Source organism: Pygocentrus nattereri, chromosome 10 (assembly GCF_015220715.1).
Source record: "Pygocentrus nattereri isolate fPygNat1 chromosome 10, fPygNat1.pri, whole genome shotgun sequence".
NCBI classification, from domain to species: domain Eukaryota; kingdom Metazoa; phylum Chordata; class Actinopteri; order Characiformes; family Serrasalmidae; genus Pygocentrus; species Pygocentrus nattereri.
Window position 1 is genome coordinate 25,935,578 of NC_051220.1, and position 72,089 is coordinate 26,007,666.

General features: G+C 38.6%; 1 protein-coding gene and 1 long non-coding RNA gene across 2 annotated transcripts; one reads left to right on the plus strand and one right to left on the minus strand.

Moving 5' to 3' along the window:
• Positions 1 to 13,409: 13,409 nt before the first annotated feature.
• kiz (kizuna centrosomal protein) lies at positions 13,410 to 54,514 on the minus strand. Its single transcript, XM_017699724.2, has 15 exons — positions 54,315 to 54,514; positions 53,498 to 53,560; positions 52,515 to 52,677; positions 49,271 to 49,348; positions 46,375 to 46,954; positions 45,765 to 46,002; positions 36,627 to 36,746; positions 34,413 to 34,580; positions 31,844 to 31,994; positions 28,810 to 28,975; positions 26,901 to 26,963; positions 23,829 to 23,924; positions 22,619 to 22,673; positions 14,870 to 14,919; positions 13,410 to 13,626 (listed from the first exon to the last, which is right to left on the minus strand). Exons 1-15 carry the CDS (start codon positions 54,377 to 54,379, stop codon positions 13,523 to 13,525), a joined length of 2,160 nt encoding a protein of 719 aa, XP_017555213.1. The 5' UTR covers positions 54,380 to 54,514; the 3' UTR covers positions 13,410 to 13,522.
• LOC119264172 lies at positions 53,621 to 55,774 on the plus strand. The gene is made up of 3 exons (XR_005130841.1): positions 53,621 to 53,819; positions 55,410 to 55,571; positions 55,683 to 55,774. It is a non-coding gene; the product is annotated as an uncharacterized LOC119264172 (long non-coding RNA).
• Positions 55,775 to 72,089: the final 16,315 nt, after the last annotated feature.

The window sequence follows — 72,089 nt, forward strand, 5'->3', positions numbered from 1 at the left end:
CTCGAGAAAATTGGGTTCTGGGAAATATACTGGAGTGATTTGAATTCAAGTGTGAAACCATGTACAGAGGAAATAAGTCAGGATCAGGAGCACCTTATTTAATAGACACAAGAGCAAGATTGGTATTCATGTGAACATAACACTATATCATAGGCTTCATGCTGCACAGTCGTTTCAGTTTTACATGATTTCTGGCTGCCATTTCTGTTATACTCCAATGACAAAAGCAAAGAATATTACACCCCAATGCTTCAGCATGATTCCTCCTTTATACATGAGACATGTGCAAAATTTAAATTCCCCTGATCTTAATTAAAGAGAAAGCGTGGCCTTCACTTGTACTAATGTACCAGAGACCTTTCCTTTTGGGAACTTAGGGAACAGTAGAGATTTTCATTGATTGAACAAAGCTCTGACTGCAGAAGCTCCAGACTCTCTCAATTAAGACAGATATCGGAAAGGTGAGTCGAGATCAGCATAGAAGCAAGAGGCGCTTTCCTCGGCGTGAAACAAAGGGTGAAGTCTTTGGAAAAATGTTCATTGTGTCGGGGTGTAAACCAAATAGCACAAAACAAGCTAGATTAAATGAAAGTAGAGAGAAGCTGCACAGTTCTTCCCCAAACAAAGGCTCAGGTTGAAAGAGAATTAATTCTATATTATGTAGAGATCTGTTCAGTAGACAGTCAGAGCAGCAATCAAATGAATGTGCTTTGGCCTTCCTTGGCTTCGACACTGCTTGACGGTCTTTTGAATCATCAACTGAATAGCACATATTGCTGCACTTGTAAATGTGTCCTACATTAATAAAAGGTGGAGATGCTTGCATGAACAGACAGACACTCACGTTCGAGGACCAAGCTATTCCCAATTTTCTCACTGCCAAGTAAAACAAACCATACAGCTCCCTATTCAGCACTGGTCATAAAGGAAACGCTTCAAAACAGTGCACTCTAGGACACCCAACATAATTTAAACATGCATTACGGATCAAAAACGAGTGGCCTTGTAGCAGTTTTATGTGGATGGAGCTGGAGCTGAATACTGAGCAATTTGTCTCAAATTAGAGCGATATCACTATTTCTGGTCTCTTTCCACTCTATTTCAATTTTAGCCGTGCAGTCATCTGTTAAGAATTCCACCTTTTACTGCAGCACTTTTTTAAAATGACAGTTACGTATCTTCCCATAATATTGCTATCAATTGCTGTTGTATCTTGTCTCAGGCACACACAAACACACACTTACACATACATACATACATATACATGCACCCTAATCATATTTATTTTCTTAGTAAGTAAACTTCATTTTGTCACCACCAAAACAATAAAAACACTTCCAAATCGTTATCAAATGTTAGCCGATTTTGAGCTATACTCAAAAACATGCGCCAGTACATGATTAACAAACGAAGAGTTAATTTGTAAAAACGATAACGATCCTTTAAAAACGACGTGACAGCGGTGTCACAAAAGTCGTCGTTGTTGACGAGCAAAGCATTAGAAGCTCACCTTTTACAGCAGAAGCGGTCAAACGCCTGCGCGGTATACAGTCAGCCAATCAGAACGCAGTGTTCGGGTCAGGTGACGCAACACTGCAGAGAACGGTTTTAGGCAGAATTTGAAATGGATCCCTTCTCCCTCCAAAGTGCAGGACGTAGGTCGTAAAATAGCTACTACTGCATCTAAACAGAGCACAGTGTGTCTAAACTCACATGATAGGGAGCAATGAGCCATTGGAGATTCAGCTTTAGGAGCTTTTCCGAGGTAAGATCTTACAGCTGTTTAATATGGCCTGTTTTTGTTGCTGTTTACAGCACTTTACCTACTTGGTTTATGTCAAAGAAGGTAAAATACTGCACTTAAAAGAAACTTGTGTCCATTAAATGGCTTTGTTTAACTTTGAAAAGCACAAAAAACCATGCTTTATGATAATTCATTAAAATCTGTTTCTGCAAATGAAGTCTTCTCACTTTGAACAGTTGTACACAAATAAAAACATCATATTTTTTAATATGCTGCTCCCAAGGCTTCTACCTCAGCTCTGAGGGAGTTTTTCCTTGCCACTGTCGCCCCTGGCTTACATTCATGTTAAAACTTTGTCTTTACTGGAATTCTGTGAAGCTGCTTTGTGACAACATCAGTTATAATAAGTGCTATACAAAATAAATTTGACCTTAACAAAACATTAAAAAAGAAATTTACACATAAAATCTGTGTTTCGGTAGAGACAGTTCTTAATGTTCTACGCTGATTTTCAAATACATTTACTGATTTTCAAATACATTTTCAAATACATTTACATGTATTTATTTATTTACATTCACCATGTGGCCATGAGGGACAGGGATGCAGTCTCTCTCATCATTCTTAAATACAGGGGTGTGGCTAAAATAAGTGTTTGTGTTTTGGTAGTGACATGAAAAAAGCATTTTCAATTTTAACTTAAAATTTATATATATATATATGTGTGTGTGTGTGTGTGTGTGTGTGTGTGTGTGTGTGTATAAGTATATATAAACTGTTAGAAAACTTAATAGAAAACAGAATTTGTTCAAGGGTCTTCAACATTCTGCGTATGACTGTAAATACACATCATAGAATGAACTGAACTTTGTGAGACCTAGAACAAGGTGCTTGAAAAACAAATAAATAGCTTGTTTAGTAACACCTCCTTGTATATACTTACATATTCTCAGATTTCCTCAATATAGCTTGAAGGGTGCAAATATGATTACCTTAAGAGAGCAAATAACTCCTTGTGAAGAAAACTGATGGCCCTTCCATCTTATTTGAAGCATGAGATAATGTCAAAATATTAATTGTCAGAATAGTTGTAATATTATACATTCAGACAGCTTTGGAAGCTGAGAGCACTTATTTCTCTTTTCAAAAACACAATAAACACAGTATGGCAGACTCTGGAGGGATTCTATGCTCTTCACACACCTTTATCTATGAGTTTTCCCCTTTTATAAATCAAGTCAATAGGGTGGAGGTCAATGTCTGCATTGCTGTTAGAACACAGTAGGAGAGGTGAGAAAGGAAAGCATTTCTTAAAGACCTACAGTGGCTTGGTTTGAAGTATTTCTCTGCTGCTTAGACTTTCTCTAACAATCAGGTAAATAGAAAATCAAAATAATTTTGTGTACTATGTTCACTCTATGGCTAGCATACACATGCTTTACAAACCATTGCCAAAAGTCTAATTCACTGTATACATTTAGGTTGGAATTTATATTGACTGCCTAGTTTCCAGTTTCAAATGCTGTGCTACCAAGGTGGACTATAATGGTTTAGCTTATCAGAAAGGCCATGCTAACGCTAGCATTAATTTTACATCTATTCTAACATGATTACATTTCTCACACATATGAAATAAATATCATTTGACAATACTTATTTTTTTTTAACCACAATTGACTGGCTATGGCTGTCAGTTGACTAGTTATGTCCCACCTCCTTTAGTCTGTTGCTGTGTCTGTCAAACGTTCAGCTCAGCACAGGTCATGGATTCACTACATCCGTAGCACTAGTGCTAACAGCATTCTGAAACATTTTGAAGCCCACAAAGGAGTGCATGTACAGTTTACTGATTTTTTTCGTGCAGATATACATGTCAGAGAATATAGGCCAAATGAAAGTGAAAATGCATTCTGTTACCATGTTAACATTATTCTAATTAGAGCTAAAGCAAGCACTAAAGCTAAGGACACTACAGTCAGTTAATGCATCGTTACGTGTCAGCAGAGGATTTTCATGATAGCTAGTCAGTGTAAACCTACATCATAGCAAAGCAAAGACTAGAACACATATTGGTACATTATGTTTTATCTTTGTAAAGAATGTCTTTAATGGTAAATGTGAACAGTGCACATCTCTGTTTAATCTGACTATGTCATCAAGCTGTCAGCAATTCATTTAAGAAAAGCTAACTTTGTTAACTAGTTATGTTAAACATTGTCCTTTAACATCATTAGTGTTTTATTGTTGGACATCATATTGAAGTCCACCTTAATTCAAAAGTGACCATTACATTAAGCATTATTCATCACATTTCACAACATATCAAAACTTTACCTCAAAACAATCATAAAACAGTGTTATAGGAATCCTGCAGTGTATTCTTATCCATTAATGTAATAACTTACTATGAGAGAGCTTTTAGACGCATCAAACTTTTCAGATGTCTGGTTTCTATCACCACAGTTAATTATTGTGTCTCTGCAAGTTTCTCTAGAATGGAGTATTTCTCATCAAACCACGCTGAATTAATTTGTTTACATTGTAACCATTTAATAATAAAAATATTTGAAAATATGTGGAAGTCAGCCTTCTTCATAACTTTTAAAAATATTCTCATTTTTATACTATTACTACTACTACTACTACTACTAATAATAATAATAATAATAACAAAGAAATTTTAAAAAATGATTCGATCAGCATCATATCGATCAGTATTTTCCAAATTTCCAGTTTCACATCAGGTTGAATATGATTTTCTCCATATGTTCTGTATAGATTGCCCAACCAAGTAACAATTGCTATGGATTTTTGTGGTCAGAGCATGGTGAAACGATCAATTACCTGTAACTTTAAGACGTCTGGGTTCTGATCTATAAAACTTAACAACGAATTGCTCACTTTCCTAAAACTGACATCACATTTAACATATAATAAAGTTAATAATGCTAGATTTTGAATTGACAATCTTCACCTGTGAAGGATTTTAGAGCTCAAGTAATGAACTGCAAAGTATGTTTATTAAGTTTTCACCAACTTCTTGAACTGTTGCAGACATCCAACTGTCACCTGTTACTTTAAATATCTTTACTATCTTAAAGCGCAGTGTTGCTCTGGGCTGGAATCTTTCCCCATGCCTCATCAGTATCTAAACAGGGCTGCTGTTGGGGAGCAGGTGTCTGAGACTCTGCATTAGCATTTCCCATTCATGCTAATGGCTGAACCCTGTTCCCCCCATGAGAAGCTTTGAGCCTGCTCTCCTCTCCAGAGCACAGTGCATGCTAATAAGAACACACTCTACAATCCCCACACTGTGTGTCTTGGCTAATCTTGTTTTATCACCTTTGTTAACATCTCCATGAACAACAGATTTAATCCAGGCAGAGATTACCGTAATGTGACTTCTGCTGGCCCAGATGGAGCCTACGGCCAACAGTCTATAAACATTTGTACTCCCAAAGGTAAGACAGACAAAGAGGGATGAAGTGAAATGTTATGGAGGTAACAGCAGGTTATGAACTGGGGTTTGAATATGTGACGAGAGATACACGCACACATAGACACTGGGAGGAAATAAGATGAGCTTCTCTTCTGGGTGAAATGAGAAGTATCACCTCTTCAGATCATTTGATGCTGTATTGAGTATTCAGCGAGTCAGTGGATGTGTGGCAGGCAGAGAGAAACAAGACAGCCGATCTTTCCTCTATCCACAGGACGAGATGATGAATAATTCTGTCCATCCCTGGAGATTGCCTTCAATCATAGAGCATAAGGTGCCAGCGCTGTGGCCCTGCATGCAGCGAGCAGTGAATTAGCTCCTGACAGATTGCCGAACAGGCTCTAATAAGACACTGTGCTGGCTTAATTACCCGATGGGAAGTCAGAACTCATGATCCGGGCAAGGCTTCTTGACAGGAGAGCAGGTAGGGTCAGCTCAAGAATAACTCAAGCAGCAGAGGTCTGCAGGAGGCTCGGAAACCTTCTTCACCGATACTCGGACAGCTAGGTCTGCTTGATTTCTTTCATCAGCTGTAAACATCTAATACTTTATCATTAAACATGCAGACTGGAGATATAATCCACAGTACAATACCTGAGGGGTGAGACTCATCCTTTCAATGGAAAACTTCCACTCAGAGTGCTAGGTGGTCCAGTACTAGGCTTGATGAGCTCATATCTTACATGTTTCTTGCATTTTATTTTTGCTCTGAGGACCAGTTTGACATTGACATCTGTGTGGCTTCCAGCCATCCATCCCTTTTCTAAGCTGCTTCTCCATCAGGGTCGCGGGTGGGTGCTGGAGCCTATCCCAGCAGTCTTCGAGCGAAAGGCAGGATACACCCTGGACAGGTTGCCAGTCCATCGCAGGGCAGACAGACAGTCACTCACACACTCACACCTAGGGGCAATTTAGCATGTCCAATTTGCCTGACTGCATGTCTTTGGACTGTAGGAGGCAAACCTCCAGAGGAAACCCACGCAGACATGAGGAGAACATGCAAACTCCACACAGAGAGGACCCCAGTCACCCAGCAGGGGAATCGAGCCCAGGCCCTCCTTGCTGTGAGGCGACAGCGCTACCCACCACGCCACCGTGCCACCCATCTGTGTGGCTTTATTTACTAAAATAAAACCAGCCATAGTCCATATTTATAAGACCCCAGGATTAAAAAGCGTGTGTCTATGAGACTGATATATGTATATGACCTCTGTTCTGACTGGCTGCCCTGTATTGTGCCTCATTCAAAAAGCAGTCCAGACTGAAACACTCCTTTTAACTTCAGCATGAATAGGTGAACTGCTGTATATATACCAAGCAGCCACTTCATTAAATTCACTTCCTTGTATCTACACTTTTGTGCATTTTATCAGCTCCACTTACCATATAGGTGCATGTTTGAGTGGATAAGACACAGCAGTGCTGCTGGAGTTTTTAATAATCTCACCCCTGAGAATAGTCTGCTGACTAAAAATATCCAGCCAGTGGTCCACTCTATTAGGCACACCTACTTTGTCAGGCCACCATGTATATAAAAAAGAGTAGCTCATCTGTTGCTACACAGTTTGTGTTGGCCACCCTCTAGTCCATTATCAGTAGTCACAGGGTGCTGCCCACAGAATGCTGCTGGCTGGATTTTTTTGTTGGTAGACAATTTGCAGGGTGAGGTGTTCAAAAAACTCCAGCTCCAGCTGATCCACTTGTACCAGTGCAAAACAATGTAACATGCCACCACAGCGTCAGAGTCACAGCAGTGTGCGGGTCCTAAGAAGAAAGGTAAAAGAGGGCTAACAGAGTATGAAGAGAATCAGATGGACTACAGCCTGTAATTGTAAAACTACATAGTGCATCTATATGGAAAACAGAGTTGATAAAATGGACAATGAACATAAGTAAAAATGGAGGAGCTTAACATTGTGACTTGCATTGGGTTTAGATTGCAAGTTTGTTTAGATAGTGTTTTTGTGTGTCTTTTTTTTAATGCTGGTCCTCTGACTCTGTGTGATGATACTGTGATGATGATTACAGTTGACCAATCAATGTTCTGCACTATTTCTACCTCTAACGATAGACTGGTACTCCAGCAAGAAGGGTGGCTAAATTCAGCTTGTGTAATCTTGCTCACTTGGCATCGGAAATGGTGAAAAAATGCATTCACAGATTCGTAACTGTACCATACTATTCATACCACACTGCCTGGTTGGAAAAGACCATTCTATATATGGGACATATAAACTGGGGAGCAAACGGTGTGTTTTGAAACTTTAATGTTTGCACACTATATTTAACTCTATTATTTTAAAAAGGTGAGGAAAATTTGGTTTTCAATTATATTGACCCAGCAAACAGACCTTGAGGTATTAGTTCAAAGTAGCTTTGACAAATGGCTAAGCCTGTTATTCTAAAAAGTTATTGCAGGTGAATTCAGATGAGTCAATATCTTTCTGTTATTTCTGTGTGTAATTAAAAAAAATATACCATTGCACAGCTTGGCTGAGTATTTATGGGATCAGCTGGCCAGTTTTTCTCAAAAGCAGAGAAAGTGACCATATTTCAGACTAATTTGATACTGTTAATTTCTTTAAAACGTATGGGAGACTGGAATATTGTAGGCAAGTTATATCAAAGTATGGGACTAAAAAACTAATTTTATGGTGTATGTGTTACAAACACTCATACACTGGGCTCCAAATGTCTGCGACTACAATTAAGAATGGATCTATTTTGCTTTCTTTTCTGTAAGGCAATTGTTTTCATGACAAATAATATCAACAACATAATTTGAGAGAAATTTTAACATGAATTTCTTAGTAATTGATATGCCCCCTTTTGTTTTAATGACAGCATTCATTTCAGCTCAACAGGTTTGTGCAAAAGCCTCTGATGAGTAGATTAAATCCCCCCTGTTGTCTAAATGTGTATTTCAATGAAAAAGACCTTCAGTGGAAGAGAATCTGATGTTTTTGTACAAAGGCCTTTACATGGTCAATGGCACAAATTTGCTTAAATTTGAATAGTGACCTAGAAATTGCACAGAATCTTGAATATTTCCTCTTCATTTTACTCGTTGTTGTTTTTTTTGTTTGAAAATGTTCAAAAATTTAAAAAATTCTCATTTATTTATATGTTTCAGTGAAAAATAAACCTAAACAGATTTTCAGTAAATGGAGAAAGATGTTTAACAGTATAATGCTATACCACATCATCATATCATGCATGAAACAATAACACTTAGGCTATAGATGTGTACACATATCAAAGGTTAAGGATCTGCAACACAAACACTGGTAAAGGTAGAACATTCAACTGTCAATGAGCAAAGGAACTTGAACCTCAGAGCAAAAACTCTCTGGTAAACCACTTCCATTTTCATTCACTAATAGCTGGTTTTTATAGTGTGAACTAATCAACAGAATAAGGATATGGATAGTACATTAAAGCTATAGCTTATAAGAGCACAATCATGATACATTCATAATTTCCACCTAAATAGTTATTAACTCATGCAGAAACTGTATGATAGGTGGCCAGCAATCATGCAAACTCTGAAAACGCCTCTTATTTTGCATGTGGGGTTAAAGAATCACACTATTGTTCCATTTAACACATCACAGAACTTGATTTGCAGCCTAAGGAACATTTTTTTCCTTCCACACTCACACTGCTCAGCGACATTCTGCTCACATAATCAAGGATGAACGTTGTCTGTCTACCCAATCTAGCCTTCACTCCCAATGGGAGAGGGGACTTGTAGCAGGAAAACCTGCATGAATACTAATTCAGCCTCTTGGCTTTAACAGCTTTAGCAAGCCTATCTCATAGGAATTTGCAGAGCATGATGCCTCCCCATATTAATTACTCCATGGGCATGAGGGAGAAAAAACACAGAGATCACAGGAAAACCTATAAGGAGGGACTTGCTGCTCCAACTTAAATGTGGTTAATTATAATTTGATTTTGTGCATTAGATGCAGCGGCCCAGCGGCCTCGAGTGGAGTCGCCTTCAAAGATCTCGCAGCATGATTTATCTTGAGCAGTTCGTTTTGTCCCACAGATTAGCTGCGTATGTATTGATGCAAAGAAAGTGATTCAAAAGGAAAGATTTTACTAGTAAGTTCAGAGGACATCATTTCTTTTCAAAAGTGAGTCTTCTTTCTTTTTCCTTCTGCACTAAGTCTGACATATGGTACTGTGCAAAAGTCAGAGACCACCCTTCATTTATTTAATTTTCAGCCAAACGGCCATTACGTTCAACTTGTTGATTTTTACTGTCAGAAAAAAGGCAAATTACACAGAAGCCTCAACAACTAATACAATATTTTTCAGTATTCAGTGCACCCACACTTTGCCTGTATTTCAGTTTACAATCTTTTCAAGGCACTTGCTTTCATCTTTTTCATTGTAATCTGTAGGGGTATTTTTTCCACACCAGCAGCTTCTCTGATTTGAAAGGAAAGTATCTTCTTTTTTGTCTATTTCCTTTTCATAGTAAGAGTTTCTCAGCAGCTACACCTTTCAGACCTATGGTGTTAATTTAAACTCTGATCTGAAGCAAGAGTGTAGCTTTATTTTCTACATTCCTCAGAGATGAAAGCTTTAAGTATTGTTTACCTGATGGTGACCCTTTTGATGGTCATCCAGGATTTGTGGTCTTGTTATGAGTGACATTTTTCTCTAAACCTTTCATTCTTTCAGTTTTTTATTTGACACCCCCTTTCTTATGCGAGTGGATTATGTTGTAGTTATTGTCCTCAGAAAGATGTCCTGAGAAATGACCTTGCTACACTACTGTATGCTATTGACCACAGTGCATCGTGAGTGAAATGGTATTGATAGCTTTATAGTGTGTATTGCTTGGGCTTTAATACTCATTAGTTAAACACAACTTGATGTTAGGGTACAGGGTGATGGGTTGTTGTGGGACATCCTCTGGATCAGAACATCTGAAAATATATCTTTTCATTGTGATGAATTCATCTTAAGGTGCTGGTGATTCAGATACAGGATTAATTATAACGGATAATAAAAGTGTTCAATAAAGTATGCACTAATTTTTTGCTCAAACTCAGATTTCTGGGTTATTTTAAACATAAAAACCCTCTGAAATACACACAGTACTGTTTTATTGTGTATTCGCTAGTAGCATGTAAATAGTTCATCCAGTCACATTTCTATATTCAGTGTATTTTTAAGAATAATTGTAAGAAAAAATGTAAGAATAATTCTGAATATTACAAAAATAATCACATTACATCAATTTTTGGTGACTTTAATTATTGCCTAAAGATGCATTAAACAAATCAGATTGCAGATTTATACCCCTAATAATTAGCATTCACACTGAATCAGTGCTCATATCATGGCCTTTGAGTGGGCGGACCTCACCTGGACAGAGACCGGAGCAGACCTCGGTGCACGCAGGCCTTCGTCCACCCTCACTCTGCTTTCACATGCACCATTCATGTGCAAATGTGCTTATTGTTCCCCTGCTCTTTCAGATTCTTGCTGAATCAAGTCCCATTTTAATGGCAGGACTCAAGATAGTTGAATACACTGGACATACAGTGATATGTCCTAATTGTGGATGCCTGATTCACTCCCGACCTAAAATATCTACTTTATTCTCTCAACTTATGAGTGATTCACATTTTGTAAGTACATATTTTGTCTCTGCACCAGTCAAGCCCTTTATATAAGTGTAGTCAGGCAAATATGCTTGCCTTACTGCCTGCTCATGTACTGGACATACCAAGGTACCTGAATCAATACATAATATATCGAATGAGTAGATGTACTACCCTGAAGCACAATAACGTCATGTTTTTCGAGTCTGAGTAGCTGTTTTGGAACCATTCACATATGTCTGGATCTTCTCGAAAGCTCACGTAGGCTTGAATAACAAAAAGCTTCGCCTTTGTGTCTTCACTGCACTCCCTCAGAAACCCCGTCAGAGAAACCATAGCTGCATGAATGAATATTTAATTAAGGCCCATTGAAACAGAAGATCAAATGACCTTGTTTTAAATCATTATTCCCTGATAAAAATAAAAGTGGAGAGGGGGAGAATGGAAGGTACACACTTCAAACTTCAACTTGCCCAACAAGCGAGAATAAATTACACAAACATGCAATATGCAAATGGCACAATGCTGCCATATCATTGTTAATGAGAGTGTTTAACTTCCCTACTTGCTTTCATCTGGGTCTTCCTTTCTTTTATTGTCTGAGTTGCTGCTGCGAAAGACTCGAATGCTTGGTTTTCATTGCGGAGGGGTATAATAGAGCGTGTGGCGCCTGGATGCAAGCAAATTTGAATTAAAATATGCCCAAACTAATGTGTCTTGTTATATGAGCCCTGTATGTTTGATGGCACAACATCCATCAAGGCTGAACTTGAACATCTGCTCATATTTCAATGACTGGATTACACTTCCACTTAAGCAGAAACACAAAACCAAAAAGAGTGTCATACACTGTGATTTAAGCAAAGAGGCCTCAATTTTTTAAATGCTATGAAGTATTTTGGTTCATGGATCCAGCATGAACCAGTGTACTTCATAAAGGAGTGACTTGCTGGTTAACTATTCAAGGTTTATGTGCACAACAGAAGAAACTGTGCATGGTTGCTGCAATAAAGCTATCCATTATGTCATTTGCATACGTTGCATACCACAAATTCAGAGATGCCTGCACTGGTTAGCATGATGATCACTGCTTCCCAGGCTAAGCTGCTTGAAGAGAAAGGTCCTTTAAAATGAGTTTATTGTGTTGTTAGAGATCAGCACAATGTTACGCTCGCACAGCACTATCTTCCACCACACAAGTATCTGTTGACATGATCCTTAACATAGACATTATGTGAGGGGAGCTTTTTAGCAAACTCCAAATGATGCAGACGGGTTTTTGGTGTGTGTGCCACTCCGGGGTCAAGGCTGGCTACAGCCATTACTGCTAATGAGTGTGGAGTCCTACTTTAGCAGGTTCAGCCTCATAAAGTCACCTAAAAGCTGACTAATGGAATCCTACTGATGGACTGAATGCCAGCGCTTTTATATTATTACAGGATTCCGTGCCTTTTTGCGCATGCTAAATATATTATCACACTGATAAAAACAAATGAACTTGGAAGCAGGAAAGGATTGTGAAGCAGACATAATACTCCCACCGCTCCAGATGCAAGTCACAGGTGATGAGGAATATTGATGGTCGGGGAAAACCGTTCCGGATATCAGCTTGTGTGTGCTGTTATTTTCAAGTCCATTAAAATGGCTGCACTTATTATCACTGATTAGCTGCTTCAAAAAAAGACTATTACACTAATGACATTGTCCTGGTGGACTGGCTTTGTTTAGAAACTCTATTGTATTTTAAATCTATATTTTTGAATTTGACTAAACAATTGCAAGTAAAATACATCATGAAATAGAGAAAACTGTCACCAACAATAAGGCAAAAGGAGACAATCGCAGCAAATTTACCAAATAAAGAACTATCACTAACATTGTATCAGTTTACACTATATTTTTACATGACCATGACTATATTAGAAATGATAAAAAACTGCCCTGTAATCACTTTCAGCAACCGAGCTGCCACAGCACTGAAGAGACACTAAAGACACATTAAGCACAAAAAAATACATATATGGTTTAAACTTTCTATAATTTAAAATGTTAGTAGCACATGGTTTCATATTTGATCGAAAGTAAGGTCTGCAGACTGGAATGCATTGTTGTGTTAAGCCATCAAATATTGTTCTTTTGCCACTACAAATATAGAGAGCATTTGTTTCTATATTGAGATGAGCGCGGCGCATTTTGTCCTTCTAAATGGGCCACAGGTACTTGAGCGAGTTCAAAGGTATTTCAGCAGCATCCAGAGAGGCCATTGTGCTCGGGCTTTTCAGAGGAGTTGACTCACAACATTCCACTCCAACTCTCTGACGCTAAAATGTGTTGAGATGCCTGCAACATCTGAAATGCATAATATTCACCACAGAGCAAAGGAATCACTTTAAAAACCAAGTTTAATCTATTTCAACCAGGCCCAAGTGTTGTTCAGTTAAAGAGACTCAAGCAGGGTTAAAACCATCATGTTTTGAAAACTCTCCACATTCTTTGCCCACAATAAAGAGGTTTCCCCTTATTTGTTTTCATGAAACATTAATATTATTTCTCAGTCAAGATTTGTGTTTACACATTTTTTATTTTTCAAAAAAGGCAGTTCATTACAGCACATTGACAGATGACTAAAAACTGCGATCTCTCGTTAGAGAAAACTTAATCATAAAAGTCATCAAAGTCATCATTACTGGCATTGTGGGACCGAGGACGTAAGGCCATTTCAATTTCAGAGTTGGAGTCATCTGAATCACCCCAAAACGCTGTGGAAAAAAAGTACAAAATTAATCTAGTATTGGAATAAGGATACTGAATAAGTGCTGTAATTGCTGCATTAAAAGAACTCATAAATATGCGTTTAGGAATAATGGTTTATCAATATATAGTGGTTTATCAATTACTAAACTCTAGCCACATTAATGCTCTTGCCTCTTGGTGATGTTTGAATTACTCTATTGCATTCATGTAACAAAATACATCCACTAGACTAAAAGGGGTTTTGCTATTCCAATACATGCATTTTTAAATGAACAGCCAAACAAGAAATGTTGGGAATCAGGAAAAAAATGCCACGGAAACTGTACATCGGTAAACTGCATGGAGCTAGAACAAGAAGTAATTCATACCCGATCGTTCACTGGTTTTAGGTATATATAATTCAACACATTACTAGCAGGCTTGTAGCACAATGACTTAACTGGCATACTCTAAATATTTTTAATATATTTCCATTCTTGCAGTACTATGCAAAAGATTTGGGCACCTGAGAAATAATATTTAAAAAGCTATTTGTCTGGGCAGTAAGTATTTAATTGCACAGAAAAATATGGATATTACAATGAATACAAATAGTATTAATACAATAAGTAGTGATTTTATGTATTTCAATGTGTTTGCTTAAGAATTTCCAAACCTAGTTATTATTTCTAGTTGTCATCCATGTTTTTCTCTAGCTCACAGTATATCAACTACTTTTTTGAAAAACAAAAAAGTGTTGTTAATTTATGCAGCATTAATGTTTACTTAAATATGCTCTAATGCTACAGTGTTTCAACACACTCGTCCAGATAAATGGTTTTAAACAGTTTGCTTAAGTGACTTTTGCACAGCTATAGCTCAGAGAGGATGCTGACATTTCCTATAATGTTAAATGCAGTATCAGTCTTTGTGTCCTGACATTCTCTGTGGTTTAAATATTTGTTAAAATCTTTCTTTGCCTTACTCAAATAAAATGTCCTACAAACAAATACTACGATGAATTCAAATAGCTGTAAATGTGAATAACAATGTCTAGCCCTCACATATACAAGTAGTTTCAGCAATAATAAAATCCTACTCACCCAGGTAACTCACGTTAACTGAGGCAACCTGACCAAACTAGTTAAGCCCTTAGAAATTACTAAAAATGGAATTTTGTGTGCATGTTTTTCCGCTACTGAAAAGCACTGTTGTTTTGCAGAGATTACTGTTGCAAACATATCATTGTCTTTTTAATAGTTGTCTTACCTTTGGACTGAACCGCAGAGAAAGCCTGGACTTTGGTCTTAGGATCCTCCCTGTAACAAAATGATTGTCACAATTATTTATATATATATATATATATATATATATATATATATATATATATATATATATATATATATATATACATACATACATACATACATACATACATACATACATACATACATACATACATGCATACATACATACACACACACACACACACACACACACACACACACACATATATATATATATATATATATATATATATATATACACAAAAGTCAGGTAATAGCAATGGTGTACGAGGTAAAATAATGCAATACGACACCGATAGAACTGCAGTTGGAAAATGAAAAACATTTTCAGATTGTTCCAAACCAATTTATTTATTTATTTATTTTTGCACCATTGAACCACTTTTCTGTTACTGTTACTCTGTATAAACATTTCATGAAGAATGGATTAAGCTGTAATAAAGTCTTATTACATTAACAAACATTAAAGTGAAGAACTTTTTGTGTAGTTACCATTTCAGAGGTGAGGTTTTTGTTTTTGGAGGTGAGGTACTCCACAGATAGCACAGTTGTTCTGAGGTTCTGATCAAAACCTAATGTTTTTTTGGATACTTAAGCAAACCCAGAAGAGCGCCATTTCCCTGCTAAGACCATTTTCAGATGGGCAGAGTGGCCAAATAAACTTCCTTGACTCCTTTTCTAATTGTGCTGAAGGACCCAGTCAAGGCCCTCTTTATTCATAAGTGATCTGAGCGCAGGGTTGCTGGGTTCCCATAGCATCAGTGATATCTCTATGTAAATGAGTGACCCCTGGCAAGCCTTTGATCTGAAGCAATGCATATGCAAGAGCCCGCGCTACTTTTCATACAGGCTTCCTCTTCAATTTAAATCAGCACAGCGCCTATTCAGGCCTTAACAATGTCGTCTTCGGCTTCATCTTTATCAGCATCCTCTGCTTTATTGTATATCCATATTGTTTATTCTGATCTTTTCTCTCTTTTTTGTGTGGACAGCTAGTAAACATTCTCCAAGAAAACCAAACTAAAAAAATGGTTTACTGAACTATGCTGACCAACAAAAAAGACTGACATCAATCTAGATTCACAGGTTCAACTGCGCTTGTCCTTGGCATTGCCAAGAGCTATGCAGAGCTACCCTTATTGTAACTCTATATATCTGTAATAGATGTACAGAAATAAACACATAGTGATTTCTGTACTCATTTTATTTACAGCAGCAGCTTTGACCAGCATCTATAGGATTATTTAGGAGGCATCCTTGGCTTCATTGCTTGTCCAACAGTAAGCCAAAAGGACCCAGTTTCAAGGTTAAAGGAAACACACATACAGTTCACAAAAAAGAAATCAGAGATATGAATTTGCTGTCCGAGGTAACGGGGTCATATGTCATCAATAAAGCCCATGACATATCTTTTGTCAGAGCTATTTGGCAAGATGAGCTAGTTATGATCAGGTTTAGCTCTGCATATCTCAGCAAGGCCTTTACGATGTTTTAAACGCAAGCCTAGATGCAAAGGGACAAATGTCCCACCCCACAGCCTTAATAAAGAAAAACAAGCAAACAAAACCTGCATTATTGGAAGGTCTTATTAATAATGAAAACAAAAGCTATTTTTATTACACCCTTACATATTTCATACAACCTTAAAAACACAGACATGTTCTGTGTTGAGTGTAAGGACAAAAGCACACTCACCTGCACATTTTACACATATGTCCTGCATATCATATACTGTCATATGCAAATGTTTTGGCACCCAGGCCAAATGACATTGTTGTTTTTCTTTTTGTTTGTTTAAGTGAAATAATGACAGTTAACACATAAGTTAACACATCCTTTCACAGAGAACACGATTCTGTACAGTTAATACACAGTCATTACTTATGTGCTGAATTTAACACATTGGAAAACATAAAATATGGCACATTTTATATCATTATTATGATATTATATTTATTATAATTTGTTTGGTCCCTGTAGATGATGTGTTAACTTATTTTCACTTAGAAAAACAGACTTACTGAAAAGATTTAAACTTTTTTACTTCTATAATAATAATAATAATAATAATAATAATAATAATAAAAATAATAATGACTAGCTGAGGGAGTTTGATCAAACTAGAAATACTTGACTTCCTCAAGGAGAGCTTTGGAAATGGTTAAGCAACTCACAACTGGTTAACAAACTCATACGTATAACAATGCATTGTTTATTTGCTTTTGTTCTAATGTTAGTTTTGTTTTTTCTTACAAATAAAATGCTTAGTGCCCAGATGGCATTATGTATAAATTTTACAGATGCTTAAGCCTTTTTCACAGTATAGTACAAATATAAGGCACTATCAGAAACATTACAACAAATTATACAATATGAGAGACATATGTATGTATGTATACATACGCCATGAGTATTTGTATTTCACGCTCATATGCAGTACTGCAATTCCACTACAAACAGACCACTGAATATTTCTGTAATTTTCCTTTTAGCAGTGGCAAAATATAAACATTAAAACAATATATAGAGGCAAAAGAGATAAAGTCCATTCCACTACAAATAAAAGGTAAAATTTGCAGCAGCGTTTTTTTTTAACTGCTAGAAAATCCACAACAACATTTGAACCTTTTTTCTCTATAGACATAACAAGCACAATAATAAATCCATATTTCAGGGCGCAAATTGGGCTATTCTTTTATATAACTTGCGTGCCATGGGGACGCTCCATCAGATGCTGCTCTTCAGACAGGGACGGGTCTGATTTCAAGACACGATTACCATAGAGAGCTGCGGATGCCACTGACCCCTCCAGTCTAATATTCCATTTCCATAAACATTTATGCCAGTTCATCTTGCACTGAGGTTCACTTAATTGAGGCAACGAATCTGAATATGTAAGACTGGACCGGGATGTTTGGCTGAGTCTCATACACAGAGGTGAATGTAATGTGTAAAATGATGCAAATTACCACTTTGACGGAAACCTCTTTTTTGCCTCCGCTATGGTGCTTGTTTTTTTTCCCCCCATCCTCACTGTTGCACATTGTTTTGTGCATTTGGGTGTATTTGTGATATTGGACGCAGAGTGCCCCTGTTCATTTTCGTGTGAGCAGTTTATACATTAATATATGGCATGTGTGGGTTGCTGTTATGAATTTGAACTTGTTGGATTCACTATGCTACATGTAAATAGACAGTGTTCCAGGCTTGGCATCTGGGCAGTCATTTTCATAATGCCACTGATCTCAAATGATTGTAGCTGCGTGATTAAACACAAAAAAATGAAAGGTCATGGGAGATGAGAATGTTTCTCTGCTCTAACATTGTTTTTGAAAAGAAAGAAACAAGTAGTCCCTGAACTATGTTCATTACTAGCCATCACTTATTTCACTTAAGCACGTCTCTCTTAAGACATGCGTTAAAACAAAATGTATGATGGCAGGAATGCAAGGAAGCAGCGAAAGAAAGCAAGAAAGAAAGCAAGGGAAAAAAAAGAAAGAAACAGTCTCGTTGAGACATGATAAGACATAACAAAAGAATTTGCATCTCAGCAGAGCAGGTCAAGAATCATTTCAAGCTGACAATCACTATTATAATGAGTTCCTCATGGTTAAGGACAGTTCCCTTTATTTACATGGCTTTAAAAATAAATAAATAAATAAAATCTACCACCCACACAAAAATGCTAATAGCATATGCACTCTGGAACAATGTTTGTGTAAGGGTGCAAAAATGAGGCAGCGCCGCCATTCTCACCTCCTCCTACACTCATCCCAGCACTGACCTGCAACAGCACTGATTTAGGATTGATTAGGCAGCCACAGCGCACTGTGGGGGGCTCACAATGAGGTAATTACTGGCAGATAAGCAGCTGGAGCGCCCTCTATGTGCCATGGCCTGGAACCCATGCACTCTCTCTTAGCAAGCCTAAGTATGACTGCTCTCTGCTGGCTGAGCAGAACAACTACAGGAGGAGAGGGGATGGTTTCATACACAGTGGAGGTGCATCCATATAGTTCTCTGAAATTTACGTGATCGGTTTATTTCAGGATGTGCTGATAGTCTGAATTATGAGAGCAGCCACTTTGACACTGTTAGTGAACATTAAAAGTTAAAAAGGGGTAAAAACAAAGTGCAATACAAAGTGCAAAAACATTAACAAACTAACAATCAGATGTTTAGTTTTTTCGTTTTAAAAAAGAATGTCTTTTAGATGATATGAAAATTTCATAAGAAATGGACCAATAAAAATAGTAAAATATATAATTATATGTAATCTGCAAAATGATAAACTTTTCTTCATTTTTACGGTTTAACCATCTTAATGTCAAGTTTTTTCAAGTAATCGGTACAATCTACATTATTAGATATATTATGCTTTTTATATGATGTGAGTAGTCAAGATCAAGAGTGAGTAGTGGTAAAATTTGGAAAGAACACTTAAAGGTTCTATATAGAAAATGGTATATATATGGTATGTATGTGTGTATGTGTATATATATATATATGGTTTTACACACATACACACATACATACCATATATATATACACCATTAACTATATAGAACCTTTAAGTGTTCTTTCCAAATTTTACCACTACTCACTCTTGACTTAATATAATGAAGCACTGATTAAGTCAAACCAGGTTTTAGATGGTAACAATAAAATACAAATAACAAAATACAAATGAAACTGGGCTGCCATGAGAAGAGGGTTGGATATGGTTAAACAAGCATACTGACATGGATAAAGTCACTGCTTACTTTATTAATCTTATTTGCATCTATCTTAATATTAGTACTTTTCAGAGCGGTTAAGTACTAATTGACTAGATAAATAGCTTTATAAGTATGATTTTCTCAGGTGGCTAAAACTTCTGCAGAGTACTGTATCCTTGAGGAAGCCCAGTACTTACATTTACCATACAAAGGACTACTTGCACAGTATAATGGCCATATTATCCCAACAGAGTCTTTCCTTAAATAAAATCAGGTGAACTGCTGGTATAATTTAACAAATCAGTCAAATGTATTCTGCAACTGTATTCGTTTCGGAAAGATAATGTTTTAAAAAAAAAACCTTTTATTGTGTTTTTGTTTATTACTGACCTCTATGTATATTAAAATATAAAAAAGTGCATTATATATATATATATATATATATATATATATATATATATATATATATATATATATATATATATATATAAATTTATAATTACTGCACAGGGTTTGTTTTGGCAATTGCCAGAACAGAGCACAAAGAAGCAGAGTGACCCCCACTGGCTGCTACTGATAAATGCTACCACAAACGTGTCTCTCTCTCTCTCTCTCCCTCTCTCCCTCTCTCCCTCTCTCTCTCCCTCTCTCCCTCTCCCTCTCTCTCTCTCCCTCTCTCTCTGTCTCACATGTGCAACATGCACACCCACTAATTCACAAGTGTCTAGCTGATGGGTCAGGAGGACTATTGTTAGAAAGTGTGTTTGTGTGTGTAAGCATTACCTCCTGCTTCCCCACCAGCAGCCACACAACTCTCACTGCAGAGCAAGTGTGTGTGCGTCTCAAACAGTTTACACTGCAAACAAAAAATACTCTAAAAAAAAAAAAAGAGTATCCTCAAGGCTCCACCTCACTGCATTCACGCCATGACCTGGATTCTGCTATAATAAACAAGTAACCAACTACATAAATAAATAAGCAACCTATGATGCAGCTCTCAGAGCCAGAGCACATGCCTACAGTAGAGGAGGACACAATGGCAGCAGGAGAGGAGGAAGCTGTGGCATGCACCCCTAAACAAAGGAGGGGAACAAGTGGTCTTTACATGGAGTGCAGCTGCTTATTCCAACTCTCTCGGTCCAGCATCATGCCTTTCATCCACACTTGAGCACCAAGCGCCGCTGCTTCACTCGCCACAATGCCGGCCAAAGATTTAGAATGGCCCATCCTTAATAAACTGTAGCTGATCTGTCTGCTTCCACTGTCATTAACAAATACAGGACCCAGAAAAAAAAACAAAAAAAAACAAAACTATGCTCTATAAAAAGTATCTGCCAGCAATACACAGGGCTGGCAGACTGCTGGGTGGGTGCGGGGCTCTTGGAATAAGAGGAATATGAAAGACCCCAATTCTCTCCAGTGGCATAATAGTGAAATGAGCACATATAAATGTGTTAAGAGTATCTCTTGCATCTTGTATGGACTGCATGTATTTAATCTGGAAAGCTTATTAAGGGCCGAGTCATTGCTATGCAAAGCAGCGCCCGGCGCTTTTCTCTGCTCCTTTCAGCCGAGTGCAGTGTTTGGCCAATAGGCCTGGCCCCCCGCCTCCCATTGGGCATTCATAACATGCAACATTTGCACAATGTATCTCTCAAAGGCTGCTGAATAGGGAGCCTTAATACTCATGTAAACAACTGCAAACCAATTACTTAATGAATCGGCCCCACACATAATGAGGAGCAGCACAAAGGCCCATAAATGCATTTTTTGCACCAAAGCCCCTGCTTTAAACTCCAATCCCTCAGCTGTAGCCTCGGCTTAACTGCCACATCGTAATTATGGCTAAGACAACAGAGAGGCAGCCATTTTTTTTTTTTTTTTTTGGATTTTGGGCCCAGCCAGCGTCTTTTGATGTTACTCATCAGCTCAGTGACAAAATAACAGCAATAAGTGAGAGACAGAAAGAGAGAAAGAGAGGGGGGGGGGGCAGAGAAAGAGGGAGAGAGAGAGTGAGAGAGAGACGAGCACATGTTCTGCCAGTGTTCGAGTGCAGAGCACTTGTGGAAGCAATAAAGCGCAAGAAGTGACTACGGTAAGAGGCATTCTCGAACACGGGAAAATGAAAGCATTCTCTAGGAAACTACACAGTAGTGAAAATATCTTTCACTCTTTAGATTGTTGTGATTTAAAACCAAATAAAAACAAATGTAAACAAAGCACTGTAATCTCATGACAAAAAATAGAGGTGAAGGGTAGGGTCCTACTGAACACATTCTGGGAAGTCCTCAGTGGCTAGTGACTATGAGGTGGGGTGTGTTGGGGGGGTTATGATCTGAAAGCATCTCGCTCTGGCGATGGCTCATGTTTATTAATGCATCCATTCATTGGACAGGCCATGGCATCCATCAGAGAGCGCTGATAGAGTGTGGCCATTATGCCCTTCCCTCAGCTAATAGTCTATGCTAGCCAGAAGAGAGAGACAGAGAGAGAGAGATGGAGAGCGAGGGAGAGAGAGACAGAACCACAGAGAGAGAAGGCAGCAGGCAGTCAGAGAGAGAAAGAGTAGGCGATTGAGTTAAAAAAAAAATTAAATAAATAAATAAAAGCAGCACGGAGGAGGGAGAGGTAGAGCAGGGGCAGTAGACTTCTGGCCCTTGTGTCCGCACGACGCTTGGTAATCACATGAAATCAAAGACGATTACTCCTCATAATGTTTGCCCACCCATTACCTGCCCTAATGCATTCACAGTGAAGAGGCGCATCAGCACGGAGAGTGCATTTCTTAGCTGATTGTATGAAGATCTATTGATGTGCAAGCCAAAATATTCTTCTCTTGAGCTTCTGCCATTCAAAGCCCTGATTTGGAAAGGCAATCAAATATATCATTTGCCGCATGGAGATGCTTAGAATAAGAAAGTGGTGAGCTCAACTAACAGGCGCAGTGCACAGGAGCTTTCTTTCACATTACATTAGCATGTATTGTTCCTTACCGTGACTCTTGATGGAGCCTCTCACTCTTTTCTGTTTTTTTAGTATTGGAGAAACCTTAGAAGAATGAAAGGAAAGTTAAAAAAGCAGTTCTATGTGATCTATGTGAACATAGTACAACCTTGTTACAGGATGTATTGACAATATGCTACCATACATAGAACATTGTATTTTTTATTTTATACACCTGCTAGTTCTGATGGCACAGTCAACTGGTGAAGTGAAGCAGCAGTTTTTCTCCATAATAACTTTATCATTTAGCTGAGCACTAGTTTCTAATTAACAACTCACTTTACGTTGCAGCTAACTGTTACTATGTAGTGTGCAGAAATACAGAAATGTACACATTAGAATAACTTCTACAAGATAATCTTTGACCTGCAGCCTGTTTGGTCAGTTACTAAAGAGTGAGACAACAGAACTACACCGAATTCCAAACCAGCTATTGCAAGGTTTTTTTTAGATTGCGGCTGAATCCTCAGAACAATTAAACAAAGTAGAAAGTAAAGTAGAAATGCAGAAATCCAGAAATGAATAGAATTCGTTTTAGCAAAGAAGTTGGGCTGTGAAATACTCATCTTTAAAGTACTGAAAAACATGAGCTGAACATGATATTCTGGGCAGTTTTAGGGCTCTATCAGTAACACAAAAGGCTACTATGTTTTTGGTGAGAAGAACTGCCAGTTTTAAAGCACATTTGATACTATGGGGATTCACTTTTCTCTTTATTTTGCAGAACTGCTGTATAAAAATAATGGAACACATAGATAACATCATGACCTGCAGTACATGCCTTCAGCTTGTTCCTGCAAAAGTTCTGGCACAATTAATATTTTACTGTCTTATATTTCTATTATGTAAAACTCTGCAAATAAATAGAAATTTTGTACTAAAATCGTCAGAAACATACCATATTTAAGTTGTAAATATGTAAAGAATGCGTTAACTTATTTTTAATCAATAAAACATGCAATTTAACTGGGGGTGTTTACATGTTTGCATACAACTATAAACCTTTTACGATAAACAGTAAAAATGGCAAAAAAAAAACGTATATTAAATTATATTAACATTAAATCGAACATTTTATTTCTGAAAAGTTAAAATTTTGGAGATAGTTTCATCCTGACAATGAGGATATTCATATTTTACTATATACTAAAAAAATTGCCTGAATTTTGTGTATAGCGCCAGGATGCTGAGTCCAGTTACCTGATAGCTCCAAGTCAGAACTGCCCTCCTCCTGTGTGTTTCTCCACTGTTTCTCTTGTGTGACTGATTGTTTAAGCAGCTGATATGCTTTTGTCTCTGGAAAAAAAGAAAAAGATACACACAAAATCGGCTGATCAAATATTTGTGCAAGACCTGGGCTTCCAACTTTCCAAAGTATCCGTGTTTGACAAACCAACAGGACCCTTTGAGGGCTCTGATGAGCAAAGAGAGGAGGAGGAGAACACAGAGAGACAGCACTAAACTATTGATTTAGTCCACAGACAGACAGCCGTCGCTGCGCAACAAGCGTACCATCCTTTTGTGTTATCACTACATCTGTTAGACTTCTATTCAGACAAACTGTCCTTCAGTCTCTACAAACTCTAAATGGAAGACAGTGGTGATAGAGCAACTTCAATCCAAACTGCAGTCTCTTTACTCAAGATTAATCATAGGCGGAAAATGAAATTTGGCTTTTTGCTTCAGGTCTGCTAGCACTGCAGACTGTTGAAGTTAAATCCTTGTGAGTGAATGTCTGTCTGTTTGATCACTTTTTCCCATTTATGCGCACTTTATAGCTTCCAACATAACACACTTCTAGCATTTTATTTGATTTTCGCCCGGCTTGAACTTTTGTAAAGCCTATTCAATGCAACATTCGGGTTAGCCACAGTGATGTAGGTTAGCTACAGTAACACGTTGATTAACGATGCTTATTTATTCCCTGTAGTGATTTGTGAAAAGTGCTCCAGTAATTACTCAAAAAAGTAATCAATTCCTAATTGGTTCTCTCAAACTGCAAGGGAAAACAAACGCACACACACACACACACACACACACACACACACACACACACACACACACACACACACACACTTCTAAGCCGCTTCTCCTTCTGGGTCGCAGGGGGTGCTGGAGCCTATCCCAGCGGTCATCGGGCAGAAGGCAGCATATACCCTGGACAGGTCGCCAGTCCATCGCAGGGCAGATAGACAAAAAGACAGACATATTCACTCACACACTCACACCTAGGGGTAATTTAGCATGTCCAATTAGCCTGACTGCATGTCTTTGGACTGTGGGGGGAAACCGGAGTATCAGGAGGAAACCCACACAGACACAGGGAGAACATACAAACTCCACACAGAAAAGACCCTGGTCACTCGGCTGGAGAATCAAACCCCGGCCCTGCTTGCTGTGAGGTAACAGCGCTACCCACCACATCACTGTGCCGCCCACAAACAGAAAAATATTATAAAAATGTACTTATTACTTTACTTCTAAGATACTCTCTAAAACTCATACAATCTGTACAGACTTTAAAACCTCTGGGAAATCAAAATAAAGAAAGTGCAGGAAATATAATTTAAAAGGCCTGTCACTAGCCCTGTCTGTGCTCTGAACACACAGTCAGTTATGCTTGATTACATTATGATTGGCTAATGCTATAAACACCTATAAACCAGTCAGTAGACACAGTCTAAAAACAGCTACCTGAAAACGCCTTAAGGCTTATGTTTTATTCATACACTCTTGAATGTAAATCAAGTCTGGCTGGTTTAGATGAGGTGGGGATCTATCATCATCTTCTATCAGTTTAACCTTAGCAAGATTAGATGCTTCAACAGGTTGTTCACTGAGTTTACAGGACTTGCATGCACCATGCCGGTCATATGATGCATGCACCATGCCGGTCATATTCACTTTTAAAGTCAAGCAGTCAGTTGTCGCAGGCAACACACGCACATGCAAAGTACATACATGGACTGGCATAAATAATTTATATACAGCGAATGTATGTTTTGAACATATCCTGTGTAATTAATATTATTCTCCTAAAGACATAAGTAATGCAACTAAAAGAATCTTTGTTAAGGTACATCACACTCCTATGTCACTGCTATCCCCAACTATGTTTATGAATAAGTGATAGTCATCATTCATTAAAATTTGAATGAAAAAAATTGTATATCAAGCAAAGAAATTAAGTTTTACTATTGCATTAATACATGTAAAGAAATAAAACACAACAAACAGCTGCATAAAACATTCTAGCCTAAACAACTGAAAAGTCCTCATTTAAACATCCGTAAGTCATCATAAAACTGATTATGAGTCATGCCTTCAAAGTATACAGCTCAGCTCCATGCAAAGAGGACAAAATATACAGCAATGCCCCATTATCTCGATGTTCTTAGTACTGTTGACATGTAACTTTCAATATCGCAACAGCGTATTTGCATTTCTCATTTTAATGACTGAGAAATCCAGGCATTAGTTACATGCAGAACATTTGAAAGTGGCTTTCATGTATGCTACATGGCTTACATAAACACCATTGTGCACATACAGCAATGGATATAGACATGAAAAAGGTTATATTTAGGTGGTTGGGGTGTTTGCTGTGATGACTGCAAAAGAAACTGCACACTAAGTCCCCACTGTCCGCCTGTAAACATCTCCTAAGTAGGCAGCGCCAGCGGAGGCTGTTTTTGTACTACCATGCCTTTGATTAGTTGCAGTGAGAAACTGGACTTCTTTCTGTTGGCCGTGCACTTTGGGGAGGCCAGCAGATGAAAGGCACAGTATGAAATCAGATAGCCAAGTGGAATAATGGACAGTTTTACATTTCTGAGCCCGGTGCTGGGGACTTGCTACCCTGGACTCTTAAAGACATGCCTTCACATCCAGTCTTTTCAAGTCTGCTTCTAGCCGCCATTGTTTAGAAGATAATGAGAACCAATGCCGGATCTCGTGCGGCACCCCCCACTCGGCCAGCGGACAATTAAACAGCCGCATTATGCTGCCCGAGAAGCTCGGTTTCACCCGTACCGAGAAGGGAAGGTGGGGTGGGGGGGGATGTTACAGACAAGCTTGTTTTCTCTGCCGATAATTAGAGGACCTGCTCTACTCTTCAGGTGGGACTTTGACCCCTGATTCACCTTGATCATCCTTCCACAGCTATCCATTTGGGGAAAAAAGGGGACCCCCCATTATCCACTGAGGCAAGAGAAAGACAAAACAAGCACAGAAGAACTCCCAAACGGGCGGTTCTCGGCACTGCCTTTTTACCTCTAATAGGAATACTTTCCACAGGGCTTTGGTCGGCTCTGTCCTCTTCACCACTTTGTACTCCTGGAAGAAAGGAGAGAGAGAGAGAGAAAGCATAGCTCAGTGAGAGGGGGAGAACAGGAGAGAGAGAATGAGAGAGAGACAGAGAGAGACAGAGAGAGAGAGAGAGAGAGAGAGAGAGAGAGAGAGAGAGAGAGAGAGAGACAGAGAGAGAGAGAGAGATGCAGGGGGGCTGTTGAGCAGCCTTTTTGTGTTTAAAGGGGAAAAAAGGTCCACAAGGCTTTATCAGATAGAAGAAATGGAATTCTGAAACTGTGTTTTCTCCTGAGGACCACAAAGCCCCAGCACCCTGCTGTATCTTCTACTAGGATGGGAGACGCTATATTGAGATTTTCCATCACAGCATTATGCTTACAGCATGAGCTTGTCTGTCTGGTTATGGAATACTTATAGTTTTCCTCTCTGACCTGTGGGGCAGCAAGTGCTGCAACTGTCTGGTTAAACTACTGCTTAAAGTGGGCGTTGGCTCTTAGTTCCACTTGGTTCTCTTGGTATCGGCTATAACAGCAAATAAGTTGCAACCTTTTCAGCTTCTGCCTACTCACTAAACAGCAGACAAGAATCTCTAATTAATACTGATAGAACAGTATTCTCTGCATGATAAAAATTGTAATAATATTCACTTATTACACCCTGCCCCCACACAAGGCAAATTAACATAACTTCAGTAACGCTTGGAATTCATAAAATACATCTTGTTGAAAATGTAATCATCATACATTAATACAATCTATAAATTTTGAGTCATAATCTTTGTTTAAATCCTGAGTTTGGAGTAGTAGGGGATAATGTACAGCAAGCACGTCATTGTTCCAAAGAAAGCACTACAATGTGGTTAAGATCTAAGGTCTAATACACAGTACTTACCACAGGGCCACTTAGCCCACCGCTAATTTTAAATAATTTGGTTGACCATTTTTTACAAAAACAAAAAGCTCTAGGGTTAATAACATCACAACAGGCAAGCATAGACCTACTTGCAATTGTAATACTAAAGGAAAATTAATTCATCAAATCAGTGTGAAACAATGCCGGAGACAAAATCATCTATGAAATCTTGTGAAATCAAGTAAAGAGAGGTGTATTTATTCAAATACAGGAGCAGTCAAACTCATTTTAGTATTCATTTACTTAATCAAGTATCAAGTTTGCAAAAGTTTGAACATGAATTACAAGTGTCTGCAGATTTTATTCCACAATTGATTTTTTCAATTTTTCATACTTTTTATGAGTTTAACATATTAGGAAAAAAAGGCACATTCTTTCCTGCAATATGTTAAATATGTTAAATTGAGCAAATAAGCAGTAATTGTGCATTACATTTTTCAGCAGTGTTTTCTGTGTAAGGATATGTTAACTTATTTTCACAACAAAACCTGTAAAACCTGTTAGGGCGCCCAAACTTTGCCACACCATCCATCATGTTTTCTATTGTCAATTTAAAAAATGTTATTCACAGAGTATGCACTGTAGAACAGAGAATGTTAGAATATAAGCAGCTGATATTACACTTCACCTCAAGTGAAGTGTCATATCTAAGTTACACGATATGGGAATATTTAAAACAAAAAAGATTGTTTATAGTGTAAAACTTTCATTTTGATGGTCAACTGGTGGTATGTTAAACCACATATGCCTGAAACATGGAGATAAATCACAAAATCAGCCCAAAGATGAGGTATGGATCAGCATTAATGCTAACTGTACCCAAAAAGAACAGTAAACCTTACATGTCATTTTTTTTATTCATAAAAGCACAAAATGTGTTCTCATTGTGATATTCAAGTACTATTTCTTTACAAATGGAGATATTCAAACAATCTCAGAATATTCCCAGACTTGCACTGACCTTGTGTGCCAGTGGCGTTAAATGATTTCTTGGAGAGTCTGGCCAGTTTGATCTCCACGCTGTCATGCAGGAGTGAGGGTAAGCTGCTACACGAGGACTCCTCACTCTCTGACAAGTGATGTGTTTCAGCTGCACGGGTCAAAAGCCTCTTCAACAGCACTTCGGCCTGTATCCCAAACACACACACACAGAAACACCTGTAACTCCAGACACCTCAAACCAGACTGAGCTTTGTCCAGCATTCTGATCCTGGGTAAATTATATTTTGTACCACTTACAGTCAGAGACCTATGATGGGACAAGAGTGATATCAAATTCAGGATTTATTTGATTGTTTTGTCACCAATTGCATAACTGATAACACTATTCAGACAATGGGGGTGTTATCAGTTGAGGAGATCCTGGCCACCTCATCCACTTAAGATATCTCTTTACAGAAAATGTTGCAAGATCAGAAGGAAGATGTTACAAGAAGAAGTTGAAGCCTGATAGTTGATGATGACATCTTTGAACATATCTCCAAACCCATCACTGTAATCAGAGAAAAGGGAGTCTATCTATTCTTCAAAGCCCACCACTCAAATGGAGATGTCTGTTTGTAGCTTTTAATGAGCAGTAATGTTGGAAGCATTAGTTGATCAACAGATCTGAACACTCAAACACTTCAAATATGTGATTCTAACATTTCAATAGCGATCTACAGATCAATAAAAAATGTCAGTGCATACAGAGATTAACAGAACAGACTCTGACACAAGCATAGAGTTTTAATGTTCTATGCAAAACTCTTCCATTTATTTAATTTTCAGTCAAACAACCATCAAGTACAAGTCACTCATTTTTAAGCTTTTGGAAAAAAGTAGAAAAAAAAGAAAATTACACATGTTCAAAAGCTGAATATAATTATATTTTACAGTATTTAGTATGTTGAACATTTAGTGTGCCTTTATTACAGTTTTCATTCTTGGGAGACATGCTGTATTCAAAGAAATCAGCTACGATATTATTGCACACCTCCAAAGTTTTCTGGTTCTCATGACACATAATCCCAATTGCAAATTTAGACTTCACAGCCCATAATACCTTAATCCATATCTTAGATGCCTAGTTTTGATGACGTAGTGCAAATTTTCTTTTTTTCCTTTTCTCAGTTACGGCTTCTTCACAGCTACACACTCTTTAGACTGATTGTACTGTGATGTCTTCTCACAGTGGAAGGATACACAGAACTTCCTAAGGATATTTTCAGATCTGAAGAAGAGTGGAGCTTGATTTTCTGACAGTTTTGGTGATTGACCAAGTCTTGCATGGATCATTTTCTCTCGATCTTTTTTTTTCTATTTCAGTTTAGGAAACTTCTGTTTTTCACTTCCATTGACTTTCCCCTTCCTTATACAAGTGGATTATCTTGTATCTAATCTATTCGGAAATATCTCCTTCAGTTGCTTTAGATGCTGATATAAGGCGACTACAGTGGGTTTGGGTAGTTGTTTGTGTGAATGTTTCTATTCATATACATTAAATTTTATTTAAAGGAGAATATAATGTCAGTCAGAGCTTTGGGGAAAGTATTTGATGGAATGACACGTAACTGGTTGGTTTTAAGTTTGGAATGAGGGAAGAAAATATGTATATAAAAAAATAATACATAGTCTGACGTTTGCTTCTTTAGTTTTGCACTGAAGCTACAGGGCTAATGAAGCTAGTAATTAAGCATATAGTTACCAGTTTAGCATCATGCAAACTGCATGCTTAGAACATTGCACACTTGCATAATCGTGAACAGATTTAAGTGGTTTCTGAAACTGCATGAAATACAGTTATCCATAAAAATGGGAAAAAAGTACAAAGTATGGTTTGAGGGAAGTGTGGAATGATTTATGCATGCAGCATGATGCTAAATTTCATCACTTAGCTCCACAGGCCTCATAGCTCCACCCTGGATGACTACATTTGGGTAAGGAGAAAATTGTGTAAATTTGACTTTGGGCTGAAACATCACTTTAACATATGGCTGAATAAAGGCTAAATGCCAAGGTTTCAATAAAACATTTAAAATATCAGTGAATGCAAATGTTGGTCCTTTTTTGGTAGCTGAGCTTTTGCAGCAGTGCAGTTAGACCCATGTGCAAAATGGTTTTTGATCTCACGAGTAAGTGAACAAGGTTGAGAGAGTGAAAGGACGCTGCTGAAGCGGAGTGTCTTTTACACATTCACTTGTCTTTCTGCTCCCCTCAGCCATAAGGACGAGAGAGCTGCAGGATCACACTCTTGAGAGCCTGACTCTTCTTTTCACTTCTTTATCTCTCTCTCTCTATAATTTTGCCATTGCACATTCTCAGTCACATATACAATAGCAAATCCTACTACACAGCTGAGATTCAGACAAGGACATTCTCTGAAACAGTGACTGAATTTGAAAGCAAGCGCTAAAATTAAGGATGCTTGTGTTAATAAGTCTATTTTGACAGGATTTAATTTATGAGTCAGCAGAAATATGGTCACGTTAAGCATATTTTGTGGACTGGTTTTCCCTCTCCAGTCATTGCATGGACATCTGCACAAGAGCACCTGATTTCATTTAAAGAAAGACTGATTAGTCAAACCAGTTGTTGGATAATAAAATAATATTGGGCTTCAACAAGGACAGACTTTGAACAGAAGGTTCAACCAACACACGAACATACACAAAACCACTACTAGCTGTATTAGTACTAGTTGTGTCTTTTGGAATGTAAGTGTTTTCCTGAGCAAATAAACACTTAATGACAAGATAAACAGATTTTAACTATGATTTGCACAATATTGTACAACCATTTGGTAAAACTGCCATTTTCACACTCCAGTACTAGGATATGAAACTCCAGAGTGATGAAGTGATGCCAGGTAAAACTCCACCTTTGTCCATTATTTGTAGTATTTATTTAATTTCAATGCTTGTATTGTTAAGAAATCTAAAAGACAGGACATGCTTTATTGGCAGTAACAGAGATCAAAAAGAGAGATGCTCAACAGCTCTGGGGGCGGGGGTTACCTTGCCGGTGTAGGAGGCATTGTTATGCACTAGGAGTGGCGTGAAGAGCTGCACGATGCTGTCGAGGGGGAGAACCTCCTGTTGCAGTAGCTGAAGGACATGTGTAAACCAGCGATCCCACAGAGCAGCACTCTCTGACGACAGACATGACCTGTAGCGCAGACACATAGGCCTCAGCAATACATCCGTATCATCAGCAGATTAAAGTATTGTTAAAATTAATTATATGGAAATAATTTGTTCTATGATGGTATTTCACAAAAGAAATGACAATGACAAAGAGGGTAATCAAATACAATGACATGTATGATTATTGTCAAGTCAACAGTCAAGGATAGTCAAGGTGAACTACCTTGAATATAAAATGAGTATAAAATGCAGTGTAATGTTCTGCTTCCTTGAATATTTTATCATTTATTATTATTATACACAACTGTGCAAAGGTTAGAGACCACTGGTCATTAAGTATTTATTCCTTTTTCAGTGTCAGGGAAAAAGCAAAAAATGTAACAAAATTTAACATAAATTTAACAAAAAAAAAAAAAAATCACACACACACACACACACACACACACACACACACACACACACACACACACACATATATATATATATATATATATATATATATATATATATATATATGCACTGCTCAAAAAAATAAAGGGATCACTTAAACAACACAATATAACTCCAAGTAAATCAAACCTCTGTGAAATCAAACTGTCCACTTGGGAAGCAACACTGATTGACAATCAATTTCACATACTGTTGTGCAAATGGAATAGACAACAGGTGGACATTATTGGTGATTAGCAAGACACTCAATAAAGGAGTGGTTCTGCAGGTGGAGACCACAGACCACTTCTCAGTACCTTTCTGCTTTCTGGCTGATGTTTTGGTCACTTTTGAATGTTGGTGGTGCTTTCACACTCGTGGTAGCATGAGACGGACTCTACAACCCACATAAGTGGCTCAGGTAGTGCAGCTCATCCAGGATGGCACATCAATGTGAGCTGTGGCAAGAAGGTTTGCTGTGTCTGTCAGCGTAGTGTCCAGAGCCTGGAGGCGCTACCAGGAGACAGGCCAGTACCTCAGGAGACGTGGAGGAGGCCGTAGGAGGGCAACAACCCAGCAGCAGAAACGGTTAGAAACTGACTCCATGAGGATGGTATGAGGGCCCGACATCCACAGATGGGGGTTGTGCTCACAGCCCAACACCGTGCAGGACGCTTGGCATTTGCCAGAGAACACCAGGATTGGCGTTGTGGGGTGGCATTTCTTTGGAGGGCCGCACAGCCCTCCATGTGCTCGCCCGAGGTAGCCTGACTGCCATTAGGGACAGAGATGAGATCCTCAGCCCCCTTGTGAGACCATATGTTGGTGCGTTGTTGCTGGGTTCCTCCTAATGCAGGACAATGCTAGACCTCATGTGGCTGGAGTGTGTCAGCAGTTCCTGCAAAATGAAGGCATTGAAGCTACCTGAATCCGATTGAGCACATCCGGGACATCATGTCTTCTTCCATCCACCAACATCACGTTGCACCACAGACTGTCCAGGAGTTGGCGGTATTCAATGAGAATATTTCATTCATTCAGATCTAGGATGTGTTATTTGAGTGTTCCCTTTATTTTTTTGAGCAGTGTATATATACATATATCACATTTCTTGTGTTTTGTTTATTGACCTGTTGCCTTTAGTACAACTTCCATTTTTTTCAGAAAATCTATCCTTTCTATGCTTTCAGTGTTTAAAACAAAAACCTGCAGGGATATTCTTTTAGAAGCTGGAAGTTTTGAAAGTTTGTTGCATTTGCTTCTCCTATAACATTCAATATGGAGTGACTAGTACATTGTTCTGAGAACACCAGCATTTTTGTTTTAATTTGCAAATGTTCATTTTTTTTTAATCTATTTTCTTTTCTCAGCAACAGCTTCTTGACAGCTTCACATCTTTTCAGACCCATACTGTTGAGCTGTCTTCTCTGAAAAAGAGACAGAAACACCTGCGGATTTTTCAGATCTAAAGCAAGTGGAGCTTGATAAAAGCATTAAGTACTGTTTATCTGATGGTGACAGTTTGGTGGGCTAATAAACCTCCTTAAAATGAATGACTTTTACTTTATAGCCATTTTCAGTGAAAATTAAATAATTTGAAGGGTGGTCTCAGACTCTTTTTTAATACTCTTTTCTGGGCCATACATTCATGGAATTTGTAACATGTCAATTTAAGTGAATGTGATGCTGATGATATGTGCTGATAAATAAAATGAAATAAGTTCACAGCCTAAACTGGTGAGGATCTCTGCCCCTAGTGTACTTGTCTAGAGTACTAGTTTAAGCACACTCATTTAATGACTGCGGTGGGCAAAGTATTATCTTTAGCATGATAAATGATAAATGAGCACATCACAATACTTAATATACTACATTTAACACATTGCCTTTACTTACTTAAAATAGTAAATTAAATATCTCAAAAAAATAATCAAAGGAACAGAAAAGGCCAAGAGGGTGGCATTCAGCCGTGCCCTGGTAGCTGCTCACAAGGAGGTTCATTTTACTGCACCTTATCCATGTTGCATCTGTAGCAGTGGACCAGTGTGTGTTGACCAGGTCGCTGGGCAGCAGACAACCCTGGGACATGTTCCATGACAACCAGGGCAACTGCTGCAGGACCACAGCTCCACACACACTCAGCTCCTCTCCTTTCAGTCCCCCACGCTGACTGCACAGCCTGGTAAATATATACAGCTATATGAGCCATCTTCATAGAGCCTTGAGGGGCTGTGCACACACACATATACAGGTCCTTCTCAAAAAATTAGCATATTGTGATAAAGTTCATTATTTTCTGTAATGTACTGATAAACATTAGACTTTCATATATTTTAGATTCATTACACACAACTGAAGTTGTTCAAGCCTTTTATTTTTTTTAATATTGATGATTTTGGCAAAAAAGTAAAGAAAAAACAAAAATCCCTATCTCAAAATATTAGCATATTTCATCTGACTAATAAAAGAAAAGTGTTTTTAATACAAAAAAAGTCAACTTTCAAATAATTATGTTCAGTTATGCACTCAATACTTGGTCGGGAATCCTTTTGCAGAAATGACTGCTTCAATGCGGCGTGGCATGGAGGCAATCAGCCTGTGGCACTGCTGAGGTGTTATGGAGGCCCAGGATGCTTCTATAGCGGCCTTAAGCTCATCCAGAGTGTTGGGTCTTGCGTCTCAACTTTCTCTTCACAATATCCCACAGATTCTCTATGGGGTTCAGGTCAGGAGAGTTGGCAGGCCAATTGAGCACAGTAATACCATGGTCAGTAAACCATTTACCAGTGGTTTTGGCACTGTGAGCAGGTGCCAGGTTGTGCTGAAAAATTAAATCTTCATCTCCATAAAGCTTTTCAGCAGATGGAAGCATGAAGTGCTCCAAAATCTCCTGATAGCTAGCTGCATTGACCCTGCCCTTGATAAAACACAGTGGACCAACACCAGCAGCTGACATGGCACACCAGACCATCACTGACTGTGGGTACTGGACACTGGACCTTTGGCATTTCCTTCTCCCCAGTCTTCCTCCAGACTCTGGCACCTTGATTTCCGAATGACATGCAAAATTTGCTTTCATCCGAAAAAAGTACTTTGGACCACTGAGCAACAGTCCAGTGCTGCTTCTCTGTAGCCCAGGTCAGGCGCTTCTGCCGCTGTTTCTGGTTCAAAAGTGGCTTGACTTGGGCAATGCGGCACCTGTTTCTACTCCAGACTCAGTCCACTGCTTCCGCAGGTCCCCCAAGGTCTGGAATCGGCCCTTCTCCACAATCTTCCTCAGGGACCGGTCACCTCTTCTCGTTGTGCAGCGTTTTCTGCCACACTTTTTCCTTCCCACAGACTTCCCACTGAGGTGCCTTGATACAGCACTCTGGGAACAGCCTATTCGTTCAGAAATTTCTTTCTGTGTCTTACCCTCTTGCTTGAGGGTGCCAATGATGGCCTTCTGGACAGCAGTCAGGTCGGCAGTCTTACCCATGATTGCGGTTTTGAGTAATGAACCAGGCTGGGAGTTTTTAAAAGCCTCAGGAATCTTTTTCAGGTGTTTAGAGTTAATTCGTTGATTCAGATGATTAGGTTAATAGCTCATTTAGAGAACCTTTTCATGATATGCTAATTTTGTGAGATAGGAATTTTGGGTTTTCATGAGCTGTATGCCAAAATCATCAGTATTAAAACAATAAAAGACCTGAAATATTTCAGTTGGTGTGCAATGAATCTAAAATATATGAAATTTAATTTTTATCATTACATTATGGAAAAGAATGAACTTTATCACAATATGCTAATTTTTTGAGAAGGACCTGTATATGCCTGTGGGCTTCTAAATATGTGAGTCTTTAATGCACATGCTCATACACAAAGATGAATGGATAAACACAACCTGCCTTCGACAAACAACTAATCACAGCCTTTACATCTACCAATATGAGCAAATTAAAAAAAGTGAGATGATTCTACGATGCCAATGCACGTCTATTTGTTGACAGACATCTTAATTATCGGCCCCACAATTCAACAGCAAGAAGGGGTTACTATGACAATTCAGCATGATCTGAAACCCCTTAGAGGCCAAGATTTATTGCTAGAGTGTTGTTGGTGCCAAGTAATGGCACTTAATTTAAAGTGAGTGCTCTTAAAGACAGGATAATGCAATTTCCACTGGAAGCGTGAACACTACACAGTAATGAGAAAAAGAAGTTTCAAGCAAAGCAGAACATCATACCTGATAATATCTCTCAGCTTCTGCTCACTGACTGGAGAGCTACTGTACAGCTTGTCGTCTTTTGCAGGGAGACGTTCCTCAATGCTGTCCAGTAGATAAAAAAATCCTTCCATCGAAAGCCTGAAAATAAACAAATTAATAAATTATATATATATATATATATATATATATATATATATATATATATATATATATATATATATATATATATATACATACACACACACACAAAATGTTGGTGCAATTCAGTGTATATTTCATGCTCTCTTACACCAAGGAATAATGGCAATAAAATATTAAAACCCCAATGATCACTTTTTAATAGCAAAAAGAGAAAGACCATCCATTAAGGTGGATCTTGGGTGGCAGTACAAATAAGATATGAACCTTGTGCCTAATATGTCTGGGTTTAGTGAAACCATATCTGTCTTCCTGGAGTATTAAGCTCTGGGTGGCCCTCAGTGAATGGTGCCTGCAAAGCTCAGACCCAAATCCTGAGCCTTGGCCACATAAAAGCCCCAAAAAGAATTTATGACAATCTATAATGGGCCATGGGGTCAGAGGCCACCAAACAATCGCTGCCTCTCTTTGGCAGGTTGTTTCCTGGTAACATCCTGATTAAGCTGCCTGTGCGAATTATATCCATGACATTCCTAGAGCACAATTCATCTAGGCTAAGTCCACTTCAGAAGGGCTGTAGCAGCATGGAAAGCCCTGCCCCCTTCAGTAAAAGATTGAGAGCTTCTCTCCATTTTATTCTGTAGGACCCTTCAAACCAGACCTTTCCCAATAAGAACAAAAATTACATTATTTAGAGCCAGCATTTGACTATTTATCGACTGCACCTACCCACCGGGTATTGTTGTCTGTATTGATTTTGGACATATTTCTTCCATGTCTGCCATGTAGAATCATCTCTGCTTCTGCTAACGGTCTCTTCCCAATAGCTGACAAGTACAGCAGGACAATGAAGACACTAAGCTAATCAATAACAGGACTGCTTGACAAGGGGTCAATTCAATAATATTATGAAAGGTACAGCAAAATATGGTATAAAAATAAAAAATAATAATTTCATGTCCCTAACTATCAGGGCCTTACTAATGAAGAAGACTGAAAGCGATTTTAAGTGGATAAAAATTCCAGTATGAAATAATATAGGCTGCAATAATTTAATATTAATTAATATTATTAATATGTATAATTAGCTACATAGTACTTTGTTGACAGATATGATTGTCAATATTCAAATGTCACATTTCCTCTCTAAACAGCAGAAGCTAAAAATCCCTTATATAATATAAATAATGAAGCTTGGGATGTACACAGTTTCTCAAGTACTTAATGCGCAAGGTGAGAGTATTGAGAGTATGTGAATAAGGGAAAAAACACTATTTGGTACTTATTACATTTCAACACATCAAGGCAGAGAAAATACAGAGACTAACAATTCAATCAAAACAAGTTTTATGCTTTTAACAGGACAAAAATGTTACAGTTTTGCATGTGTTTGTGAATAAGTAGCTAAGTACATCACACTATGCTGCTTTTTGAACACAAGTGCTTTAAAGTGAGCATATTGCCAAGGTCATTACTGATTTTTTTAAAATTCTACATTAAACAGTTCAAATGCAAAGAAAGTCACTCAGAGTGATTTGATGTGAAATGCTTTGTTACAGAGACACTTGCAGAGTCAGAATTGTTCACAGTGCTGGTGATAGGAACCAGACATCTGAAGAGTTTAATGCCACCGAAAGCTCCTTCACAGAAAGTCATTAAATGGTTAAATATACGCTGCCTGATGTCACCGACACTTTGTTCTACAGTAGTATTGCCATAAAGTTGTGGCCTAAAATGTATTTTAGTCGATTTATTTCGATCCATTCATGGTAGAGTGGTACATGCAGGGTGTTTTTTTCAGATTTATCACTATTTTACCATCATCAACATTACATATAAATACTCAGAAGACACAAAGATTTACCGGTGGTTTTGGATAGTCAATAAAATGTCTCTATTTGTTTTGTAGATATTGGACACCTGTCCCATCAACATCACTGTAAAGAAATTAAGAGTCTGCAAGTTTCTCTGCAATGAACCACTTCATATGAAACCACTCTGAATGTCTGTTTACAAGTCGAGCACTGAATTTTTCTGAAATTTTAAGAACATGGTTGTGATGGCAGATGTAACGCTGCTTTACTGCTAACTAGGTAAATATGTTAGCTGATGTTAGTTAGCTATAGGTCCAGAAACAGTCGACATAGGTTATATTTCTCTGATGTAATATATTGGAACATCATCCACTGAGAAGAAAATATCTTGGTAAGATGACAAGTCTTTATTGGCCTCTACACTGTAAACTTACATAAGGTGATTTGCAAATGCACTGTCTCAAAAAAAATTAAGTAAAGTTACTTATCAGGTTCAAGCCTAAATATATGCTATTTATAATTGCCTTCTGATTTTCAGTGATATAAACTTCTGCAGTAAGTAAGGTAAACACAAACAGAGCAAACAGAGCAAATACTAAGTTTCCATTGAGCTGGCAGTACTTTTTCAAGTCCTGCTTATCTTGATTTAGTTAGGTTAACTTGAATCAAACATTCTTTCATGTGTAGATAAGACCAGAATCCCCCATTTCTGAGCACTCTAGCAGCTTAACATATGCTTGCCATTCTGTTCGTATTCATGGTGATAGGCTGAACTGATAAACTTGAACACAAAATGCCATCATGGTAGGGCTGAGGAAAAAAATAGATCCTTAGATGCATTGCAATGCGGATGTGGGCGATTCTGAATCAATTCACAAATGTTAAAAAATCAATTTTCTAAATTTTAATTTATAACATAATGTTGACAGAACACAAAGACAGAACTTGGAAGTGTGTAAGTGCAGCACCTGGACAGTCTGTGGCAGCACATAACAAAAATACAATGAATGAGCGAGAAATCCGACCAGCTCCCTCTGCATTAAAGCCAGGTTAGCTCATAAATGTTAAGAAGAGACATTTTGTCCTTTCAACAAAAAAATCAGACCACCTTGGGAGCCACAACATTTAATGCCCAGTATGTCTCAGTGTGCAGATGTCCTAGTATAGGCTAAAACATAAGAACAAAAATGCAGACTCACTTTGCTCTGCTTTAAGCTTTAGCTCAGCTATAGCTGTGTTTCTTCCATCTCCACCATAACTTTTTCTCAGACGTAGAGCAGCCTATTGTAAAATGTCTCTCATTGTTCAGCTGTTTTACGAGGATAAATTTGCTTCTTATTCTTCAGCTTCTTGTTCGAATTTTTCCATTCCACCTTAAATTCTGACTGAGGCGCCGAATGTACATGCGGCACCATTTAACGTGGAACAGAAAAAAATCAAAAGAGAAGCGACTCAATCTTTGGAACCTTTTAGTGTTTGACAGCCACTCGTTGCAGATTTAACGCTGCTTCAAACCATCCATTCATTTCCAAATGTTTGTCTGAACTAAATCTCTCTCTGCCTTGTCATTTGCTACTAGCCAGGAGAGACTGTGTTGCTAAGTGACCTGCAGTCTCATTGTGAAACGGGGCTATCGCACTATGTTGTACATTTTAATGCCACAGTGACTCCTGACTCTCTACAACAAGTCTGACCAAATCTGAAGTTATAAAATCACAAAAGAAACTGGGTAGGATGGCTGTAACATGCTGCATGGACATCCACTCCCACTGGATCTTATTTCACTGTAACTGCACATTTTATCATAGACGAGTGGAAGCAGCATCTAATGTGCTACAAACAAAAGCAGTGAATGAGAGCCTTCCAGTTCACTTGCCACATCACTTCCACTTGTTTCATTAATAAAAGATATTATAAGTAAATGCATTATGGATCATTACAAATACTTTGCTTTAAAAGTACCAAGTCCTCACAGTGAGAAAAAAGAAATCCTGTATAGAAAATGAGATGCATCAATAATCGTTTTATAATCGTATCACAGCCCTCTGAATCGTAATCATAACCGAATCGAATCGTGAGGTGCCAAGAGATTCCCACCCCTACATCATGGTGAGAAAAAAACATGTAAAATGCTTCACATTTAACATGAGAGTATGTTATGACACAAAAGTAACATTTTGCAGGGTGAATTATATTCATAAATTAGAAAAAATTTGTGTTAACAGAGAGGATAAGGATTATGCAAGAAACAGCATGTACTACTAGATTCGTATTAGTATTCATAAAAAATAGTCATGTAAAATTTATGTATAGTAAAAGTATAGTTTTAGCTTACATCTGAAGAGGTAGCCTCCAATATTCAACCACTATTTTCCCTCAGCCTTTTTGGATAATCAAATGTTTTCAAATGTGTTCCTCGGCTTGCTGCCAAATTTTTTGCCGTAATGTTTTTAGCTTTTTCCCAAAAGAGTTATCACCTAAAAGAAAGGTCTCCAGCCATACGTTAATTTCAACACATGTCCTTTTTGTTACCTGTGGTTAACCAGGTTTCTCTTTATTAACTAAGTATACTTGAATATCAAAATTAATGCGCAATGCACATTCCTAATTGCAGTACTTGGAAAAGAGTTTCTTAGATTTATGTGTAGGACTGTTCTCTGTTCTATTATTTTTCATCAGTTATCTACGATGTTATAACATTATTCTCATGCTAAGGGTTAGGTTTTCATACATTTGACTTGTTTTTGTTTTTTTTGTAACTATGACAGTATTTCATGTTCAAATCTACCATTGTTGCCTAATATTTAAAAATGGATAACTCATGTTGGGTTCTCAAGTTGTCTGAGGTTTTGCCTTATCATCAAAACATTGCGAGCCCCAACAATGACATGATCAATAAAAACCTGCAATTGTTGCTAAAATATCACCCATCATTTCATTGATGTTGATAAAACTGGAGGTCTTCAATATCAATATTGGCAAATACATTGTCTGGGCTCTTTTCTATATGTGATCAGCTAGCACTTATCCACACTATACATCCTGTATACATGATCAGTCCAAACCAAACTAGCCAGCGAGAGCTGATCCAATAAGGGAGTGAGTGCAGTTGTATGTTGGAAGATATGATATGATCTTTACATCTGGTCTGTTACAATACATCATTGTAAACCATTTCTACTGTTAGTCTCACAAAAGACAGACAGATTCACATACTAAATGGCTAAGGGAAAATACAACTCCCAGCTCACCTTGGTCAAAGTGGAAGTGAGGGCAATAGAAGAGGCCTCTTTTCAGCACTGAAAATAGAGAAACACCTTGACCCTGCACTCAATCGGACAACATACACACCACTATATTGCCCAGAGATGCTGAGATTTACACTAATGGCTTGCTCTCTCTCTGAGGTGAGAGAAGAAAAGGGATGAGTGTCTCACCTACACTCTTCACATTGACACTAAAACACTCTGCTTATGCTCAACTTACACAGAGCAGTGTAAGAAAATCAGCAGCTATGTGCTTGCTCAGCACCACTGAAGTAAATCTAAGAAAAACAGCACACTTGCATCTGAATCAAAAAGAGGCTTCAAATGTTAGAAAATGAAATTTTAGAAAATGTTAGAGTTTTCATATTTTTCTACAAAATATATCTTTTAAAAGCAACGAGTCACAAGTGCTAAGAGGTTCAATAATGTTCAGAAAAGCTGTAACAATAACAATCTCAAAAAATTCTCTCACCAAGCAACATCGTTGTAACTGTAGAATGTGGCTGCCAAGCAACGTAACAGTTAACAGATTATTCCATTCCATCAATAGTTTTAATAACTCCAGTATCTGCAGTTACACAGAATTCAACCGACACAGTCGGTGTATACCAGTTATTTCACAACAGCTTCAAATGTAGCTCGGCCAGTCAGATTTCAGAATCAGAACTATCCTTTTTATAAATATATTTTGGTCCAAAAGATGATACATTTCTGTCCAACAAAAGATACCAGTTTGTTTATTCAGTTTCTCATGCTCATGTTTCAATACACATACTGCACATAAAGATACATTTAGAATATACAATCATTATATTTTCCCTCTACTGCATTTTAAAGATATACTGCGAGAGGTGTAGTTTTAAACCCACATTTTAAAATGGATAGTTCCAATCTTAAAATCTGAATCTGATCAATTCAAATCTGTTGTAAAATAGTAATACTGTATGTATGCAACTTATTTTCTTAATAATTGATCTAAAAGATAATTGACTAAACAAGCTAAAAGCTAGCTATCAAGCTAACCCACTCCTCCATTAATGATCACTATGAGGCTTTAAGTTAAAGTATTTACAGAATTATTCACTGTAAATCTTCAAAACAAAGAATAGAAAAGTAGGTGTTACTTGAATTTCTGGCGCACTTCAAATATCCGTGTTCCTGGTACATCAGCCTTAAAAAGTGTTAAACTCATTGTGAGAAAACAAATGTTGGCCACCATTAGCTTGATGCTAACACAATACAGCAAACTGTCCTGAGCTGCAGCAAGAAATTGTAGGGGTGGCAATTTGGGGAGCATAAAACTCATTAAACATCACTATATTATGACATTTTCCTTTTCATTCGACAAAATGAAAAGTCTGTCCTCCTTCATCAGTTCATAGCTACTCTTTTGGTTCTTCAAGGGTTCTTTAATAAAGACAATGGTTCTATACAGTACCATGAACACTTGAAGAACCCTTTGCATGATTAAAGGGTGCTTTGCATCATGAAAGGTTCTTCAAATTGATGGGAGAACATTTATATAACATTTATATATTTTTGAAAAAGGTTCTATATAACACCAAATAGGATTCCGCTATTGTCATGATGTCAAGCTTGTAACAGTTGAAGAACTCCTTTTGTGCTAAATGAAACCCTTTTCAAAAAGATTCTATATAAAACCATTTACAAAACATTCTCCATCAATCTGAAAAACTTTCAGAATGCAAAAAATAATTTAATTATACATTCCAAGGGTTTTTGATAGCACATGGTTCTATATAGAACCATTTCTTTTACTAAAGGAACCTTGCAGAATCATCTTTTTTTTGTTTGTACTTGATAATAGTACCCTCCAAATAAACTAAATTTCAAAAGCAATAAGCCACTTGAGAGCATGTATACAGTCACTTCCCTATGAGTAAAGGGTGGGCGATAAAATCACAGTAACACATGGCCTCTTGTTGATTACTACTATAATAACACTCTATCTCAGATCTAGCCAACAATCAGCGAAATTGCACCTTCTTGATTCATTTATCATGGAAAAAACATTTAGTAATGCTATGAAACATAATATTCATTGCTAAACACCACAGTCACAAAAAAACAAAAAAAAAAACACTCACACTGAGCATGAACCAACTTGGCTGGAAATATATGTGAAAGATAAGTATCAGTTTAGAACCAAATACACTACCAAAGAAGCCTCCATGATAGCATTGTTTAAACTGGTGGACATCATCTCATGGTCTCTTTTCCTAAAGTGCCGTCCACACTTCCATTCTTCTGAACACTCTGGGGAGTCAAGAAATTGTCGACTCCACTGGGACTTGGGCAAATCTCCCGAGCAGAAAATTGCTCTGTTAAAGCATTATCTGGGATTAGGGCAATAATGTTGGATTCAGGGTCTGAGCCCTCCCTACAAGGTGTCCTGAAGCTGCCACTGAGCCACAATGAGTGAGACCCTCTGGAGCGTGACCCTGGTTCATCATATTCTCGCGCACTCGCACACATGCGCATGTTCACACACCAACAGCCTGAACCCAGACACACACACACACACACAATCAGACACAAACACACACCCTCACAACTCTACACCTGCAAAAAGTGCTGCTTTCAGATGTTGCGCTTGGCTTGAGCCCTTAAAAGAATCTTGTGCACATATCAGTCAGTCATGGTAAATGTGTTGGTTGATTTGGTTCAGATTCACTGCAGCATCAACTGTAGTATCAACTTTAATTCACTACAGTATCAACCACAGTAATTTACAATTAAAGCAATAATTAGCATTATTGAGCAAACTGTGCAAACTTCACATGCTAGCCATCCACACCTGTCTCAAACAATGTTGAACAGAAATGTTGATTCTGATCCTGTATGACACACTCTTATCTATAAAAACAGACAAAATCAAGTCTGACTGAGACTCCTTAACACCTTGACACAGTTTTGATTATTCAGGCATGCAATTTGCGCAATGCTAATTGATGCACATAGGCATCTATTGCAAGCTGCCTCACAGCTCTTGTGCAAAACTGCAGAAGCAAACTTGGGCACCAAACATTTGAATAAAAACATATGAATAATATTAAAAGAAAAGTGTAGTTTAAAAACAAATATGGAATGTCTTTTAATAAAATATCAATTTAAAGGGGAGTTCTATAGACTTTTTAAAAAAACTGCATGATTAAAACCCAATTCAGAGCTGTTCATAACTGTGGTGACAGAAACTAGATGTTAAAAGACTGTATTGCTACTAAAGGCTACGTTACAGAAAGCTATTACACAAAATGATTACAAATACATTTCCTGTTGTTCTCTGTTCCCAACACACTTCTTTTTTTAATAATAGTTTTTGGTCAAAAACGTACTTTCAATGCCATTCTCTGCGAGAGTTACTTGCAGGGCAAAGTAGTACTCAAAGAAAACATATTTTTTCAGATTTAACACTTTATCAGCATTTTATCCCATTATCAGCATTACATATAAAAAAACAGAAGGAACCTTTAGCTTCACTGCTCATTTTGGTTAGTAAATATATTTGTTATATTTGTGCTGTAGACAGCATGACCCCTGGTTGCTATCACCACCACTGTTGAGAAAATTTCTCTACAATGCACAAGTTCACATCAAGTAGAACTTTGTTTTTTTATCTCAACTACAGAATTAGTCAAAAAATTTGAAAATGGCAGAAAAACCCTTGCTGTCAACAAATGAGTTTGAGCAAGGGATGTTCAGCTGTGGTTTTGGAAGACCTGTATAATTTTGGTGCCCTGTATAATTTGATGATTTCCCTGCTCAAACAAATCCATGAAATCTCGCAATTCATAGCTGAGTTGTATCAGATATGTCTGTGTTGGAGACTGGCTCTCCCAGACCAGAGTTGAACATGTCTGCTTTAAGCACTAAAACGATTATATTTATTTTTGAGAGTCTGTTCCATGCAGTACTACCTAGATTCAGGCTTCAGGGAAAGAGGTCCTCCGAACTCCACTCTGTCCTTTGGCTCTCCACCACCTTGACTGGGTATGTTATCCTTTCCCAGCATTGAAGCACTTCCTCCAGGGCTGTGCTGTTCATGGAAACTATCACTTTGTGAAACTGAAACATCGCTGGCTGTGTTCAGTGAAGGATCAGGTGTGATCTCCACATCAGAACTGGGGATACTGGGGCTTCTGCTTTTACTCTGATCTGAAAGCCAGAGAGCAATGAAAGAGATTAAACAGGATTATGAATAGTAACTATTTGTTTACAATATAAAACACCAATGGGTGTTGAAATAACAATATGTGCATACTGAAAAACGGATAAATTAATGGTTTAGCCAAAAATCAAGTTTAATCTGTTTCCTCCTTTTACTTGCTGGCAACATTAGTTTCATTTCTCCAGTGCAAAACTAAAGTACCAAACTACAGACATCAAAGATCTTGGCAGAAGGACTACATTTTGAGGTAAAGGCACAACTGTGCCAATTTGATCATTTTAAGTAAACCAGAAGGACTGTTATTCTTGCTAAGACCATGAATGAAAACAAGTTGGTTTGAATAAGCAAGAAATTTGAACCTGAATCATCTGAATGCTTTTCAGCTGACTCTGCTTTCTTTTCGGCCCTTCTAGCAGCTACCCTGGCCTGCTCTCCAGAGCCACTGTGCCGTGAGGGGCCACTCGTGTAAGTGGTGTCTGGGGAAGGGCTCTGGCTGGGACGGCACTGGAGTGACGCACTGCTCTCTGCTCTCTTCACGCTTCTGTGATGAGAGGACACTCCAGATGCCTTCAAGGTCATGTGAGGCGAGGCCAGCTGCTCTGGCCCACACTCCTCTTCCGCTCCTCTGAAGAAGCCACAGTCAGATGCGGGCCGCCTTTCACTTGTGTCGCCAGTGCCGGCAGGGAAATCGTCTGAGTTTAGAATGTCATCAGATAAAGCCGTGCCGCCGTTGGCTTTTGAAACTCGGGCATCCATCAAAGGGCCACTTTGTAGCAAGGAAGCTGAAGGGTGATTAGGTATCAGCTCGGTCAGAGATGGTGAGTGCGCGCTCATGACGCTATCCTCCACCAAAGTGCCTTTGAGGGTTTGCCGACCCGTGAAGATGACACTAGGTTGGGGTGATCTCCTGATGCTGTGTAGAAAAGATCTGCTTTGCTCCTGTGAATTATTTTAAATTATTATTTTTAGAAAAATCAAAGAAACAAAAGAAACAAAAAACAATGACTGCAATGGTAAAACCTTCCTAAATGGTTCTTGGCTTGAACATTTTGGAAAAACCTTTAATTGGTCCAGAACCATAACATTATGTGAAAGTTCTTCGAACTTTTAAAATATTCTTTATATGTGTACATATTGTTTGATGCTTTATAGCTTCAAAAGATTCTTTAGGGAGCCAAAGTACTTCTTCTATGGCACTGCACCAAAGAACTCTTTTTGGCACCTTTATGTTTTATAGTACAGTAATGAATATTTCTGAACTCTAGAATAATTTGCCGTGACATTTAGAGATGTACTCCTTGTACTAGGAGCACATTTTATACCATATCACCCCCCACCCACACACACACACACACCTTTTTTTTTTAACAGATCCTAGTCCTAGCCCGGTAGCTCCTCCAATCTAAACCCAGCAATTCTGTTTACACCAGCTCCTTTCCCAACCAACACAACTCAAAAGTGTTTAAAAGTGCCACTTTTTTGCCTTTTCAACAACTGCCTGAGATCTATTTGGGCCAAGGTTAGATTTCTTCTCCAACTGTCTTTTTTCAGCTGAGTGTACTGAGATCAATGTCTTAACTTTTAATCTTATTAGCAGTGCTTTGCTCCCGAGCTCTGATTCATGTCTGCCATTGCACTGCGGAGTGGTGGAGGGGAAAGAAAAAAAAATCTGCCACACAAAATAACAAAAAGCATGGCTTCTGTTTCTTTTCTGATAAGGGTCTTAAATACCAAACAGTTAGCTGCTTAATAACATCCACTGTAAACCGCGCGGCCTGCCTGGCAGATCCAGTGCAGAGGCAGAGAAAAAAAAGAGAGAGAAGAGAGAGTGAGGGAGAGAGAGAGGGAGAGGGAGGAAAAGTTAATTTCTTGGCTGAGTGATTCCATCGCTAGCTGCGGGGCAAAGTAGAAAGTGTTTCGCTAAAGTAGCAATTGATTCTTCTATCAATCTGCGGCACGCGCCTGCTCTTCCAAGGAATGTATTAAATATGAAAATCATATCCCGTTATCATGGCTTCCCAGCTTTCAGGCCGGTAAGCTCCCCTTAATGAATGCTGCAGCCTCGGGGACATGCACGCAGCCAGCAGTGGCGCGTATGCATAATGGAGTGATTCCTCCCATCTCTGCTCATTACAATATCGCCAGGCTGGAGGGAGGGAGGGAGAAAGAAGGGAGTGTGCGTGTGGTGGGTGGTGGGGGGATAGGGTGCCAGGCACACAGTCACAAGTGACTGCTCAAGACAGCATGCTCCAAGTCATTATGAGCTGTCTTCCACATTTCATCTGAAAGCGCTCAAACCGCTTGAAGTAAGGGAAAGAAGCAGCCACAGGCTTGAACTACATCGGTGGCACGGTCATAGCAGGCTGGATTAGACACCTGCGCCATCACAGATACGGCAGCAAAAATGGACACCCCTCCGACCCCACCCCACCACCACTGAGCCATCTACATAATGGCGACTTCTGTTTCTCAGCACTACAGACCGAAGAGTAGTTTTGTTTGTTGTAGTCACAGCTGGTGAGCACAACAGTTTACTATGGCCATGGAAAAGACTTTAAAAGACCTTAATGGTGTGGTGGTCTTAGCATGACTAGTAGCTAGTATGAGGCCCAGAGGAAAAAAAAAAAAAAAAAATCACAGACCACCCCCCCTTTTTTTTTCCCTTTTCAAGAACAACCTTGGTTTTCCATGACTGCAGATTGAAGCAGTTTTATTTGATTCAGATACAGCTTCAGTTAACAACAAATGTTTACTGTGGTTATGCATTAAGGCTCCACTGACACAGTGGTCTCAGCATGACTGGTAGCTAGCACAATGCCCAGAGAGAATCATCTATTTTTCTCTTATTCAAGAGCTTCATAAAAAAAAAAAAAAGAAATGTGTAACATAATTTGGTTTAAAGACTCGGATGCTCCTTTATTAAAGTAAAAGAACCATTTGAAGTTGCGAGCAAAACAGTAATTACCTCAAGCACTTCCAAATTGCTTTTGATTATAAATTAATTGTAGCCTTTGAACACCGATACCCCGTTTAAACTGTAAAAAGTGTCTACTGAAGGAGAAAAAATGCACAGAATAATGGATACGCTAGCCTATTTTTCTCCTCAACTCTCATTTCTCTTCTTTGAAAAGTGAAACGGTACACTTTATATTGGATCCCATCATAAGATCATAGTTTCATCAAAGGCTGAGAGATTGCTTTGTAAATTTCCACCAAATTGTAATCCTAAAAGATGACATGATAAATCTGTCTTACTTTTTGTGCTTCCCTCGCACTCCCCTCCCTCTTGTTCCTCTCATCCAGAATTCTTGTTATGTGAGTTCTACATTCCAGCTGCAAGAAATTCAATCAAAATTACCATCAGCCAAGAACATCAACAACACATTTAACTCAAGTCTTTAAAAAAAGAAAGGCAAGTCTTTAAAACCACCTATAATAGCAATGCATTGAGTTAACCTTCCAGTACTATTAAATAACATTTCACTGTATGGCTTGGAATGGCTACATTGCTGTTTGTGTGCAAGATGTTCTTTCATAACTACAGTGCGTATTTAAACTCATACAGAGGAAACAGCGAACTTGAAGAAAAGAGGAGGGAAAAGAGAGGCTTATGTTTATCCCTGAAAATGTAGTGTCCCTCAGTGTGGGTATTCCCTTCTGAGTGCCCTTAACACTGCCTGCCAGGGCTCTTAATCAATTTTGTGGTTAGCCAGACTGACTGGCCTAATCCAAACTTCAATTAAACAGCCTAATGGCAGCAGTGAGGGCACTGGGATTACCTCCAGCCAACCACTTCATTCCCCTAAGACAATAGCAGCTCCACAAAAAAGGAACATTTTGCTTGCTAAGCACAATCCGTTATCTACAGTGCATCCGGAAAGTATTCACAGCGCTTCACTTTTTCCACATTTTGTTTTGTTACAGCCTTATTCCAAATTTAATTATATTAATCTTTTTCCTCAAAATTCTACACAAAATACCCCATTGTGACCATGTGAAAAAAGTTTTCTCGAGAGTTTTGAAAATGTATTAAAATTAAAAAACAAAGAAATCATATTTACATAAGTATTCACAGCCTTTGCCATGAAGCTCAAAATTGAGCTCAGGTGCATCCTGTTTCCACTGATCATCCTTGAGATGTTTCTACAGCTTAAATGGAGTCCACCTGTGGTTGATTGGACATGATTTGGAAAGGCACACACCTGTCTATATAAGGTCCCACAGTTGACTGCATGTCAGAGCGCAAACACCAAGCATGAAGTCAAAGGAATTGTCTGTAGACCTCCGAGACAAAATTGTCTCGAGGCACAAATCTGGGGAAGGATACAGAAAAATTACTGCTGCGTTGAAGGTCCCAATGAGCACAGTGGCCTCCATCATTCGTAAATGGAAGAAGTTCGGAACCACCAGGACTCTTCCTAGAGCTGGCCGGCCGTCTAAATTGAGCGATCGGGGGAGAAGGGCCTTGGTCAGGGAGGTGACCAAGAACCCAATGATCACTCTGTCAGAGCTCCAGCGTTCCTCCGTGGAGAGAGGAGAACCTTGCAGAAGGACAACCATCTCTGCAGCAATCCACCAATCAGGCCTGTATGGCAGAGTGGCCAGGCGAAAGCCACTCCTTAGTAAAAGGCACAAGGCAGCCCGTCTGGAATTTGCAAAAAGGCACCTGAAGGACTCTCAGACCATGAGAAACAAAATTCTCTGGTCTGATGAGACAAAGATTGAACTCTTTGGTGTGAATGCCAGGCGTCATGTTTGGAGGAAACCAGGCACTGCTCATCACGAGGCCAATACCATCCCTACAGTCAAGCATGGTGGTGGCAGCATCATGCTATGGGGATGTTTCTCAGCAGCAGGAACTGGCAGACTAGTCAGGATAGAGGGAAAGATGAATGCCGCAATGTACAGAGACATCCTGGATAAAAACCTGCTCCAGAGCGCTCTTGACCTCAGACTGGGGCGACGGTTCATTTTTCAGCAGGACAACGATCCGAAGCACACAGCCAAGATCTCAAAGCAGTGGCTTCAGGACCACTCTGTGAATGTCCTGGAGTGGCCCAGCCAGAGCCCAGACTTGAATCCGATTGAACATCTCTGGAGAGATCTGAAAATGGCTGTGCACAGACGTCTCCCATCCAACCTGATGGAGCTTCAGAGGTACTGCAAAGAAGAATGGGCAAAACTGCCTAAAGATAGGTGTGCCAAGCTTGTGGCATCATATTCAAAAAGACTTGAGGCTGTAGTTGCTGCCAAAGGTGGTTCTACAAAGTATTAAGCAAAGGCTGTGAATACTTATGTAAATATGATTTCTTTGTTTTTTAATTTTAATAAATTTTCAAAACTCTCGAGAAAACGTTTTTCACATGGTCACAATGGGGTATTTTGTGTAGAATTTAGAGGAAAAAGATTAATTTAATTCAATTTGGAATAAGGCTGTAACAAAACAAAATGTGGAAAAAGTGAAGCGCTGTGAATACTTTCCGGATGCACTGTATTTGCAATGATTTCCAAACCAGTAATAACAACTGTAATGAACATATAATTATAATTACACAGACAAATATTAGTACTGTGGAAAAGTAAAGAAAAGGGCAGTACTGCAGATGGCAGCTTTGTTAGCACTGTGGTGTTTTGGTAATAGAAAGAATTGTGGCAATTTAGTAATTTAATTCAGTTTAGCTTGGTAATAATCTATGGTTACTTCTTACCACGTATCTTTAGCAATTGCAGATTACAGCTACCATATCAATAACATTAAACAATGCTTAATGCTTAAATACAATCATTTCTTTAATTAAAAAAATAAACAAATATAATCCAAACACAATAAATCAGTGACAGTCTGTCTCCTTTCAGGGAGGGAGAAAACCAGAGGTACTTCAGTGTCTCAATAGTGGGCAATTAATTTGGGGTGGTGTAATTAAACAAATTGGCAAATTTGATATTAAGCTGTTGAGCACTGTTCAGTTTTAAGTGATAATCGACCACAGTCATTGTTTTCTTTTTCTCATTTCCTTGCAGTGATAAATGGCAGTGTTAGAGTGTTTACAATTGTTACTAAACAAAAACGAGTGTAAATGCTCAAACAGCAGATGAGAATTAGACAATGATATGGGATTACAGGCAGCAGGCTAATTGAAGCTTACAGCGTATGAGAAAAAAAAATCTTTGTCTTGAAAGATTTTATTGCTTTCAGGGCAATTTGCTGCTATGACAAATATATTAGGCTGAATCAGTTTATTGACTTTCATAAGGGCCAAAGCACACAGAACTTAAAACATGTGATCAACCTAGAAAAGTTATATGTGCTGAAAAGCTGCTATAGGTTAATAGAAAATCTGTGGTTCATCATACCTACGAAAGACGTTTTCATTTATGAAAGCTAGCCGCTGTATGGCAAGCCCTGTCTATAACAACAGTGAAGTAGATACAAAAATATCAGCACTCTGCAGAGCAGATGCCAGTACAGTAAGGACAGAAAAGCCATCCAAGGTTTTACCTTCAAGTGATGCAGTACACTGTAGTCAATGGAAAATTCTTTCGCATTTGATACTAGGCTCTCGACATTTCTCAGGAGCTCAAGGTTGCGAGCCTTTGCTTGCTGCTCTCTCTTACACAATTCCTTGTGATAGTGCCGCATCTTGGTATATTTTTGCTTGGCTCTGTGGACAACATAAGGAACATTAAAGAACCCTATTACCTAGATTTGGTAAAAGTGTCAGCCTGTACAAATGGGACTATTTAAAGGAACTTGATCATGTTAAGTTGCAAACAGTCGATGTCAAACACTTAGTAATTCTGAAACTAAAACGGCGGTGAACCTAGAGACAAACTAAAAATATCTGATAATGGTGCTTGGTACCTCTGTTAATTGGTACTCCATAGCAAAAATGTTCTATGTCTAAAAAAAAGGCCAACAAGGAAAATTATGGATAAACTCTGAATCTGAATCATAAAGGCTGATCCACTAACCTTGTGCATATTTCCTGCCCTAACATCATCATAAAATGTTTGTTTGCATGCAGAAATTTGGTTTGGCCATATAAAAACAAATGGGTCTCCAGGCACTTGTGTTAAGTGCCATCATATCATGATGAGAGGGAAGAGGCTATATTTTAGAGAGTCATCTAATTGTCCTAAAACAAAAGTTTCTAGGTGAAGTCCCATTCAAATAGCATAACATATGGGAAGCACATAAGGGCAAAAACAACTGAATTAATAGACAAACAAAAGTCTATCACTATAGAGGTACATCAAATATTAATGTTTAATGTTTGTAGACACATGTTACAATCTGAGCTTGCTGTATAAATAACTCTGCATTCTACATTTGAATCTTTTATGTTCATTTTTTAAAAGCTGCTCAGATTAGACTTTGGTGGTAATGAAAGTGGTAAAACCACAGTGTTTTAACTGTGTTTAAGCAATATATTTAACTCAGCAGACACGCGAAATTACATTAAAGTGAAGCAGGACACTCACAGGCTGTCTTCTGATCTCGAATAGGTAAACAGCTCTTCTTCCAGCTCATGCCTCCTCTTTTCCCTAAAGAGAAAACATCACCCTCTTCATTAATTATATATCCACTCGATTGTTTTGGACGCCTCTCTCTCTCTCTCTGCTTATAATAATAATCCACAAATTTGCAGGACAAAACAAAAACTAGTTCTAAATCAAGACTGAATGAGACCTTTAGCCATAGTAAAAGCAAACGAACCACAGTGCTCACGGCACGGACTTTAGCCGATCTGAAGGCAGCGGTACCTGAAACATCGCACTGGTCCACTTGTTTGGTTCTTAAAAGGTGAGACTAAAAGCCAAAAAAGCTCAGAAAACTAGTCATCTAGTTGACTAGTTAACCTAGCTACTTTGCTCCCCACGTTTACTTAGCCAGTCGCGCCAACTAACTATAGCAGTTCCGTGCATGGGATGTGAAAAATGTGCGGGATGCTAGCTAACTAGCTAGCTAGGTACCGTTAACTTATCCAATTTTAAAAAAAAAACATAACGTTCTACTTGCTATTGCCATTTAACCACACTGTCGTCTTAGCACAGACGATTAAGCGAAGCTAGACGCTAGGAGGTTTCCAACTCTAGCTCTAAGCAGCTAAAATTAGCTTTAGCTTCTTGCTGGCAGGCTAATGACAGGAGGCTAAAGACCAACCATGGCGCGCGGTGCCTAGACAGCCTAAAATCGGGCAGGGCTGGACACTCACTCCGCGGTTTCATTCGCGGCCTTGCTGCGCTCTTGCCTCACACAGCTTTGTTAGCGAATAATGTATGAAACATCACGTCTTACCTTTCGTGTATGCTCTTATGAATAGATCCAATTGTGTCGTAGTACTCGTTACTGCAGAAAGCCATTGCAGGTCACTCGATCAGCGTCGAACAGCGAAAAGCGTCGGTCGAGTGTTTACGCTCGTTGCCATGCTCACCGCTACCCAAGTTGCCTGGTTGTAAACAAGCAGACACGCTTTCATAGTGAGCGCGCGCACTGCGCCGTCCACGTGAACGCCATTTCTTTGGTTATTCGGTTCCATCCTGCTTTTAGCTAAAAATAGTTAATAAACAACACAAGTCACAGTCACTAAAGATAAGATAAAAACATCATTTTACTTCCACGCTACACGCGCACTTTTATTTGGTAAAATATAGACTGCATACTTCTTTTGAGCTTTTTAAAGTGACTGACAGTTACACCGTGGGTGAGTAAGAACATGTAGCCTGTTGTGATAATGGCTCTTTTGAGAAACAGAAATCTTACGAATATTTTGCTCTTGTAGCCACAATTTAGCCAAAATGACCGCAGCTGCTTGGGAGTCATTTTTGGTTCTTCAGAAATACAAGATGGGTTTTCTTGCTGTGTCTGAGTTTGTGGTGTACTTCATGTTAGAGAGAAATTAAGATTTTTTTAAACTTTCTATTCAGTGCATGCTAATTCGTTTACTACCTTTTTCTGGTAATCGCTCAGAAGTAAACTGCTGTGCTTTTACATTAAAAAGTTATTAAAGAGTTTTAGCACCTATAAATTACACATAGCTTATTTAGGTGTACCAAGTGGACTAATTATTAAAGTAAATGTCCTCTCTGCAGAGTAATCATCAAATACATTATTTTATCAAGTGGTCTAATTCAAACTCCCTTACAGGCACAAATCAGTTGGTTATTTCACTGTTGTAGAATCTCTTGTTGAGTCACACACACACACACACACATGTTCACACACACATTTTCTAAGCCACCTCTCCCTCAGGGTCGCAGGATCTTATGAGTATGATAAAAAATATATAAATTAATTTGAACTATTATTATTATTATTATTATTAATGATAATAACAATAACAAAAAAAGGTCCATACAACAGTGTCAACAGTGACTTCCTCTGCCTTCTTAGGTATTGGAGCTGTACAGAGACAGGTGCTTCAGCTTGCCTGATGTGTAAAGCTCTACTTCATGAGCTCCATTTCATCATATCCTTTTCCAATCATCTGCCCTGTAAGCCACTCTGAGAGCCCATCCACACGCTCTCCTTCATGACCCCAAGTCCAGGCAGCAGGTAAACATCCCGTTTTCCTTGAAGTCATGGCAGAGAAAAATAACTTGCTGAAGAGACTACTGACCCTCATCAAAAAGAACTACCACTGATGTCTGTCTCACATATCTACAGTGCAAAGGAAAAAGCTGAATGTTCTAGGAGCTCGTTGGGCTTTTCTATTAGAACACAGGCAAGTAACTGAGTTCGATGCTTAGTGCAGGAAGGTAAGTGTCTCTCAAGTCGATAGAGGTGAGTGAGGGGCATTGACAAGGATACAGAGGTGACACTATTGGCTGCCGATTGTGATTCAGTTTAGGTAGTAATCTTCCAGATTTTCACAGTTTCACTAAGATGAGATAGATAGAATTTGAACCCACTTACTGTAAATTGCTCTCCTATTCTAGCAACTAATAATATATGGTTGCAGCTTCTTCCATTTCCTAGACAGTCTGCGTTACTATAATAGAATTCTCTTCAGAAAGGGCACACTGAAATCACTATCCCTGGGTTACTGTTGCCATTTTACTTGAGTTCAGTAGTAATGGTGGTAGAATGACAAGAGGAGTGTTTTGAAGAAAGTGCTGGAATATGTTTCTCTCCAGTTTAACAGAACCCTGCCATTGGTTGGCCATTTATTTTTATATTGATTGTCTTCAAATATCTTTTATCCATGATCTGAAACATGTTCTTAGGATAATTGCTTCAGTATTTGAGTACAATATTGTATGAAGTCTTATCGTGACATTTGCTATAACAGAGTAAACTTTACATTGGTTAACAGCAGTAATAATAATCTGACCTAATAATAATAACAGCCCATTTACAAATGGCATTGCTCCAAAGAATGCTTTTCAGCATCTTTAATTTTAGGAATGTTGCCTGAATTCTCACCTGTTAGTACCTAGTGTCCTTTTTATGACCAGTCCTAGTCAGAGTGATATAAATATGACCCATAGAAAGTGTGCAGAAGTTTCATTAAAGAGCAAACATATGTTTGTTGTGGACCCTATAATTACAGCCTTGAGGACTTTTGGGGCTCTAGTTTGGTAACCATTGCCTTACTAGGCCAATGTTTTTCACTGCTTACTTACAGTCAGTCATTCCATGTTTTGACAGCTGATGCCCCCGTGTTTTATATTACTCTTGCCTTGTAGCTGAGGTGCTTTATTCTGATCCCTCCCAACATGGGCTCTAACCAAGCAATTTCCCCAATTCCAGCCCCATCAAATTGCTCTTTAGTTGTTGAACCAGGGAGTTTTGCTGTGCTTTTCACATGCTAATCTCCTCCATTCATGGTCACTCTGTGAGGCTATTTGTTGGCTAATAAATCCTCTTGTTTGCTTCCTGCATGTATAATTGATATTGTTGCACGGCTCTTTGTTTGCAAGGCGAGGCTGAAAGGCACTATTTTGGAGGTGATAACAGTGAGATTTGAAACGCTGTTCTTTTTCCCTGAGAGCCAACATTGCTTCCGCTGAGATCCAAAGTAATCAGTCCTTGACAAATGTGTCACTCACTAAGCACTCATAACACAGGAGCAGGTTTAGATATTGCACATAAGAATGATACATTAAAACAGGACACTTGAAATGAGCAAGACACTGAAAGAGAAAATTAGAAGTGTTGTCTTTGTTAGTGTGTTTGATTTTTAAAAAGATGGATATTGACAATTATTCAGAAAAATTAAGGATGTTATATGTTAGGAAAATTCATTTCTAATTTATCCACAAACTCTACCGTCAGCTTCAGCATTCCAACCCTTTTATTTTACAGAACCTGGTTTGTTTTTTGAGGTTATGTGCTAAAAATAAATAACAAATAAAAACTATAGTTTTAATCTTTACAATTGATCATCAGGAATTTGGGTCTTGGTAGATTTGTATGTCAGCCATAGAATAATAAGTCTCTATAGTGAGGCATTCATACAGATAGTGCTATTACCACTAGTTTGATATATATTTTTCATTTTCTTCTATCACAAATTACAAATGCATGGAATTCTGAATTAGGCATGCATGAAAAAATATTTGCATTATTACAACTTGTCTATATTTTGTTATTTCCCCCATTTCCTGGTGCATCTTGTCCCTCAGATACTGTATGTAGGGTAATTGATATGCCTTAACAGAGGTCAAAATTTGCATGTGAATTAACAGCAGTAAACTGAATTGATATTCCGGGCACACCACAAATGATTCCTTCAGACCTTTGTTTCTGTGTCTAGGAGATCCAGGGTGCAGCCGTGGAGCAGTCAGAAACATCTGTCTCTTCAATAATTTGATAAACAGCTTATACAAATAGTCTCCAAATTGTCCCCGCTGAAGGCTCCGTTTTGTCTCCTGTATAAAATCCTGAACTCTTCAGCTCAGCTGAATGCCCTGTTTGGTTTTATCTGCGTTTGGCACCCATTTTTCTGTTCTGACGTTTATTCTCATGCCTGTCACTCTTGATCACTTTTCTCAGAATGGGGAGTGACTTTAAAGCAATGTCCAGGAGTGAATTTAACCTGGATTTCTTTTAAAGCCTTGTATATGCACTGAAAACCCAGTGCGTTCTATTGTGAATGAGCACAAAATGGCCTATTCCATACATCCTTTCATTGTTCATTCAAATGTCTCATTCATTGCGGCAGAAAAATGACTTCAGCAGTAAATACTGGATATAAAGACGTGTGCACCCAGACATTTTTTTTGTAAGCGCACAATAAAGATCCTCCTCCTTTTTCTGAGTAAATTGTCTCCGTGAGGCTCAAGAGAGTCCCAGAGCAATTGCAAATGAGGTGAATTAATTTTTATTCTGAATGTATTCTACATCAGAGTATAAAAGCTTTCAAGTTCTCTGTGTTAATTCAATGGTCACTTGTTTTATAATAGGTTTATGCCATCAGGAAAGTGAATTTGACCAAGCTTTTATCATTGTTCCAGCAAATGGACACTTATGGTTAGCATCATTGAGGTATCATTTTGACACAGGTATATCAAAAAGGTTGAATGTACAATTTGCAAGTAATGATCTGGATTCTTAATAGGAAAAATCTAAAATTCTAGAATCTGCAAGGAGACAATATTACAACTGAGCATGTTTAGCATTATCTAAAAAGCAATCTTTATTGCCTCTATATTAAACTTGCTTTATTTTACCACTTAGCAATGCAAAGTGGAGGAAGTGTAGAGTAATTGTATGCAAAGGTAGGATACAGTTCTCCTCTACCATGCTTAGTAAAGCGGCTGTAGTCCCCTTTTGGACTCAGTGTTGACTCTGAAAATGTGAACTTTTCAGTTTAGGACATAATTTTAGCACATTTATGGCACTTCAGAAGTGTTATATTTATTTCTATACATAATTATCTTTCAGTGTGCATATAGGGAGATGTTCTTGTGTGCATTTTTTGTGCAGCGTATTCATGTGACTGTCTCTGAGCATGTGTGTGTCAGCGAGAGTGGGAGATAAAGAGAGAGAGAGAGGGAGAAGCAATTAGTGAAGTGCTGTCAAGTGGATAAAAAGGTGCAAAACCCTCCCTTTTTTAAATTTGTGTTAGAAACGTTAATAAAGTAAAATGGAGTGGGGCTTGATGAGAAGCAGTCCTCTGAAAGCTTTTCTTCAAAGCCCAAGATTAAGGGGGAATTGGACACAGCCTGTCTCCCAAACAAATGTCAAGACGTTGTGTCACCCCTGCCAGTGACAGTAATTGTCGTTCTCCAATAGAAGAATTCAGAGTTGACTTGTGCAATAGATGACCTCCCTCACATTCTAAATTGATGTGGTATAAAGCTAATACAAAAACAAAGGCTTCTGTAGGTTGGCGATGTCATTGCATCTAATTATGAGGGATAATTTGAAATGCCTCTGGAAAACATGCACTAGTGAATGTAAAGCATTTTAATTGGGCCAAATTGATCAGAATGGAGTGGACTCTGCTAAAAGCATGCAGTGTCACAAAAAGGTAACCTGCATAGAATCTGCCTAGTAACACCTAGGTGTGAAAGCTGTCCATTACTGCAGAAATGTGAAAAAAAAAAAAAAATCAAGGGATAGCCTGGCATTTAGACATTGCTTGCTGTAATACAAACGTCATTTAACGAGTTTTTCCCCCCATTCCTGTTATATATCAGAGTTCAAATCAAATGGATGGTCTAAATCTGTCAATTACCTCTAATTCATTTTGGGTACATTTCACAAAATTGGCAGCGTGCTAATATCTCTCTCATTCTGTCATTTTCCCCCCTCTGAGATAGAAAGAATACCCCACTATGCCTCCTAGTGTTTATCTAAAGTGAAATTTCAGAAGGAATTTGTAGTCGAACAGGCAGTACAAAATATTGTTTTTCTTTTTATTCCCCATGTAAATTGTCATTTGTTGAGTTTCTGTAGTACTGTGCAAAAGTCAGAGACCACCTCTCACTTGTTTCATTTCCAGTCACGTTAAGTAAAAGTAATACAGTATTTTACTGGAGCAATGGACACATGCAGTACTGTGCAAAAGTCAGAGCCGACCATAATTAATTTCCAGTCAGAAAGACATTTATGTACAAGCTATTTATTTTTCAGGAGATTAGATATAGGACAATCCACTTTCATGAGGAAGGGGAAAGAGAACATGGGAGTCCTAACAAGCAGACCTGGTAGACCACCAAAACTGTCACTAACAAATAAAGTTTTTCATCTCTGAGAGAGAAGAAAATGAAGCTCCACTCGTGCTTCAGATTCAGGGGAAGAAAAACTGTCCACTGTAAGAACACATCTCAACACTATGGGTCTTAAAGGATGTGTAGCTGTCAAGAAGCTGTTACAGAGAGAACACTGTCAAAAAAAATGCAACAAACTTCTGTGGCTGAACTTTGAAAAAATATCCCTGTAGATTTCTTTGAAAAGCTGAAAACACACACACACACACACATTTTCTAAGCCGCTTCTCCCTCAGGGTCGCGCGGGGGGGATAATGATGAAAGCTGTAATAAAGAAAAAGGTGGACACATTAGATACAGATCAAAAAACGATGTAATTTTATGCTGAATTGTGTATTTTCTGCTTTTTTTCTTGTTGCTGAAAAAATACTTAAGGACTGTTTTGCACAGTAATGTAGATAGACTGCAATACATTGTAAGCAAATAAACAAAGCCAACTTGAATCACTCAAGGCTTCAAAGACTTTCTAGTTGCTTTATTAATGTGAAAGTACATATAAATGAAAAGCTACTTCAAGCTATGTGTACAAGAGGGAGTTTCTGTGTATTAAACTGAAGATTAAGACTGCTACTAAACTAAAGTTGAGAATTGAAGATTCACAGTAACTAATCAAAAGGGCAGAAGCTGACATAGTTGAACAGCCAATGTTATTGTTTAGTTTTTCTTTTCTGAAAACATATAAAAGCATGTGCTCTCTACACTAATTTGGACTGATTGTGTTACAGTTGCGTTACCTGATCACATAATGATACTGCTTAGAAATCAAGGTGACATGATGCATGATACAATAATAATAGTCAGAGAAATAAGTAGGAATTCATGTGGCATGTAGGTGTGATTATTAAGGGATACTCTCCATTTATGAACATAACATCTCTCATTCAAAAACCAGGAAGCAAAACATGAGTAGGCCATCATCAGTAGAATAATACTGTTGCTCTTCCTCTGACGCATGCATATATAAGGGACATGGATTTGGAACAGGAAACTATTGTCTTGTAATTTCCTCAGTAATCATCATCCAGACAGACTGAACAGAACATAAATAATAAAATAATTTTTGCTGTCTCACAACAGTGCTCTATTTCGTGAAATGTGCTGACCCCCAAGACTTTTACTGAGCATTTGTGGTATTCTAGGCCTTGTAATCTCATTGATTCAGCTGTCATGTTTGTATGGGCAGCAGTTCTGTCTTGAGTGCTGTCTGAAGAGACAATAGTATGCACTGTGTACTAGACAAAGCTCTATGACAGAACACTGCCTTTTTGTCTCCATCTTTCCACTCTGCTTCCGGTATATTTCTGGTGTCATGCTAGATGAATTCCTCATACTGTTAGACACCACTAAGGAAAGGAGCATGCATTCAAGATGCCACTGCAGCTATTGTCTTAGTTTTGTCAATAATGTTAATGCTGGCTGACAATAGTGTTAGCAGTGATTATGCCAGTCAGTGTCAACGGAGTGTTTATTTTGCATTATAGCAGTTAGGAACTTCAACACCTGTTGTATCTTATACTTTGCCACTGTTGCCTCGACAGTGTGCTAAATACTGAATACTAAGTATTAAATAGCTTTTGATCTAGCTTCATGTGTGAAATCAGTATAGCTATCATTAGTATTATAGTGCCTGATTTTGAAACTTTTAACATTTCTAGTCTGAGATGGGTGTTATTACTTTAACCTTTACTGAGTTGCTCAAGGATGTCGGAAAATTGTTGTTGCTAACTTTAAGTAGGGTAGGACTGATACATGTTGTTCAGTAATATCGAGCTATACCAGTGTCCCGCAGATATATTGGTATGTGAAAATTTCATGATGCCATGACTTTGAGACCCGACCCAACCAAGCTGATCTGGTACTGCTAAAGTTGACCCAAACTCCCTCACACACACACTAACAGATAGTTTAATGCAGTCATGCTTTTACAATGCTAAGCTTTGTTACAAAGAGCTTGAGTTTTCCTGAAAAGGGGATAGCTAAGCTTTTGCTGTAGCTGTACAGGCCTATATGTCCTTTTTTTATCTGATGTAACAACCAGGTCATAAACAGTTCCCCTTTAGCAAGCTTTGTTTTGAGTTTGTCTATGGTGAATAATTAGCAAGACCTGCTACTAGAAATAGAGAAGGAGCATGCAAGAGGGAAAATGCATGGAAATGCACAGAATTTACTTAGACATATTAGTTAAAATATATCAGTGCTAAAAAGTAGTGTTGGGATGCTTCCATCATCACTTGTTTTTTTAATTATTTTGCTTTATATTCAAAACAATATTATTTCAGCTATACAATAACTTATCAATACATATTTGGGGCCAACTGAACAACAGCCATGTGGAAACTTTCATCAAACTCCCCATTTTTCACTCCTTAGTGTTGGGACACTAATCCAAATGCAGTCATGCCTCATGTTCATTCCAGATATCTCCAAATTCTGCTCCTGGAAATCTACCATCCAGCGCTCAAAATTTCAATACAATTCTGAAGGAGATTGCTTTAGAAACTTTGAATGAATCTGTCAAAATTATTGTCACTTGGTATTAAATTGTCTGTGAGTCCAAAATCAAATGTAAAAAAGGCTGTTTGAGTGTCACTTGTGAAAAGTCCATGCCTTGAAGACCCTAATCTGTCATCTAGATTAAGTAGTATCCAACAAAATACTGTCTGAAATAAAGTACTAATTACTAGCATACATAATGAAATGAGACGCTAATGTTTGTGCCACTAATGTTTCAGTGCTTTTGCTTGTCTTACATGATCATGATGGTTTCAGTTAATCATCATTTGGTCACTATTGATGGTTGTTATAATGTTTCTGATAGATATGAATGAGCTTTAGATTTTGAATGTATCATTATGAGTTTTAGTTAATAAACCTGGTCACTATTCTTCTTCTTCTTCTTCTTTCGGCTGCTCCCTTTAGGGGTCGCCACAGCAGATCACCTGCCTCCATCTTGCCCTATCCACTGCCTCCTCTACTACTTTGATGGTCTTCGACCTACAGTAGTCCAATTTCCACCAGCACCCTGCTGGTCAACAGCACCGGAGGTGGTCGTTGTTAATCCGGGCCTCGACCAATCCGGTATGGCAATCATATTTGTGATCATGATAGTTTTGGCACAAGTTTTACGCCGGACGCCCTTCCTGACGCAACCAATTTATCCGGGCTTGGGACCGGTACCAGAAGTACACAAAGTACACCCCTAATGGCTGGTTTAAACCTGGTCACTATTGATGGCTGTTATAATGTTTCTGATAGATAGGAATGTAGCTTTAGATTTTAAAATAAAAATTAAACCAGACATATATTTTATTCAGGGTACACCAAGAGTACTTTTGAGTTCTCTAAAAAAATCACAATCATTTTATGGACCCCTGTTGGGTTTGGGTTGGCTAGTAAACATCTAGTGAGAGCTGACATCATACTGGCATCATATTTTTTATAATTCATAGTTGACATCTGCACAAGAGTATCAACCAGTAAAACACTTTGAACTAAAACCATTAGAGTTGAATTTTTGACCACATTCAATTATACTGGCTGATATGATTAGTTATCTGCATTTTTAGCTCTGTAAATTTGGTGTCACAAAATCATAATCATAGGCTGAAGGATTGCTTCTGCTGATCCCTGCTTAGAAATTTGTAGAACAGCAATAATAAGTAGATCAGGCCTGATGACGGGTGTGTTTTTCTTTTTCATGTGCTTTAAACATTAAATACTAGTGATTATTGTGTATATTATAATTAAATTAAACATTTAAGCAAACAGTATGTGATTGTTATTTCTACAGTATTTTTCCTCTATGTTTCTGTGCAGTATGACCTGCAGTATTGCTCCTAGATAATTGTAATGTCAACTCCCCTGTATGCTTTTCAGGTTATTATTTATTACTTACTCATTTCACCCCCCTCTAACCTCAACTCTGGTCAATCAGCTCCATCCTGGATGTCCTATTTGACACTATGACCCACCCTGAAAAAAACGAGCTATGGGGTTACATGGAGCATTGACTTCAGACACCATTTATTTGTGTGTGTGTGAGTCTGCGTTCGCATCCTCACTCACTGTGGCTTGCCCTGTGCTGACACTGCCACTGGAAAATGTGCTTATGTGGGCTTTGTCTCCGTGGGTCAAATTATCCTGCAATTCTCCCAGCCCAATCTGAACTCCCATCTCCAGTGGATGGGGATCAGGCCGGGCGCCGCATCCTTCGCATTAAGCCATCTCAGTTATATAAGGCAAGCTCATATGATGAACTCAGTCACCAGCTACCCTGCCTCCAATATCCCCATAGCATGGCATGCATATTGATTGCAGATTGTGCATTTGAGAGACCTCTTTTTTTCCCCCTCCGCTCCCTATATCCATGAGGAGCAGGAGAATCATGTTACTCTGCGGCTGATTAGAAAGCTCATGCATAGGAAATCACGCGTCCGGTGCCTCTACTTCTCCCCCATCTGCCCGCAGTGCAGGTGAAAACAATTTACACATTGGTGGGCTAATGGATACATTCATGGATAGTAGTGAGCGAAAATGAAGAAAAAGCATGAGAGACACAGAGACAGAGAGAGAGAGGGAGAGAGAGAGTGAGGGCAGTAATGGGCTGAGGCCAATGCAGGCCAGGAGCCCTGGTCAAACAGACGCAGCAGATAGCAGCGTATCGGATAACATCTAATCGGATGGGTCGCAAGCTAATGAGTGCGGTCGCGCCCTGCCAGTGCTAGCTTTTGGCCTGCGCTAAAGACACTCGTAAACAATTCGTCTGCACACGCTTCAAACGCAGCCGTAATGTGTTGATTCAGCAGGTAATGAGCTGCTACCAGAATCAATACCCCCTCCACCCCCCACCATCCCCCTCCTCTCTCCTGACCAGCCCCTTTGTAGCAGGGAGCAGCTAGCAGAGTTCACTGCTGCCCCCTCCCTCCGTGACCTCCCATTGCAGTAAGGACAGCGCACTGTCTGAAGAGGACCATTCTCATATTGCGGAAGGCACCCGAGTGTCAGAACTTTCATTCGCGAGCGAGCAAATGAACAGGCAGCCGCTGCATGCTAATGAGGCGCAGGCTATTTTCCACCTTTTTTATCTGCACATTATGCTCTTGACTCTGGAGAAGGTGGGAATTAGGTTGGACCTCAGTGTCAGGCTGCCTGATGGCTGCGCTCAGGAAAACTGGTAATTGAAGCCGATGGCTGCCGCGGAGGAGGTCTGAATTTGGAAATAAACAGTTTCAAGCATCGCACGTCATTTCTGGAGAGATGGCAGGGGAATGGAAATGAGCTGTCTGGACCTAATGTGCTCACACAGCAGGGAAAAAGGGGGGCGTCTTTGTGGATGACAATTCCACTCATTAGGACTTCAGTACAGCCATAATGACAGTGAGCCTGGGACGGTAAATTCAGAGAGGGCAATTAAGGGACGTCCTCCAAACTGTAAATGCAGATGGCTTTAAAAAAAAAAAAAAACAATCTTTACATTGTTGTCTCACGTTGTGAGATATATCTAATTGCTTTGAAAAGCAGAGGGGAATATGGTGCAGAAGGCCTCCCGTTGAGAAAGATATTTCCTTTTTTTTTATCAGTCTAGGAACTGTTTATCATTATTGCTTGTTTATTAGCATAATGGGAAGTGGACCAATTATTTCTCCTCTTGCTGGCAAAGTGACTCATTTGTGTTTGTTTCTCTGCTTATTAAGTGTCAGGCCTGCTTGAACATCTTCGTCGGTGTGTGTGTGTGTGTGTGTGTGCGTGTGCATGTGTGTATGTGTGTGTGTGCGTTTGTCAGGTTGTTTTTTAGTGTGCCAGCACGATACCACACTTATTGTTTACACCTGTTACATAACGTTGCACAGATTTCAGGATCGTAATTAATGTTTCAAAATGAGGCAATTATCCAAGCACAGCCTTATTTATCCAGACACAGGCGCGAACAGTCTGCTATGGCAGCATATGGCAGTTATGGAAAATAGGCCCTTTTTCTACTTATCGTCATGCTGTGAGTGGAGAAAACTTTGAAACCCACATTGTGTTGAATATCTAATGTTATTTCTCAAGATGTGGCCTTTCAGCATCATTCCCACGCAGCCCCCAAGTCTGAGACCCCTGCGGCTATCATCAGACTACTCCAGCAGTTGCAAAAGCCCGACGGTTTGCCTCCTGCATCCACTGCATTGCCTCTTCTCTGGGGCCGGTGTGTCTCTCTTTCAATTTCTACCGGATTATCAGCAACAATGCATTGCAGCAGATGTGCAAACTTTCTCTGTCTATTTTAGCCCCTCCTAAAATCTTGCCCCAAACCCCCCCGACAATGAAGACCAAAAAAAAACAGATCTACTTCCATGAACAGGTGAACACGGGTGTGTTCTGATTACACTGGTGGCCTGAGCTCTATTTCAGGCTGCCACCATGCTACAGTAGAGAGCCTGTCAATCAATCCTCAAATTGACTCAGGGCCGTTAATCCCTGTTGCTTTTTAATATGGTGTGTAAGAGCGGCGACCCAGGCCCAGGCATGCGCAGGCGTGAAACCTTGATGTGCTGGAAGAGACCGCAGGGGTTTTCTTGGCTGGCAGAGCTTTCATGCGCATGAATAAAACAGAGGCTTACCAGCCTTCCTGAGCAGCTAACACACAGCACCAAGTCCTATTTGATCTGTTTTTGGGGTGCTTGGGTGGAATAATATTGCTCCCCTTTTCCAACAGGAAGAGGAGGATTTTTTTAGCGAGCTTGTTCTGGGCCTGTAATTTGCCATAATCAGTGTGTTTTTCAGGTCTTTTTCCAATGATGGGAGGGAAGGCATGCTTTCATGTTTGCTTATCCCTGAAATACAGACATGGTAAATTGTAAACAAATTGTAAATGGCAGGCATTTCTTTTATGAATTTTATTTAAAAATAGCTGCAGGGTATAGGTGGCGTTTGTCACCATGGGGGTTTTTAAAGAGCATTTCAGAAGTGTCACACCCAGGCCTCTTGTCAAATACAAAAGAAGAAAAAAAACAAAAAAAAACAAAGATAGAATAAACTAACATGCAGCCTGTGATTGCAATTATGCCTGTATGCCATTTTGGGAGGAGGGTTCTTATTAGGGGCCAATAGATAATAATATTTTGTTACTAATAATGAGTTTAAGTAAAAAAAAAAACCTGTAATACAATAACATTGAACAATCACTTATTAACTATGTTAGATTTAAATTTTACTTAAACTATGCTTTACTGACTGATATGATAAAAAGGATGAATAACATGAATTCTCACAGCGTTGTACTCTCAAACAACAGCAAATGACGCTGTCCCTTCTTCCTAATGAAAGCACCACACATTTTTTCTGTCATTAACATTTCGATAAATCCATGGAACTTGATATTGACCACTTTTATCTTAAGTTTTGCGTCTTATTTTCTGCTTGTCTAACAAATAATTAGAAGGTTAGAAAAATAGAAACGCTAAAGCGATAGATATATCTGTGACCTCTACAGCCTCAAGTATGTGCTCCTGTTCACAGCCATGTCAAATTACCTTTAGCAGCTTCCATGGAAACTATTAAACTGTGTCAAAACTAGCCACAGGCGAAGTGACTTCCCAGTCCTCTTCAGGAAAAGTGAGGGAGCACAATTAGTCATGAGTGGCATGGCGTTCCTCGCGAGTCCTGTTTGCAGACTCATTACCAGACCCTGCTGGTGTCTCCGAGGCTGAGAGGAAGTCAAACAAAGCACCACTCGTGTTCCTTCAGCACTCTGTGGTGCTGAACTGTCTCTGGTCTAGCGGTGGTGGGGAGGCGAGAAGAGCTGTGAAAACAAACCCAGGCCTCCACTTCTACTACTACAGAATCCAGCCTGATTCATCCGAGCCATGGACTGAACCTGAAATGCTGGGGTATTTTGAAGAAAGCATTTTTTGAAGCTGACATACTGTCCGTTTCAAATTCAAATTGCCCTTGATTAATTTCAGGTATCAAATGTAGTGTGAACCACTAATAAAAGCAGAGTATACTTTTGGAGAAAATATAACATTAGCAGTTTAAATGCATGTGTTTTAGCCATATTGATAGTCTGCTATTATTGCATAACAAAACCCTGTAAATCAAAAGTGGTAACTTAATAGAGGAACTTACTTAGAAATACGTCTTTAACTTGAATGTACAGTAATGTGCAAAAATCAGACCATTCTTAATGTATTTGATGTTCAGCCAAAATGGCCATTAAATGCATAAAAGCATATATTAACTGACAATTATACAGAAGTCTGAACTGCTATATGTAATATTATTTGTGTCCACCCTTTACTTTTATTACAGCTTTCATAGTTTTCAGTAGACAGTTTTTCAAAGCAGTATGCAAATACATTTTTCCCTAACTCCAAAGTTCAGTCTTAGAAGTTGATTGCATTTCTGCTTCTCACAGTCCAAGAAATCCCAGCTGCAATTTTAGACTTATCAGTTAATAACACTTTACTCAACATCTCAGATGACCTGTTACAGTGTTAAAATGCAAATTTTCTTCTTTTTTTCATCCGTTTTCTTTTCTCAGGAAGGGCCTTTTACAGCTACACATCCTTTCAGACCTATAACATTGAATTATCTTTACACAGGAGAAGAATGGACAGGAACACCTGTGCATGTTTTTTTAGATCTGAAGCAAGTATAGAGCTTGATTTTTATTCTCTCTCAAAGATGAAAGCATTAAGTACTGTTTATCTGAAGATGCCATATTTGGTAGTCTTGCACGGTTGTTAGATGTCTCGTTTTTTTTTTTTTGTATATTTGAATCATTTTGACTCTTATTTCAGTTATTTTTCTTTGACTTTGCCTCTTCCTCATGTAAATAAGGTAATTTAAGGGTAACATTAATTGTTATTTAACATTAAGATGTTATTCCAAGTTATATTGGGTCATGTATATAGGTTCATTTATCATGAAATGTGTACACAATATAAAGGGCAGCTGGCATTTTTGAATGATTTTGAATAAAACTGCAATGCAGTCATAAAGTTTTAAAATAACAAAGTCAGTATAAGCATACAATTTTATTCACTTTCTATTCTACTTTGTATTCTGTTTGTATGTAGTTGATGTAGTAGTGGTCACAGTGACATAGACCACTAGAGTCTTTCGTTCCTGACCGCTTACCACTTGTAACACCTTAGTGGTGTCCTAGAAAGATCTACAGTAGTGCATCCCTACATGGCAAGCTTTTCTGTCTTTTGTTTGCTTTCTCTTTGGTTTGTTTTGTCTGTTGTTGTCATGGTTAGGTTTCTATTAGAGTATAAGTGAACGGCTGAGCCGAGAATGCTCTGCAGCAGTTCATTTCAATTAGACTTGGCTTCAAAGATAGAGAGAGGCTGAACCTCACAGCTCACTTGAGATGCTGTTGTGTTTGTGTGTGTGTGTGTGTGTGTGTGTGTGTGTGTGTGTGTGTGTGTGTGTGTGTGTGTGTGTGTGTGTGGTCTGCAATGAGGCATACTCCTGCTGTGCTCATCTGTGTGTTGACATTGTTTCAGCTTCAGCATATGACACGTGATCCAGCCCAGCTTGAGACTCGGTAAATCTCACTGAAGGATGAGCTTCTAATACACTGCAGGCATTATTGATATGCTTCACTCGCTTTGCTGTTTAATCAGCATTGCAGTTTTGTGCTGGGCCTTGTATCATCAGAATATGTAACTTAGTGACATTTGTAGTATTTTGCTTTGTAGTATAACATTTTTTTTTAAAAGATGGTGCTGAAATATTTTGTACTTGAATTTCATTCTGTATTTGTTCTCAAGTTCTCAGCATTTGTGTGCAGATGATTTATAAAACCACTGTGTTGGCAAATCCTATATATATATATATATATATATATATATATATATATATCTTAATGCCTGTAGTACACTTGAAGATGCTGTTTGTATATCAGTTTTATTTACAGACATTTTATTGCCGAATTCACTTTTTACAAGTGAATGATCATTTTAAGATCAAATCTGCTTGTACAAATGAAGCCCCCATGTTTAAATTAGATATGCAAGTATGGAGATCCTCCACATAGTTCACAGAATCTCCACATAATGTAAATGTTCTGTACCAGAACTGTATGCCCAAGCAAAGAACCATGTAGGAGCCATTTTTTTTAAGAATGTAGGTCTAATGCTGCGTTTTTACCTGCATTCACACATCATGATTAATTGCATTTCAGATTTTGTATCACCTTTCAAACATATTCCTCTTGGTTACTTTTAATATCAACACTTAAGGCTGTGTGTATTTTTTTTTCCTCTCTCTTAGACACCTTCTTTTCTTTTTTTTTGAAAAGAAAGCCTTGATAGTGGGAGTACCCTGCATAGGTCTTTGAGTTTCCTAAGCTCACCTGGGTAAAGAAAAAGCAGAGGTTCAGTGTAAGGCCTGTTCAGTGGGCTGCAGCGCTCAATGGGCAGCTGCACGTCAATACTGGCCATGTTACTGAGATCAGAGGGGTCAAGGCTGTCTCAGCAGCAAAGGAAGAACTGCCCTTTTAAACCGGAGGAGGAAAGCCACAGCCACTCAGTTAAAAAGAAAGTTGCGGCTCAGTTGCAGAGGGTGCTAGAGAGACTATTTGAAATAAACAGAAATATGATTTGAAAAGACAGGACGAGCTGTGTTCTTCCTTTATCTGCGACGTTATCGGAGCATATCAACATTTGTGAAAAGAGGTTGTCGGCCATTTACAAACACATAACAAATGCGGTTCACTGAGGTTATGTGATCTGTGGAAATCTGTTGCCGGCAACAGTTGAACATGAGTGTGTGCACTTGCCTCTAGACAGGAGAGTCATGTCTATGAATAGTTACTAGTATATATCAATCAACATGCTTCTGCATACATATATCTTTTTCAATATGCCGTTGCTGGCTTTCACTGTATGAATATCAATCTGAGAAGATGCCCCGGGTCTATCTGTCCCAGTATCTTTCTACCTTCTACGTGGCGCAATCAGAGCCAACTTCAATCTGCCACGGGCAATCATTCACTCTGCAGACAAAATGCCCAGTGTTCGCCCAGCTCTGATGACAGCTCTGGGCAGCCATTAGCCAATCATATTGATGAGCTTTGTGTAAATGTATTTATTTATTTATTATCAGGAGCATAATGAATGATTATGTAATATTTGGGCCCTTGCGGCTGTGATTGCCGTCCAGTGTTTGAAAGGGTATAGTTCTTAGTCAATTAGAGACTGATTAGTGCATAACAAATCTACTTAATTCTAAATATGTTAATTAACAGTCTATGCACTCGTACCAGTGGTTAAAAGCACTAGTAACCTCATGCAAGCTTCAAATATGCTACTCTCTAAATTGCTTGCATGGGTTTCTTTGAAAAGCTATATTTAATTAAATGGTGCACTGTAGTCAGTTGGAGGGCTAATGGAAGTTACATTATATGTAACAGATATGGTGGGGAATCACTTAACCATCACTAATGGACACAATTTGACTTTGCAGCATTTCCTTGCCGGTTCATTTTAAGAATAAAACAATCTGTTGAGAAAAAAGACCTGATTGAATGATGCTTTAATTGAATTAGCAGATAAATGGTACAAATGGAAGGTGTTAATGCACCAACAAAAAGGACATAAATTGCTATTACAGGCATTGCAAAATGCTGGGCTTTTTGCCTCACAAAGACGGCACTGCTGTACCTTTCTACCTGAGAGAGAAACACTTGAGGAATACCCTGTATTTAGCTCTTAGCTTAGCTCCATATTTTAGCTCATATCTGTATCAATTATGCTTACATATCTAGGGGATATTAAGTAGCATTTCTTTATAACGAATATGAAGGATGCAGTGACTTTCATTTCAGCTGCAGCATTTTGAAATGACATTGAATTTCAAAGTA

What these genes read in the sequence shown, in the direction of transcription:
- kiz (XM_017699724.2), bottom strand. Translation starts at nt 54,379, where the DNA reads ATGGCTTTCTGCAGTAACGAGTACTACGACACAATTGGATCTATTCAT. An exon ending in TCGAGATCAGAAGACAGCCT is followed by an intron (nt 52,678 to 53,497) that starts GTGAGTGTCCTG and finishes TGTTGTCCACAG; the next exon opens with AGCCAAGCAAAAATATACCA. An exon ending in TCCCTGAAGCCTGAATCTAG is followed by an intron (nt 36,747 to 45,764) that starts GTAGTACTGCAT and finishes GTTTATTTTCAG; the next exon opens with GCTTTCGATGGAAGGATTTT.